Source organism: Podarcis cretensis (assembly GCF_951804945.1).
Source record: "Podarcis cretensis genome assembly, chromosome: 3".
Taxonomy (NCBI): Eukaryota; Metazoa; Chordata; class Lepidosauria; order Squamata; family Lacertidae; genus Podarcis; species Podarcis cretensis.
In genome coordinates, this window is record NC_137172.1 from 8,112,495 (window position 1) to 8,173,442 (window position 60,948).

General features: G+C 41.9%; 3 long non-coding RNA genes across 3 annotated transcripts in view; 1 reads left to right on the forward strand and 2 right to left on the reverse strand.

Annotated features, from left to right (window-relative positions):
• LOC307213182 overlaps nt 1-1,541 on the reverse strand; it is a 2,621-nt gene extending 1,080 nt beyond the window's left edge. The window contains exons 1-2 of the long non-coding RNA XR_013837434.1: nt 1,421-1,541; nt 899-981 (exon numbers count right to left, since the gene is read on the reverse strand). This is a non-coding gene — a long non-coding RNA (uncharacterized lncRNA). The remainder of the gene's footprint in view (nt 1-898; nt 982-1,420) is intronic.
• Nucleotides 1,542-44,858: 43,317 nt separating this feature from the next.
• Nucleotides 44,859-47,499, reverse strand: LOC307212021. The gene is made up of 2 exons (XR_013836732.1): nt 47,440-47,499; nt 44,859-46,187 (listed from the first exon to the last, which is right to left on the reverse strand). It is a non-coding gene; the product is annotated as an uncharacterized lncRNA (long non-coding RNA).
• A 4,745-nt stretch (nt 47,500-52,244) lies between these two features.
• LOC307213183 lies at nt 52,245-60,615 on the forward strand. The gene is made up of 2 exons (XR_013837435.1): nt 52,245-52,299; nt 59,417-60,615. It is a non-coding gene; the product is annotated as an uncharacterized lncRNA (long non-coding RNA).
• The last annotated feature ends 333 nt before the right edge of the window (nt 60,616-60,948 follow it).

Genomic DNA, 60,948 nt, shown 5'->3' on the forward strand with positions numbered 1-60,948 from the left:
AATGAAGAAAGACTTTGGGTGAATTTGTATGTTCAGGGTTCCAAAGGGTTGGGCCATAATAATAATAATAATAATAATAATAATAATAATAATAATTTATTATTTATACCCCACCCATCTGGCTGGGTTTCCCCAGCCACTCTGGGCAGCTTCCAACAAAGTATTAAAATACAGTGGTCTGTTAAACATTAAAAGCTTCCCAAAACAGGGCTGCCTTCAGATGTCTACTAAAGAATTTGGTCATCTTCCTGCTGTACCAGTCCTATTTTTTATTTATTTATTATTTTTTACATGTCTCTGAATCATCTACCCCCATAAGTCCATCATTCCATGCTGTCAAGGAGCTCTCAATGACCCATGTCATCCACAGGGGAGGCACACACAGAGAAAGCAGGGGATGCAATTAGCATTTTATTAGCGGAAAACAACAATACAGCAATGTCCCTGGTTCGTCTTAACTCAATGAAGGCATTGCTGACACTACGCTCTAGGTACGCCTTTTCCCTCTAGCTTCTCACTCTGGATCCCACCAAGCAGGTGAAGGTTGCATTGAGGGGGGTGAGCTCCTTCTCTGCACTCATCTGCCTCATTGCTTCAAGCAGTGGGTCAGGGTGGGAGGAGAGTCAGCAGGACTGAGAAAGTCTGTGTGCATGCTGTGATTCTCAACTTCTAATCCTGCCCTGGAAGACCCTCCTTCTCCTGACCCACCTTCACTGCTCAAGTCTCCTGCTTCTATCAGCTTCCAGCTTTCCCCCTCTGCTGACTCCTCCTCAGTGTCCCACCACCAGGCTCTGGGCTCTAAGATGTCATCTTTGGAACCCTCCCTGGGGGGCTATTGAGAGGCAGGTTCCCAGCAGTCTTTTTCATCCTGCCAGACCCTGACACATGCATATCTTACCTGGATCAGCCAGTAGAAGTATCAGGGAGAGGAACACTGAGAGACTGAAGAAAGAGTTCATGGTGGAACATTTGTTGAAAAATCTGTTGTAGGTGGAAGAGAGGAGCTGGTTTAATCCTTCATCGACATGTGGTACCCTTGAGTGAATCTTTCTCATTGGTTTGGATATTCTCCCCTCTACCATTCTGGCTTACAATGAATGGTTGTTGAAAGAGACATACAATATATATACTTTAGATATTGTACTTATTTATACCTACAGCTTCCTGCCAACCTAGCAGTTTGAAAGCATGTCAAAGTGCAAGTAGATAAATTGGTACCACTCTGGCGGGAAGATAAACGGCATTTCCGTGCGCTGCTCTGGTTCACCAGAAGCGACTTAGTCTGCTTGCCACATGACCCGGAAGCTGTACACCGGCTCCCTCGGCCAATAAAGTGAGATGAGCGCCGCAACCCCAGAGTCGGTCACGACTGGACCTAATGGTCAGGGGTCCCTTTACCTTTATACCTACAGTTACATACCAAAGAAATGGAAAGCCTCTGTTCCTTTTGATTTTACTTCCTTCCTTGTGCTCTTCTTCAGCCTTTTAATCTCACTGTTACATGGCATCCCGCTTTGACCGAACTGTTTATATTGATCTGGAGAACCTGCCTGACTGTAGACTTCACACCCAAAACACGGAACATGACGAACAACTAGATAAACCCACTTTTCTTCAATAATCATTATATGAGATCAGGATCAATGTTCCTTCTTAAGTACCTTACAACCTACAACTTGGAGGCACTTAAGGAACTTGCTTAAAACAATTTTGTTTCAGCAGTGTATTCAGGCATTTAGCAGTTACATGTGTTTTATCTCATTTTAGGTACACTTGGTTATAATTATCTTTTGGAACAAGGAGTTTGACAGCTGTCAAAGGAGCTGTCAAACGGGCAGTTAAAGGAAAAAATTTTACTGTTTAACATCTCTCTGGACTAAATTTGTTACATTTGAATTAAAGTGCTTGGGAACAAAGTAGTTACAAATAACAAAGCAACAGATTCGTTGGGAAAGGACTATTAAGTAACCAGAATCCCCCTAGGGGAAACTTTGAAACATTACAATGGCTACAGATGGAAAATTACAGGCAGAGATAGAAAGAATGTTTCTTCTCGTGGGAATACTGCAAGAGCAAAGCATGGCTATGAACAAACAACTTATAACCTTGAACTCTAAAACAAGCAACCCTGCTGAATGCATAAAGGATCTGACTGAAACGAAATCTGCAGCTGAACCAGAGGAGACTTTTTTGGAACTGGAGGAGAAGGAAGAAGGAGTTAAGAAACTACAGGAGAGTACCAATTTGAAGCCTACACTGCTAGAACATAAAGAAGAAGATCTTGGGATTACAAATCTGCGAAAAATGCGAAAGTGGAAAGAGGAAGCCCATGGAACACTTGGAATATTGGAACTTAAAAGAAACAAGAAATATGACTGGGGCTTCCTCTTTGAGCATGGGAGATCAGTTGGCTTGTTGCAGCAGTTGTTACCAAGTATTTTGGATGGAAGAAAATTTGATGAGACTGTGCCAGAGCTCCTTCGAGAACTGAGGACCAACAAAGAGGGCTACCAACAAAACCGGCAGAGAGAGACTGACAGAGACTTGAAGGCCTCTGATGTGAGGAATCCAGGCTAAGAACTGTTTTGTGGACACTTATTTGGGAAGGGACAGAATCCGGGGTAGGGAGGGAGGGGAGAACAGAATTTCAAAACTTTTATGACTTTTGTGTTTGGCTATTATGACCTACATTTAATATAAAAAGGGGGAAATTCGTGGAAGGGAATTTGGGTCGACCTTAGAAAAGGACTTAATATTTATAAGAAAATTGGACAAGTAAAATTTGGCCAAGTAATAAGGATTAATTTTAATAATAATAATAATATGTTAAAGAAGAGAGATAAGAACCTGCTGAGCTAATTATTGGATTTGGGATGTATGAAGGGGGGGGGTGGGGGGAAGTCAGGGAGTGGGGTTAAGAAAGTAAGGTTATGAAATTATATATGTTTTATTTTTGTTTTTATCTGTGTGTCTTTTTAAAATGTGAAAACCCAATAAAAATTATTAAAAATATATATATATAATTATCTTTTGAATTTTTATTATGATCTGAAGGTTCTTCCTACTGGGCAGTCCCTCTGGATTGTGATCTCACATAAAAAATGAGGAATACTGCAGAGTAGGTAGAATCATAGAATCATAGAGTTGGAAGAGACCACAAGGGCCATCGAGTCCAAGCCCCTGAGGAAGCATTATTAATCTCCCTTAATTTATTTCATTAATTCCTCACCGTAAGAACTCGGACCATCTTCTGTTAACGTTTCTTTTTGAATAAGTATGTTATCCTGAATTTTACCGAACTGTTACAGATTTTCTTTACTTACTGTAGATATCTCATCACTGACACTCTTCATGGTTTAAAGAGTTGTCGTTGTTGTTAACCTTGCAAATCTGTTGTAGTAATTAATCTTATATGTTTGGCATTTATAGAAACATTATTTCCAGAGTGTGTAATGAGGATGCATGGTTCCCTTAAGTATTCTCCATGTGTTCATTGGAATGGTTTTACATTGCTTGTTTTAATGCTTTAGCTGTAGCAATAATAATAAAATAATAAAATAAAATAATAAAAACGAGGAACCATGATGTGCATCTGTATTGTTGCACTATTTCTTAAACCTATCATTATGTATATTTTTAGCAGATCAGAGCTATGTACAAACAATATCATGTAGCATCTTTCCCGCAGTCATTTCCAGACCCCATTTTCCATGTTTACGCCAATGACAAAAGGAATTGGAGTGGTGTGTACTATGGATTTATAAAAGCAGGGAAAGCAAACTTTATCCAATTCAAGTATTGCCAACTCCCCAACTGAAAAAGGGGTGTTTCCATCCACTCACCACATCTGCATTGCAGTTGCAAAAGAAAAGACTCTCAGTCAAATAATTACAATATTGCTGTTAATTTGCCGTTTTAGACCAGCATAACAGTTAACATCTGTTATGACCTATCGATAGAACCAGTTGACTCCAATTAAAATTTCTTGTAGTGACAAGACCACTGATTGAGCCCAATTTATTTTCTATCTCAACTAGGGATGGGTATCAACCCATAGTCTCTGCTTGTTTAATGTTCAATTCATTCAATGCTTGTTTAATGTTCAATTCAAAGTGTTGGTGCTGACCTTTAAAGTCCTATATGGCCTCAGCCCTGTATACCTGAAGGAGCGTCTCCACCCCCATCATTCAGCCCAGACACTGAGATCCAGCACCGAGTGACAGGATATCAAGCCCTTTATCAGAGGAACTGGCAACAATCCTAGGCACTCGGCTTGATTCCCTGTTGACCTCCCTGGCTGCATTCCCCAGCAGGCGCAGGCAAGGTCTCGATCGGCGATTCTTCTCAAACGTGAGAAGAACACACCCCTCTTTCCTGCCTCCCCGGGCAGGGGAAAGAGATAGACAGAAACATATTTACATGCCTTTATTTCTGTCTTTGCAGCGTTACAAAAAACATGACTGCTCTCTTCAAGCTCCAGCAGTCAAGAGACAAACACTTCCTGGATAGGAACAAACGGAAGAGCTCATGTTACACTCTGAGCTAATTCCGGTGCTTCGCACTGTGAATAGACTGTCCCTCTGATTCCCACGGGCAGTCCCATTCCCATCATGTTTACTTTTCAAGCTAGCACTTTGCAGCTGCATTGCATCCATATCGTAACACCAAGGACCTTCTGGCGGTTCCCTCATTGCTAGAAGTGAGGTTACAAGGAACCAGACAGAGGGCCTTCTTGGTAGTGGCACCCACCCTGTAGAACGCCCTCCCTTCAGATGTGAAGGAAATAAGCAGCTATCTTCTCTTTAAAAGACATCTGAAGGCAGCCCTGTTTAGGGAAGTTTTTAATATTTAATGCTGTATTGTTTTTAACACTTGATTGGAAGCCACCCAGAATGGCTGGGGAAACTCAGTCAGATGGGCGGGGTATAAATAATAATTTATTATTATTATTATTATTATTATTATTATTATTATTATTATTATTATTAGTTCTCGCCATGACAGGTCAGTACATGGCCAACTGTCCTGGGAACAGTATCTATAAATTTCACCACTTCTTCATGACTTGAACATGCATGTAGCCAGTCTTTGTAAGGGTAGCTGAATGCACTGACTACTACAACATTTCCTCTTTTGGATGGTTCCTTGATTTCATATACTGATTTCCACAACTCAAAAAATGCCTGAGCATTTTGATCGGGAGATCATAGCATGTCCCCATTATTAAATTTCTCTTGGTGCCCAGGAGATTTCTAGCTTGCTGGACCCAATGCTTTCTTTGTGGTAGAGAACAACACTGCCTCCAATATATCCTTTATAGAGAGTTTAAAATAGAAGATAACCGTGTCCTACTGTGTCTCTTCATTCTATCCATTTCAATTGTGCCTACTATATCAATGTTGTCCTCTAAGAACAAGCATTCCAGTTTGCCCATCTTGGCTCAAAGGCTTCTAGCAAAGTTTCTTGCCTCAAAGAGAAGAGTCTGTGTGGTCTCATATGTAACTACTCCATTTGAAGATAGCTCCTCTCATCAATTTACAGATCTAGTTTTCTTAAACTATACCCCTATTTCAGGAGCCAGCTAAACCACCAAAACTGATGTCATGAAACTCTTGTTTTGTTATAAGAAAACCCCAAGAAGGATACATGTGGTCATCTAGGTAGAATCGATCTTGCACAAACACACATGACACATTGTTAAAATAGATCTTTGTATTCCCCCCCCAAAAATTGTGGAGCCTCTGTCTATATGATCTCCTGTCAAAATTTGCAACAGAACAGAATATGGTAATTACAGCTCTCAATGCGATAGGGTTGGGGCAAACGACAGAAAACTTCTTGGCAAAGTCCTCCAGCAGCACAGCCCTCCCATCTCCTCGAAATCCTATAAGAGAACGCTGTGGAAAAGAAAAGAAGATGGTAGACTATCTCAGAAGATTATATGCCACATGCTCTTATGAAACCTAATCCATGGATGGAGACAGGGCTGTGCACTGAACAGGTGCGAGCTCGGCCAAAATAATAATACCATATCTCCTCAAGCCCCCTTCATGGATCACTGCCTTGCCGTGGCGAAGGGGCTTGAAGAACTCAGAGAATCTATGAACTATGCCGAGCAGGGCACCCAAGATGAACAGGTCATAGTGGAGAGTTTTGACCAAACGTGATCCACCTGGAGGAGGAACCGGCAAGCCACTCCAGTATCCCTGCCAAGAAAACTCCATGGACAAAGACAACAGGCATATAAAAGTTATGACGCTGGAAGATGAGCCCCTCAGGTCGGAAGGCGTCCAACATGCTCCTGGGGAAGAGCGGAGGGCAAGTACAAGTAGATCCAGAGCTGATGAAGCGGCTGGGCCAAAGCCGAAAGGACGCTCAGTTGCGGATATGCCTGGAAGCGAAAGGAAAGTCCAATGCTGTAAAGAAAAATATTGCATAGGAACCTGGAATGTAAGAACCATGAACATGGGTAAGTTGGAGGTGGTCAAAAATGAGATGGCAAGAATAAATATTGACATCCTGGGCATCAGTGAACTAAAATGGACGGGAATGGGTGAATTCAGTTCGGATGACCATCATATCTACTACTGTGGGTAAGAAACCCGTAAAAGAAATGGAGTGGCCCTCATAGTCAACAAAAGAGTGGCAAAAGCTGTACTGGGATGCAATCTCAAAAATGATAGAATGATCTCGATACGAATCCAAGGCAGACCTTTTAACATCACAGTAATCCAAGTTTATGCACCAACTACTGGTGCTGAAGAAACTGAAATTGACCAATTCTATGAAGACTTACAACACCTTATAGAAGTGACACCAAAGAAGGATGTTCTTCTCATTATAGGGGATTGGAATGCTAAAGTAGGGAGTCAAGAGATAAAAGGAACAACTGGCAAGTTTGGCCTTGGAGATCAAAACGAAGCAGGGCAAAGGCTAATAGAGTTCTGTCAAGAGAACAAGCTGGTCATCACAAACACGCTTTTCCAACAACACAAGAGACGACTCTACACATGGACATCACCAGATGGGCAGCATCGAAATCAGATTGATTATATTCTCTGCAGCCAAAGATGGAGAAGCTCTATACAGTCAGCAAAAACAAGACCTGGAGCTGACTGTGGCTCAGATCATCAGCTTCTTATAGCAAAATTCAAGCTTAAACTGAAGAAAGTAGGAAAAACCACTGGGCCGGTAAGATACAATCTAAGTCAAATCCCTTATGAATACACAGTGGAAGTGAGGAACAGGTTTAAGGATTTAGATTTGGTGGACAGAGTGCCTGAAGAACTATGGATGGAGGCTCGTAACATTATACAGGAGGCAGCAACAAAAACCATCCCAATGAAAAGGAAATGCAAGAAAGCAAAGTGGCTGTCCAATGAGGCCTTACAAATAGCGGGGGAGAGAAGGCAAGCAAAATGCAAGGGAGATCGTGAAACATACAGGAAATTGAATGCAGATTTCCAAAGAATAGCAAGGAGAGACAAGAAGACCTTCTTAAACAAGCAATGCAAAGAAATAGAGGAAAGCAATAGAATGGGAAGAACCAGAGATCTGTTCAAGAAAATTGGAGATATGAAAGGAACATTTCGTACAAAGATTTCCATAATAAAGGACAAAAGTGGAAAGGACCTAACAGAAGCAGAAGACATCAAGAAGAGGTGGCAAGAATACACAGAGGAATTATACCAGAAAGAAACGGATGTCTCATACACCCCAGGTAGTGTGGTTGCTGACCTTGAGCCAGACATCCTGGAGAGTGAAGTCAAATGGGCCTTAGAAAGCACTGCAAATAACAAGGCCAGTGGAAGTGATGGTATTCCAGCTGAACTATTTAAAATTTTAAAAGATGATGCTGTTAAGGTGCTACACTCAATATGCCAGCAAGTTTGGAAAACTCAGCAGTGGCCAGAAGATTGGAGAAGATCAGTCTACATCCCAATCCCAAAGAAGGGCAGTGCCAAAGAATGCTCCAACTATCGCACAATTGCACTAATTTCTCACGCTAGCAAGGTTATGCTTAAAATTCTACAAGGAAGGCTCAAGCAGTATGTGGACCGAGAACTCCCAGAAGTGCAAGCTGGATTTAGAAGAGGCAGAGGAACCAGAGACCAAATTGCAAACATGCGCTGGATTATGGAGAAAGCTAGAGAGTTCCAGAAAGACATTTACTTCTGCTTCATTGACTATGCAAAAGCCTTTGACTGTGTCGACCATGGCAAACTATGGCAAGTTCTTAAAGAAATGGGAGTGCCTGATCACCTCATCTGTCTCCTGAGAAATCTCTATGTGGGACAAGAAGCTACAGTTAGAACTGGATATGGAACAACTGACTGGTTCAAAATTGGGAAAGGAGTACGACAAGGCTGCATTTTGTCTCCCTGCTTATTTAACTTATATGCAGAATTCATCATGCGAAAGGCTGGGCTGGATGAATCCCTAGCCGGAATTAAGATTGCCGGAAGAAATATCAACAACCTCAGATATGCAAATGACACAACCTTGATGGCAGAAAGTGAGGAGGAATTAAAGAACCTTTTATTGAGGGTGAAAGAGGAGAGTGCAAAATATGGTCTGAAGCTCAACATCAAAAAAACGAAGATCATGGCTACTGGTCCCATCACCTCCAAATAGAAGGGGAAGAAATGGAGGCAGTGAGAGATTTTACTTTCTTGGGCTCCATGATCACTGCAGATGGTGACAGCAGCCACGAAATTAAAAGACGCCTGCTTCTTGGGAGAAGGGCAATGACAGGCCTAGACAGCATCTTGAGAAGTAGAGACATCACCTTGCCAACAAAGGTCCATATAGTTAAAGCTATGGTTTTCCCAGTAGTGATGTATGGAAGTGAGAGCTGGACCATAAAGAAGGCTGATCGCCGAAGAATTGATGCTTTTGAATTATGGTGCTGGAGGAGACTCTTGAGAGTCCCATGGACTGCAAGAAGATCAAACCTCTCCATTCTGAAGGAAATCAGCCCTGAGTGCTCACTGGAAGGACAGATTGTGAAGCTGAGGCGCCAGTACTTTGGCCACCTCATGAGAAGAGAAGACTCCCTGGAGAAGACCCTGATGTTGGGAAAGATGGAGGGCACAAGGAGAAGGGGGCGACAGAGGACGAGATGGTTGGACAGTGTTTTCGAGGTTACCAGCATGAGTCTGACCAAGCTGCGGGGGGCAGTGGGGGACAGGAGTGCCTGGCGTTCTCTGGTCCATGGGGTCACGAAGAGTCGGACACGACTAAATGACTAAACAACAACAACAACATCTCCTCAAGCATATCTCCTCAAGCTCCTTTTAAAATGTTGGAGAACCTCAGACTTATCTTAAATATCAGTTTAAATTGGCCTTCCTAATGTTGCCACCCCCCCACACCAATACTTGCAGTTTTCTTTCTTTCTTTCTTTCTTTCTTTCTTTCTTTCTTTCTTTCTTTCTTTCTTTCACATGTTTCCCCCTTTGATGTTCATTTTTGTACATCTTGCTTGGCTGGAGAACTGCATTGCAAAAGTAGAAGGAATTTAAAGGATAGTTGTGTGCATTCTTTTGGAAAGGGTGAATTGGGCAGGTTTTTGCCATTAAATGTGAACTGAATTCAATTTCTTCCCCATCCTTACTTCCCACAGTATAAACCCTGCCAAATCATGGGGAAAATTAGTTTAGGTTTATTTGTAACTGGAAACTTTGACTTTATTTATTTAATGGCTTGAAAAGGGAATGATGCATAGTTCTTTAAAATAAATAAATGAATGGCAGCTTTGCTTTATCTGAAAGTGACAAATGACAAATTTCAGAAAGATCATTGCCTTGGTTTTCCTAGATGGGCAGACATTAATACTGAGGTGGCTGGGGAAACGAAAGAGATTTCGCTTAATGTATCCTACTGTTTTCTAAACTGCTTTTATGAAAATAGCAGACATGAACAGGATGCCCAGCACCTGCCATGTTATAGTCAAATAGGTCCAGGGACACTTCACACATGATTGCAAAGCGAGGAAGAAGCAGTGACCAGGAAGGTTGATAATTTTTTCACCTAGGTACAACCTACTTAGATTGTTGTTGTTGTTGTTTAGTTGTTTAGTCGTGTCCGACTCTTCGTGATCCCATGGACCAGAGCACGCCAGGCACCTCTGTCCTCCACTGCCCCCGCAGTCCGGTCAGACTCATGTTTGTAGCCTCAAGAACACCGTCCAGCCATCTTGTCCTCTGTCGTCCCCTTCTCCTTGCGCCCTCAATCTTTCCCAACATCAGGGTCTTTTCCAGATTATTGCAACACAATCCATACAAAGCTGTCTTCGAAGCAAATTTGCAACCAGACTGTTGTTTGAATATATAACTCAATTTGTTATTCCAGCTGTAGTGATGGTTTGCATCTAGATGCAATTGAAACTGACAGTCTTTACCTTTAAGTTCTTAAATGTCTAAGGAGCAGGATAAGTCAAGGGCTACCCACATCTATGAAAATTCACTCCCGACACCTCATTACATACTGGAAGTCCTGGTTACTGTCTCTTGTCATTGGAAATATAATGCTTGCTAAATGTCTCTCATGTAGATCACTTAGTATTTTCCTGCTTTGTGGAACCTCTGCCTGTATTACTTCATGTCAAAATATGCAAGAGATCTTTTTAAATTTACCACAGTCTCGAACATAAGATAGTTTGGACCAATGGCAGACACGCATTTGACATATTCCTCCAGCAGCATAACACTCCTTTGCATTTATAAGTAAACTGTGTAGAAAAGATTATAAATGTTGGAGGAGGCATGCCACAAACTAGGCTGAACTCATGAAGCCCAATTCACAAATGAGGACAGGGGCGTGCATGGAAGCCATGCTCTCAAAGTCCCCATGCATGTTGCGCACATGCTCAGTCCATGACCTTCCCTATTTTGAAGGTCAACACCCACCCACCCGATTTAAAAGGCCATAGATTGCTTAATTAACCAGAGCCAAAGTCTTGTAAATATCCCCATAAATTCTTCATTCCATACATTGCTTACCTAGATCAACCAGTAACAGTTTCAGGGAGAAGAGAACTGGGAGACTGAAGGTCTTCATGGTGGGAGTTTGACTGAAAAAGCTGTTTTAACAGAAGGCAGAGAGTTGACTTAACCCTTGCTTCAACTGTGGTACTGTTAAGTGTAGCTATCTCCAGGCAGGGAGGGGGACTGCTCAAGTTTGTTTGTTTGTTTTAAAGTTGCTTTCCTTTACCTTCTCTGAAATGAGTGCTTTGTTGTAGTAGCACTTTGTAATGTTACAGGGAAACAGGCAGAGGGACCTCTCTGCAGCGGAGCCTTTTCTGTGGAATGTCCTCCCATCAGATGTCAAGTAGATAAATGATTATACAACTTTTAGAAGACACCGGAAGGCAGCCCTATATTGGGAAGTTCCTAATATTTAATGTTTATTAGGGACTCGGGTGGCACTGTGGGTTAATCCACAGAGCCTAGGACTTGCCGATCAGAAGCTCAGCGGTTCGAATCCCCGCGACGGGGTGAGCTCCCATTGCTCGGCCCCTGCTCCTGCCAACCTAGCAGTTCAAAAGCACATCAAAGTGCAAGTAGATAAATAGGTACCACTCCGGCAGGAAGGTAAACGGCGATTCCGTGCGCTGCTCTGGTTCGCCAGAAGCGGCTTAGTCATGCTGGCCGCATGACCCGGAAGCTGTACGCCGGCTCCCTTGGTCTTTAAAGCGAGATGAGTGCCGCAACCCCAGAGTCGGTCATGACTGGACCTAATGGTCAGGGGTCCCTTTACCCTTTACCTTTACCTATGTTTTAAAATGTGTTAGAAGCCACCCAGCCAGAGGGGCAGGGAATAAATAATAAAATTATTCTTATTCTTATTCGCCACTGTGATTTTTTTTTTTGTAGACTTTGAATGTGAGGAGAATCAGAACTTACAGGGTTAAACAGTTCTGAGTGACGTCTCACATTCTGAGGCGTGGCTATCTTCACATAGGGGAGTGTTTCTCTGTGTGTTTTTCTTCTTTCGCTTTTACCGAGAAAGCGGAGGGATGGCAGCCAGCTCGCCAGGCTGATTAACAATGTTTTTCTATGCAATAAAGACTATTGCAGATAAGAGGAAAGCCTGCAATTCAGTCTGATTTATTCCCACACAAAGCAGCAGCTTTCGCCGCTGTGTAAGCTCTGCTACGAGTGCTAAGGAAGCTGGAAGAAGCTTTTTACCGGTACGGACAGCCAGTGGCGCAGGAAGGAAACGTGCCGGATGCCATTTTGGCCCCACAGGTCATGGAAGTCAGCCAAGCTTTGGAAGCTGTTGCCAAGTTGTGTCTGTGTGGGGGGGAAGCCAGCTGAGGAGAAGCTGGAGCCAGTTGGAGCTTTGCCTAACGTTTGAGGCAGAGGAGCTCGCTGGGGAGGATGTGATCTGCTGAACCGGGAGCCGGAGCAGCTGCTATTACGTGAGTACGCTGAACCCCGAGGGAGAAGATGGCAAACAGCCAGGAGTCATACTCCGTCCCTTTTGAAAAATTAAATGGAAAAAATTGGCAGGAATGGAGCAGGAAGCTGAAGGCATGGCTGGTAGCCAAGGGTCTGTGGGAGGCGGTCTGAGGGCCTCCACAACAAGCTGGAGCCGGTGCTTCGGCAGCAGATATCGCAGCTGCCCATGCTTCGCAGAGAAAAAATCAGAAAGCCCTGGGAGCTATTGTGCTCAGTTTGGAGGGCTCACAGCTGCCTTTGGTAGAGGGGCTGGAGACTGCTCATGAGGGCTATCAGGCACTAGAGAGAGTGCACCACAGGACCACAGCTGGGGCAAAAATCCACACTACCAGATGCTTGTTTGAGATGAAGCTGCGTCCTGGTGATAGCATCAGACAGCATGTGACTGAGATGCTTTCTGTTTTCAATCAGCTGAGACTGTTGCAAGTCAACCTTTCTGAGGAACTGAAAGTTTATATTTTGCTCAGCTCTTTGGACAAAAGTTATGATAATTTGTGTATAACTTTGGAATCGATGAATCCAACCGATCTTACGCTGTCGTATGTGACAGGTCGTTTGTGCGACGAACAGGAACGCCGCCAAAGAGAGGGCCGAGCTGGCACAGGGAGCCCATCCGGTTGCGGGGGGGGGGGGCAGGCCAGCGGAAGACACAGTTCAGGCTTTTTCCACTCGTTGCTGCTTTATCTGTGGGTCGGTTGAACATCTGCGTCGATCCTGCCCCCGGAGAGCCAGAGATGCCGGGCAGGATGTCTCCAAGGTCGCTTCCCATGGCAGTCAGCCAGGTTTCCATGGCAGCCAGTCCAGGAAAGGAGACCAGCGTGGGAATGCACAGGGAGGACGTGACAGAGTGGAGGACAGTCTTTATCACCTAACTGCCTCTATGGCAACGCTAAAGGCCAACTCCAGTGAGGGGAGAGTGCTGTGTTGGGTCATAGACTCTGGAGCCAGTCATCATCTAATGCCAGCGCCACCTTGTGATGAAATGTGGAACTGCAGGGCTGTTTCAACTGGGAAAACAGTCATTTTTGCTGATGGGTCACAGAGACATTTAACCACTGTTGGAAATGTGTTTATTTCTTTCTTGCAGGCGGAGCTGGAGGTCTACGTTGTGCCTGGAATGAAACACTGTCTTTTATCTGTATCTTGTCTTTTACAGGAGGGGTACAAGGTTTACTTTGAAAATAATGTTTGTTCTATTTCCAGGGGTGGGAGGCAACTGGTCAGTGTCGCATGTCAGAACAACCTCTTTGTTCTGGAGACACCTCTGGAGGGTAAGGGGGATGCTGAGGAAGCACAGGCGAAGTGTGCAAACGTTCCACCTCATAATTCATGTGCTCATTTGTGGCACAAGAGAATGTCACATGGCTGTTGGCAAGGTATCCAGAAGTTGCCCCAATGCACTGTAGGTTGCAGGATATAAGCATGTGACCGATCCCTAGATTGTAGGGCATGCAAAAGAGCAAAGGTAAAAGGGTGCGGTTATCCCAGGTTGGAGAGGGTAACCACAAAGCCTTTTGAGCTTGTGCACACAGACCTTTTGGGGCCCATGCCACAGAGTCTGGGTGGGGCCAGATTTGCACTGACGCTGACAGATGATTTTACCCAGAACGGGTGGGTCTTCTTGCTGAAACGCAAAAGTGAGGCAGCGCAACTGATCAAAGATTGGGTTGCGGCAGTGGAACTACAGTTTTCCACCAAGGTGCAGGGGTTCCAGAGTGACCGAGGTGCAGAGGTCACTGGGTCTGCTCTGCAGAGTTTCTTCCGCCAGAAGGGAATACGTCACTGGTTGATGGTTGCTACCTCTCCTCAGGAGATTGGTGTGGCGGAGCGCAGGAGCAAGGCTCTAGCTGAAGCAGCTGACGCTTTACTGTTTGACTCTGGTTTGCCTCAGAGCTTTTGGGGGGAGGCGGTGAAGATGGCCAATTTCACGATGAACAGGTCCTACAATCCAGTGGTAGGTGACACCCCGCATTTCTTGCTCCACGGAAAGAAGCCACAGGTGCATTTCTTTCGTGTCTTTGGTTGTGAAGCATGGGTGCTTGTGCCAAAGGTTCAACGAAAGAAAGGTGACCCGAGGTCCCGGAAAATGATCTTTTGTGGGTACGAGCCTGGGACAAAGGGGTGGAGGTTTGCATATCCAGATGGTGATCAGTCCAGGATTCTAGTCAGCAGAAGTGCTGAGTTCTGTGAACAGAATGGTTGGTCAAGGATCCATGAGACTCCTGATGTTCTCTCAGAATGTCTGTCTGATTCTGAGGAGAAGGGAGAGGCAGAAGCTGAACCTGTTGATGAGGACCAGGTCGCTGACCAGGGTCAAGAACAGGATTGGGCATCTCCACAGGTTGTTAAAAGAGAGCCCAAGAGTGAGCCTTCATCTCCCGTTAGCAAGGTTCAGAAGGCCTGAAGACGCAGTAAGTCAGAGGGGGAGCCTCCTGGTACCAGAGAAACACTTGCTGGCCCCAGTGGGTCAGAGGGAGCACCTGAGACAGTGCTCAGACGTTCCGCACGCTTGACGAAGGGGGTACCACCTGAGAGGTTTCAGGTCACCAGCGCGTGGGTTGGTTTTGCACAGTGCGAACCTGAAAGTTTTGAGGAGGTTCAACAGTTGCCTGAAGCAGAAGCCAGGAAGGGGCAAGAGGCAATGGGAAAAGAGTTGAACTCAAAGAAGTCTGTAGATGTGTGCTCACAGTTTCCCTCAGGATGCGAGACGAGAGGGGTGTGAGGAGAATCAGAACTTACAGGGTTAAACAGTTCTGAGTGACGTCTCACATTCTGAGGCGTGGCTATATTCACATAGGGGAGTGTTTCTCTGTGTGTTTTTCTTCTTTTGCTTTTACCGAGAAAGCGGAGGGATGGCAGCCAGCTCGCTGGGCTGATTAACTATGTTTTTCTATGCAATAAAGACTATTGGAGATAAGAGGAAAGCCTGCAATTCAGTCTGATTTATTCCCACACAAAGTAGCAGCTTTCACCGCTGTGTAAGCTCTGCTATGAGTGCTAAGGAAGCTGGAAGAAGCTTTTTACTGGCACGGACAGCCAGTGGCGCAGGAAGGAAATGTGCCGGGCGCCATTTTGGCCCCACATTGAAATCTGCCTCAGAGCCAAAAACAATGGCGACCCTGTTAATGCCTCATCCATTTCAGTGTGGCTTGTTTATGAATTGACATGCTGAGATTTGAGCCATCAACTGAACATCTATAATTCTATGGACACTCGTGAAACTTTAAGTTTTGATAGTTTCTGATCAGAATATGTATTTGCAGACAATCATGTTAAGTAACAGCCTTGTAAAAAATAAAGTACTTTGCACTACTCGAGGCAAGTAGTACATTTGGCATTTGTTAAAATCTCTTAATAAATCACATTCCATTTTTTAAAACTTTGAAAGAAGTTTACAGGCACAATTGGTTTAAATGTTCTTCCACATCTAAGCTTCCTTTCCCAAGATGGGAAACAGATGCAGAAATAATTTAGGAACTTATAATGACATAACTGTCCACAGCTGTTGTTGTTATTGTTATTATTAATAATAATTTCATTTCTATACTGCTACTTTATATTTTAAAGAGAGAGAAAATAAAAAAGCAGATTACAAGCTGGAAATGATTACAGTTTATGGACTCACATCATGCAAGAGGTGGAGAATGTGGATAGACAGAAGTTGCTTTCCCTCTTGCAGAACCCAGGAGCCCCAGATCACCCAATGAAGCTGAATTTTGGAAGATTCAAGATACCCAAAGGAAGGGATACTTTACATGCATAGCTAAAATATGGAATTCACTATCACAAGTTGATGGACAGATTCTTTTTGAAGATTCCCATGGAAAGCACCCTTGCATTTATGAAGGCTAAGATGTAAACCCTCCAGATGTTTTGGGACTACAATTCCCATCATCCCTGACCACTGGTCCTGTTAGCTAGGGATTATGGGAGTTGTAGTCCCAAAACATCTGGAGGGCCACGTTTGGCCATGCCTGTCCTATACAAATCCAGAGTGGAGTCCCTAGGATGGTTAGATTCTGCCTTGTACACCTCCTTGCAGCAACTCCTACAGCCAAGCTGGTGCCAAACATATTGCTCTGCTTTCTTTTGGAGCACAGTAGTGAGGCCAAGAGGGGAATCTTGTCATCTGGGCAGCCCAGAACCTCCATACATTCCACCAGGCTTGTGCCCCAGGGAGGTCAGCAAAAACACAGGAAGTGGCCATTATGAATTATCAGTCTCTGCAGCCACAGCAGGTGCTGTGATTCTCCAAAGGTTTGACTTCACCCCCAGAGGTGCACTCCATGGTCTCTCAAGACATATGGATGCCAACAACCCCTCTTCTGGTGAAGGTTAAGTATGGATTAGTCAGAGTAACACAACTTTTGGTGACCTCCAGATTAAACCATTGGACTATTTCATATTTGGGTCTCCCTGTGGAGACTGTCTGACTCCTCAAATATGGCCACTTAGCTGCTGACAGATGGTGGCAATGTGTCTCACTGGTAGTGGAAAAATGTGCTGGATTCTAGGTTTTTTCTGGGTTTACCTTAAAAAAAACCAACCTATATGGTCTGGTTCCTGATCTAACCAATCAACTGCCCTGATGGTAGGTCCTATTCCCAGGCCATTATCCAACTGCCTCCTCCATTTTAAGTGAGGGTGGTGGGAACTGGGGTGAGGACCTTCTCAATTCTCCCCATTCCTCATTCCTGTGTGCAGGCAGGTAGGGTCTCTGCCAGCGTACCAGATGGAGCTGGCAGACAGCTGCCCTGGATACAGAATATAAATCAGAATATTTGGCCATATAAGTGACCAAAATATAGCATCCGTCTGGATAAACAATAGTTTAGGGCAGAGTACACTCGGACCTCAGTGGACGTATAAAAAAATAAGAATTATCTTGATTTGAAGGACAATGATTTTATTGCATTTGTATATTCCTTTATATATATTTTTCTTACATGGCCTTCCCCAAAAGGTCCCAGGACAGGTTAGAACAATTGTATAATAATAATTTGTGCCTTGGATGCTGATTTATCCAAATTTATCGTACATCTCTCTTTGTCTCAAACACTCAAGAAGGAAAATTAATCACAATGAACATACCGGTAGGTTTGGCAACATTTTCCTATTCAGAAGCAAAAACTTGCTATCTGGATGTAGTGCATTAATAGCAATATGAAAGAGAAATATTGTTGATTTTTGGATTTAATCAGTACATGTACCATTTTTACAAGAGTGATTTCAAACAGGAGATGGATCAGCACTGTCTTTTATGTTTTATGGAGGAAGGGAAATAGCAAGACATTGGTTGTTATTCTAAATTTACATTGGGAATGTTCTTACCAGAATAAATGAATGATTCACTTCTTTTTTTCATAGGTGAGACCATTTGTGATACATACTTGTTTTCGAAGCTGATTGCATTTATATTTTTGAAACCCTGTTTTTAACATCTCTTTTTAATTTACTACTGTATATTTTATATAAGTTGCTTAGAGGTTCTAATAACTGGATGGTACGTAAAACCTGTTATATTAAGAAACGAATGAATATGGAGTTGTAGTATAGAGCTTGGTTACAGTAATATGTCTATATTTCAAGTTTCATGAAGCTAACAGACACAGTCAAAGATCATCTAAATTCTACTCCTATAAGGTCACAAAATGTGCAAGGGATAATAGTGAGGGACATTGATGGCCGGGCAAGTATAAAGAAAGAAAAAGTGAAAGTGCCTCTGCATCAGGTAAATTTGAAATTTACAGCCAGCTATAATATAAGATAGAACATGATGAAAATGGCTGATAGGTGATACCTCACTCCTTCCAGATTATCAAGAATGTATAAAAATTTGGCGAATGCTTGTTGGAGATGTGGAGGAAATAACGGTGGCATGGATCCACATGTGGTGTGTAAAATATTTAGATTTCTTTGGGGAAAATATATGATGAATTAAAAAAGATGATGGGGATAACTTTTACTAAAAAACTGGAGGCATTTCTATTAAGTATTATAGATAAAGAGATCCCAAAAAAATCTAAGAGAGGTATTCTTGTATGCAACCGCAGCGGCTCGTATACTTGTGGCCAAGGGATGGAAAGATCATGAGGCTCCAAAAATAACAGACTGGCAAATCAAATTACAGCAATTGGTGGAGACGGCTCAATTGACTAGTAAGCTCAGAAGAAACTCAAAGCAAAAATTTGTGGAAAAATGGGGTGGTTATAGAAGATATATTCAAAAATACAATAATGGCTTTGACTCTGTGCTAGCATTCGAGTGATAAAGGAACTAAAAAGAGGTGGATAACAATTAAGGATTTATGTTTTCAGAATGTATTAGAAAATTATATAGAAAGGTTTATTTTTTGTGTACATTCAAATGTAAGATAAAATATATGCAAAGGGACTTGACAGGAAGTCCAAGTTGAAGAAAAGATTTTGGAAGATAAAAGGGGGGGGGAATATTTACAGATGTTGTGGGAATCCCAGAAGTGTTCAGTGAAGAGCTTTGCAAGCAACCAGTCAGCTCATTGTCCAGTGCTTGGGATACTCTGCACCGGGAGCTGTGCATGTTTTATCTACAAAGAAAAACTGCACCACTTTTAAAAGGAGCATCTTTATTATTATTTTTCTTGCTGAAGGCAATCGTTTGGATTCAAAGCATTATGGGAAGTGCTGTAAATGCATACTGTTTTCTCTGCAGAAGGGGGGACGTTCCAATTTTAGAAGTAGTTGTGTTTGCATCCATAAATTCTTCACTGTTAAGAGTGTTTTGTCTCTATTTCAGAAGGTCTACCTCTAACGGTCTGATTGTTGATTAAAGTGAGCCTCACTGAAGTTCTACTCTCAGACGCAATCAGCAGCATGGACCTGAAAATACATATTCAGAGTCTGCTCTGATGGTGATCTCCTTTGATTTTGACAAGTGCTCATCACGTGACATCATTATGACACCCGGTGATGGACAGGTGATGGACACCCGGTGATGCTCCATCAGGTGGGGGCAGATTAGGATCTGGGGAGCAGGCCCACCTGTGGGTTACAGTGTATATTCTTAATCATTTATCTTGCTAAACTCTGAGCCGTTTTCTTTATCCACATGGTAATTTTCTCGTAAGTGGCAGTTGATGCACATTATTAACTGTGTCTAAAAACTTGGGTCATTCCGTTTCTAAGAAGTTGCTCGTGATCTTATGACGATAATCGCCCTTGCCGTTAGATCCATAAATGATATATACTTTCTAAATATAATGTGCCTAATCATTATCTTTATCCAACCATTTTGTTTCGCTAGGACATTAGTAACCTTTCGCGCAGTCTCTTCATCCATAGAGGTGGCAGTTTCAGGTTCATTCATCATTGACTTGAAGGCAGCTACCAGGCGACTTGTTGATGGCCATAGATAACTAGTTAGCTGTGGCTCATCGGGATATAAAGTTTCTTGTAGAAATTCCAAGTACCCTCTAAACACCAAAAGTCCACTTACAAGATTTCTTAAACATGTTTCCTTATCAAATCTACGTGGGAAGCATTCATCTTTTACCGCGTCGGCTTCTGGAAGGATTAACTCTTTCGAACGTACATAGGTCCAGTGCATGTCGCATGTGCCTAGTTTCGTACACATACCGTTATACAGCCTCATGGTTTTTAATTTGAGCCAAATAGCCAGGTTCAAGATTTGTGGATCACTGCCTAATACTTCCGCATAAGCAGGTCCTGGCTCTTCCCTAGCCAAGAGCATGAGAATAGTGCAAATACTGCATCTAAGTAGAACACTCATTGTCTTCCCTTCAGGCTTCTCTCTCTCTCTCTCTCTCTCTCTCTCTCTCTCTCTCTCTCTCTCTCTCAACTTTGTAGACTGAGATCTTGATTGGCTGGATGTGGCAATTTCTTATGAGGCAATGATTTCAGTAGGCACTCTTCAAGGACACCTGATATAAATCACATTGATAAAAATGTAACCGTGAGTAAAGAGCAAGATAAAAACAGCAACTATAGCAGTTGCTATAGTATATATTTATATATATATATATATATATATATATATATATATATATATATTTAATATATATTTAATATATATTAGGGACAATAAAAAGAACATTGCCTGATTATCAAAACACCAACAAAGTTCATGCCAGACAAGAGTCCAACGCAACTGTGGAAGCAAAAGGATTACTACCTACAGTTCCTGAAGCTCAATGGCCCAGAATGTATACAGAGCACAACAAAGTCCCCTGTGATATTCCTGTAGAGAAGTTGGTAGATGTGAGCTAGATGAGATAACTGTTAGGTAGATTTGTAGCTAGCTGATCAAACCCAAACAGTGCTCATTAATGGTTCCTCATCATCCTGGAAAAAAGTGACAAGTGGGGTTCTGCAGGGTTCTGTCCTGGGCCCATTGTTGTGCATTGTTGTGATTTGGATGAAGGAATTTAGGGGACGAGAATCAAATTTGTTGATGACACCAAACCAAGAGGTGTACCTAATGCTGCAAAAGGCAAAATTGAGATTTTATATGACCGTAACAGATCAGAGAACTGGGCCCACGCTAACAACAGGACTTTCAGTAGGGACAAATGTAAGGTTCTGTAATTAGGCAGGAAGAACCAGCTGCTCAAATAAAAGATGGGGGACACCTGGCTTACTAGCAGTAAATGTGAAAAGGATCTAGGGGTCTTAGCATACCATAAGCTTAACATGGGTCAACTGTGTGATGCAGCAGCTTTTCTTGGCTGCATCTACAGAAATATAGTGTCCAGATCAAGGGAAGTAATAGTAGTACTCCCTTATGTCTTGGTCAGACCAAACCTGAAATACGATGTCAAGTTCTGGGCACCACAATTTATTTATTAGTAAGTATTATTATTGGCTATATCTTTCATAGGTGTAAAAGGTAAACAACCAATATTATCTTGAAGCTTTTTGCTCAGAAGTCCCTGGTGGGCCACAATTGTGCTTAGGTTTAGCTAATTGCTATGCCACTGATTTTTCTACTAAGTTATTGTTTGGTAAGACTTGGTAAAACTGTTAGTAACTAGACATATTTCACACTAAGCTCAGAAAGTCATTCCTCGTATTCCTCGTACAAAACTGTTCTGTGTGTCTGATTCTAGTTAAAATATACAGTTTGTGGAATACCCCTACCTTCAGAGGCGGTTTTAAAGTAACACAACCAATTCAGCCCCACTGGGTGCCAGCGTCCCCTGAGGGGAGGGGCTGCAATCATGATGTAGAACAGAGTGTGAGGGGGGGGGGACGGCCAAATTTTAGCATTGCACAGGGCACTGAAATTTGAGGGCCTAAGTTCCGCTACTGCTCCCTTTTAGCTGTTCTTGTGCTTTAAGTTCCAAAATTTAGCTTCATTGGATGATCCTTGTGTTGTGCAATGGGAGAAAAACCTCTCCCTATCCATTTCTGACCCATTGTATCTTACGAGTGCACATAGTGTGCAACAAAGCACATAATATTAACACTGCAAGACCAATGAAGTTGAATTCAGTTCACTCAAAGCACTGGGACAACCAGCAACAAAGGGTTCAGTATCATACCCATCTCTTCCTCCTCCTCTCTAAAAGGCTCTAGCAAGAAAGAGAAAAAGAAGAGGCTTGTGTAGAAGTCCTTTTCCCCTGCAAGGGAAACAATTCTTTCCTTGCAACTAATACAACCTGAGAGAGCATACTCACAATCCCCAAGTGGAAGACAAATACGTTTCAGGTGGTCATAATAGGTGTCTTCACCTTCACAAAGAGGAGCTTGCAACCCTCTGTGGAGTTTCCTTTTTATATGCTACTTCGTGCATTTAACTGTAGTATTTCATCCCACACACACACCTCCATTCTTCTTTTAACTGAATCCAGCTTTAATAATTTCAGGAACATTCCACTCCTGTGGGTTGTTCCTTGCCTTGTTGTTCCTTGACACACCTCACTTCTTTGATAGCCTCTATCTCCCACCAATGTACCAGGTCGTAGATACCATCCTCTTTCAACTTTATTTACCGTAAATTATCAGCTCTCATTAATTAGGTTTGGTTTAAATTCTACCCTCACACCCACAACCAGCTTTCTATCTATATTTGGAACAGACTGATGTCCCCCACCCACCCACCCAAGGTGGTCAGCTTTCAAAAAATGGAAGCTTATGTCTGACCAAGAACAGAAGACATACCAGGGGCAGTGGGAGGCATGGATCAAAGATTCAGAATTAGGGTAGGTGATAAGGCACATAGCTATGATCTGTACTTGCCTCCAAGATATAGGCCGGAATGAACTTAAGACAGGACGTTGATCTTTGTGTCCTTAACAGATCGGTTAAAAACAGAAATAGTTGCAAAATGACCACTGTAGGATGCCTGAGTGTTTACTGTTGCTGCAGGTGGCATAGACAATCACAAAATGGGACTTCCGGGTCAGCGCCATCGCTGAATGGCGGACTCCCTCCGAGCTCCGGAGGGAGTCTGCTGGGTAGGGGTCGGGTCCTGCCGCGCCGGCGAAGCGGGGACCCTCAAAAACCATGGGCGGAGATGCCCATGGACTTGGAGACTCGGCGGGCACCGTTTGCGCCCCCCCGACCCGTGAAGGAGCCTTTTTAAAGGCTGCGGAGCGGGTGACGGGGGGGTGTGGTGCTATGAGTCCACTGCTTCCCCTGCCCAGCGAAGCCGCATGCCATTCGGCGGAGAGCAACGACTTCTTCTTTGGAAATTTCAGATTTGGAGTAAAAAGAACAACCCGTGAGTAAACTTATTGGACTTAAAAGGGAAATTTGATCTACGAATTTGGAGCTAGCGGGGGGGGGGTGCAAAAAGGAAGTCCGCCCCCCCCTGTTGTAGATGGCTTAACGCAAGGATTTGATAACTAAGATCGAGAGATGAACTTGCTTATTTGAAAAAAAAAAATTAACTTCACGAAGGGAAATTACAATAATTGTGCTGGAGGAGAAGATTGGTTTGTGGGAGCTAAAGTGCAACCCCCCCGGGAACCGGGAACGATCAGTTATGAAAGACTGGCGAAGAGACACAGAAACTTTGACAGCTGTCAAAGTAGCTGTCAAAGCAGGAAAATAAAAGAGAACTTTGTTACGATGGCTTTGCTGGTTAGATTTGTTACAATTTGGACATAAATTACTGGAAATAAAGGCAACAAGTTATTTGACTTTTGGGTCTGATCTGGAAAGAAATTAAGTTACCATATTCCCTCTAGAGGGAGGCCGGGACATTGCAACAGTAGCAGCAAGTGGAAAAATACCATGAATTTGAGCAGGATTCGTTATCTCTTGGGAAAGCTGCAAAAACGAAGCATTATTTTGTCTACAGAGGTTTTTATACTAAAGGAGACAATGGATTTATCTATTGAAGAAAGGAAGGGACTTGACGCAAGTTTATGTTCCTGAATAACAAAAGCCTCTGTGGAGAACAAGAAGTTTCTGAATTAGAAGGTTTCTGCGGCAGAACAGGAAAAAGCAACCTGAGTAATAAGAGCTGGACTAAATTCGAAGTTGGAGCATTTGGAACATCCAGACTTTAAAAGGATCAAGAAACAGAATTTGAGTTAGACTCTTAAATCCAGAGGTCTGGATGGAAGAAGAATGATCTTTTCTGAGAGTTTCTCCAAGATTGGACTTTCTGAAATTAAAAGCTATCAAAAGACGGCAAAGTGGAGCTGAGATATAGATGTGGATACACCAGGCTGGCAGTAGACAATGGATGAACTTTGGGGATCGGAACCGGGGAATGGGGGGGGGGGAGAGATCTGGAACCCAAAAGCTGTAAAATTACATATTTTTTCTTTCTTTTCTTTTTTTCTTGTCTGTTGTTTAAAAATAGGGGAATTCGTGGAAGGGAAATGGGGTCGAACTTAGGGAATTATATAAAATATAAGGAGAAATGGTTAATTAAGATAAATAAGATAAATTAATTTGGAATAAATGGGTTAGTTAAAATTACAATAAGGCTTTAAAATTTGGGGTAAGAATTTGTGGAATCAACTTAAGGGAAATGGAATACAAGAGGGGGAGGGGAGGGGGAAGTCCGGGAAAGATGTTACTGAAATTAAGTGTAAACTACATTTGTCTTTGCTTTCTATCTTTCCTTTTTATTCTGGAAAATTTTAATAAATATTATTAAAAAAAAAAAAAAAGACAATCACAAAATGGCAGCCCCATGGTGATGTGTTTGATAGTTCCACAATTTGCTGCCATGACAGTCATTTCCCTGAAGGCAAATTGGTGAGGATGTGTGTGAAGTAAATTACCCGAGAAACAGAATATATTACAAAGCTACAGTCATTTTCAGTCTGCTCATCACAATCATGATTTTAATGTCTGTTTGTTCTAAGTGTTTTAAATGTGATGTTTTTATAGGAGGGGAGGTATGTTTTCTGGAGTGTTATTATTCCCCCCCCCCGACGTTGGTTTTAAGTTTTTTAAAAGTTTCAAATTACACACACACACACACACCCCTTTGTCTGCTCCACTTAAGATTTTATGGCATTAAATGTCTCTCCTAGGTTGTGATGGCTCAGGCCTAGCGGGAAAGTGTTTGCTTTGACTCCGCAGATGAAAGTTTATTTGTATATTTATGAACATATGTATATACCACTGTTCATATATTTTTAAAGAACATCAGGGCCGTTTACAACAATTATAGGTAACATCATACAATAAAACCATGAGAAAATGCTTAAATCAGAAATGAGCCTATTGTGTTGGGAAGATGTATTCTAAATTCCGTACCTAAATCTGACAGAAAACAAATGTTTTCAGTTGAGATAGAAGGCGCCTGCTGAATCTCTGTTGACAGAGTTTCCCACAGTACTGGCTCGCTCTCCTATTGCTGCCAAATACCCATCACCAACTTGGGGAATGACTCCTGACACTGATGACAGTCTCAGGGACCAAACCATTTTATAAGCTTTCAGGCAGTCCTTGAAGTACTCTGGACCACCATCATTCAGGACTTTGTAGATTAAAACAAGGACCTTGAACCTGATTCACCTTGGCAGCCATTGCAGATGTTTTAACAGGGGTATCACATGTTCTTGGGCAGATGCTCCCACCTGCGATGTGGCCTCCACATTCTGCACAAGCTGGAGCTTCTGAATTAGGCCTGAGGGCAGCTCCACACTGAGCTCATTGCAGTAATGCAGCCTCAAGACTACCAGTGCATGGACAACAGTGGTCAGGCTAGATTTGTCCAGGAACAGCTGGTGTATGAGATGGAGCTGGTAGCAGGCACTCCCAGCCACAGAGGGCACTATGGCCTCTAATGACAAAGACATATCCAAGAGTACCTGTAAGCTACACACTTCAGAAGGAGAGCAACCCTATCCCAAACAAGGAACTTGCCTATCTCCCGAATAGTTTCTATGCAAATGCAATTCTGGTTCTAAATGTAGCGTAAGGGGTTTCTACAGTATAGTGTATTTTAAAATAGGGTTTTAGAGTTTTTAGGGGATTTTGAATGTTTTATGTAGTTTTTATGTAGTTTTATGTAGTTTTTGTGTAGTTTTATGTAGTTTTTATGTAGTTTTATGTAGTTTTGCAATTTCATTGTCCTGCATGGGACAATGACAATATATCTGGGAGCCAGTGTGGTGTAGTGGTTAAGAGCGGTAGTCTCCTAATCTGGGGAACCGGGTTCGCATCTCTGCTCCTCCACATGCAGCTGCTGGGTGACCTTGGGCCAGTCACACTTCTTTGAAGTCTCTCAGCCCCACTCACCTCACAGAGTGTTTGTTGTGGGGGAGGAAGGGAAAGGAGAATGTTGGTCGCTTTGAGACTCCTGAAGGGGGGTGAAAGGCAGGATATCAAATCCAAACTCTTCTTCTTCATCATCTATATCTATATCTATATCTATATCTATATCTATATCTATATCTATATCTAGAATAAGGGAGCCACTCACTCAGTAAGAGCAGCTTGAAAGGGAAACACTTGATGAGATGGACAAATGGGAGCATATATTATGACCTGCCACCATTCCTTCAGGAATTGCAGGGAAGAATACATGCCTGCCCTGTTTACCATCTTGGGGTAGAATAGTGGTGAATGGCTGTAAAGCTGAAATGAGTTTTAAGCGAGGCTGCACTTCAGTGGTTGAGTACAATGTTTGTATGAGGGAAAGGTCCTAAGTTCGACCTCTGTGTCTGCAGGTAGGGGTCAGATGAGACTCCCGTTTGAAAATCTGGAGAGTTGATACTAGTCCAAGTAAGACAATACTTGTAAGAAATGATAAAATCGCCTTTTCTCTCAAGGCTGCAGCTGCTGAAAACCTCAGGCATAACAAGGAAAGTTTCAACCTTGACCATATTTCTAGATCTTTCTTTACTTCTAACCAACATTTTTCATAATTATCCTTAAATAAATTCACATTCTTAGACGTTAAGTTTATCCCCAGGTATTTCACTTTTTTCGTTATTTCCAAACCTGTTTCATTCTGAAATCTCTCTCTTTCCTCCATTGTTAAGTTTTTCTCCAACACTTTCGTTTTTTGTTTGTTCAATTTAAAACCTGCTACTCGACCAAATATTTCAATTAGTTCTAATACTCTTTTAGTACTAGTGTCTGGCTGTTGCAGAGTCAATACTAGGTCATCTGCAAATGCTCTTAGTTTGTAGTGTCTAACTCCGACCTGAACTCCTTTAACCAACTGGTCCTTTCTAATCATGTTTAACAAAACCTCCAGGACTGATATAAAAAGCAAAGGGGATATTGGGCATCCCTGCCGTGTACCTTTTTCTATAAATATTTCTTCCATTACCACATTGTTTACAATTAACTTAGCTTTTTCTTTAGAATATATTGCACCTATACCGTTTTCAAAACCTTGGCCTACCCCCCATCCCTTGGAGATTCTTCTTCATAAAACTCCAACAAATGTTGTCAAAGGCTTTCTCCGCATCCACAAAAATCAAAACAGCCTTCCTGTTAATATCGACTTCTAACAACTCCAAAATGTCTATAATGTTCCTCACGTTGTCTGACATATGTCTCCCTGGGAGAAAGCCCGTTTGGTCCTTATGAATCTCCCCTATCAACACTCTTTTCAATCTTTTTGCCAAAATGTCTGCAAAAATTTTGTAATCCACATTGAGTAAAGATATAGGGCGGTAGTTTCTAACCTGGTTCTTCTCAGTCTCTGTTTTCGGTATAAGTGAGATGAAAGCCTCTTTCCACGATTCAGGTGCCTTTTCCCCTCCAGAATTTCATTGCAAACTTCCTTCAGTGGTTGTATTAGCCATTCTTTCAGCACTTTATAATATTTAGCCGTCAAGCCATCTGGTCCTGGTGATTTTCCCAATTTCATATTCTGAATGGCACCCTCTATTTCTTGTTCTGTTATTTTCTCATTCAAAATCCTTTTACTTTGCTCTGAAATTTTTGGTAAACCATATTTTTTAATAAATTCTTCTATTTCTTGTTCGTTGACTGGCCCTTGTGCATACAGTTTCTTAAAAAAACTTTGAAAACAATTACTTATCTCATTAGGTTTGTGGATAATTTTCCCATCCATTTCTAGACTTGTCACAGTATTCAATTTCTGTCTTTTTTTCAATTGCCATGACAGAAGTTTCCCACATTTATCAGCTGATTCAAAAGTCTTTTGTCTCATTTGCTTTATCTTCCATTCTATCTCTTGATTCATGAGTTCCATGTATTGCATCTGATAGAACTTTATTTCTCTCAGGATCTCATGGGACTTTGGTTTAGACCTCAATTTCTTTTCTCCTTCTTTCATTTTTTCTAAGATTTTTTCTTTCCTCTCATTTTGTCTCTTCCTCTTTATAGAGTTCTGTTGAATTAGGAAACCTCGCATCACGGCTTTGCTCGCGTCCCAAATTATTCTTTTCTCCACTTCTGTTCTCAAATTTATCTCAAAGTAATCTTTCAATGTTTTTAGGGCATTCTTATAAATCTCTTCATCTCTGAATAGGGTGTCATTCATTCTCCATCTAAAGGATCCAGTTGTTGTTAATTTCATCTCCATCTTCACAGCGTTATGGTCGGAGCAGGTTTTTGGGCAGATTTCTACTTTTTTTGTTCTTGACGCCAGGTTACTAGAAATCCAAATTTGGTCGATTCTTGTCCATGTCATTTTTGCTTCAGAGAAAAAAGTTCCCTCTCTCTCAAGAGGGTTCCTTGTTCTCCATATGTCAATCAGGTCCATAGTTTCAGTCATTTCAAAAAAAGTCTTTGGTAGTCTCCCTTCCTTTGAAATCACTTGTCTCTGTGCTTTATCCATGTTTGTGGAGACGACTCCATTCATATCTCCCATCATTACAATCTTATAATCTAAAAAGTCCATTAAAGTCTCATGCAGCTTCTTAAAAAATTCGGCCTTCCCTTCATTTGGCGCATAAACTCCAACTATCAAAATCTTTTCTCCTTGAATTTGTATTTCAATTGCCAGGTACCTTCCTTGTTCATCATTAAATATCATTTTTGGAGCCAATTTTTCCTTTGCATAAATCACAACACCTCTTTTCTTCACTTTGTCTGATGAAATAAATTCCTGTCCTAGTCTCTTGTTTATCAGCAATTTCCTGTGTATCCTGGCAATGTGGGTTTCTTGCAAACATATTAGGTCTAATTGTTCTCTTTTCAGAATATGAAAAACTTGACGTCTTTTCCGGGGAAGGTTCAAACTGTTGCAATTCCAACTAAGAAGTTGCAGAGACATTTTGTTTTTAAGTGCCTGTTCCTCCGACTGCTCCAAGCTTTTGTTCTTCCTCCAATGGTGGTGGTAAAAGTCCAAATGATAGATTTGCAATGTCAGGTGGTTCTTTCTCCTCTACAATTCCTTTCTGCAGGTCTTCCGCGTATCTCTCCAGAAACTGTTCTTTGTCTTGAATTGTTCTTATTTTAATCTTCCTTCCTTTAAAGTTAAAGGACAGTCCTTGTGGAAACTCCCATCTAAAGGGTATGGTATTTTTCTTCAGCAGGTCAACCAAATTTTTGTAGAGGGTTCTCACCTCCAAGATATATTTAGGGATGTCTTTAAAGATCTGTATTTGACAATTTTGGATCACCAGTGCCTTTTGGTAGTGCAGGTTCAATATTTTATCTCTTTCTTCCTTTGATCTCAGTGTAATAAGACAATCCCTTGGTTTCTTGTCCTGCCTCCTGCCCAGCCGAAAGGCTGTTGTTATCTCAAATTCATCTTCTTCTGCCCATTCCTCTTGCCAAAAGGCCGTAAAGTTCTCTGTAAGGAAGTCCACAAGGCTGTCCCCCTCCCTCTCAGGAACCAGTCTTAATTTCAAATTTTTCTCTTTCCTCTGGAGTTCCAGTAGAGAGAGGGTTGCATCATGCTCATTCACTTTTTTTATGATCAGCCCAAACTTTTCCCTTGTCTCCTCTGCAGTATTTTTTGCACTTTCCGCGATCTTTCGTGTTTCAGAGCTCTCTTGAATTAATCTATTTATAGAATCTGTGTTAGATGTTACACTTGCTGTATTCACATCTAATCTTGCTGTCAGCTCTGTCAATTTTTTGGAATTTTCTGTAGACAGCTTTGTCAGTGCTTCCAAGGATTGATTTATTTTGAGCAGTGCCTGTGTCATAGGATCCATAGAGGCTGTTGCTGCTTTTTCCTGTGCAGCTGGTGTTGTGCCTGATATTGAGCCCCTTTTCTTCTGTGATTGCTTTGCTTTAAGCCTTGTTACTATCTCTTCTGTTGGGCCACTCATATCCTCAAGGTCGTTCTCACAGAAAGAAGTTCCAAGTGGAAAATCCCACTGTTTCTTTTTTGGTGCAACAGTTTCACTTAAAACCCTCTAGAGGGAGCATTCAATTGTATCCGAATGGAAAGAAGAAACAAAGGAGCAAGGAAGCATAAAACAGTAAACAGCAATTTCCAAAGTCCACACTGTAAATTCTCAGTCTTTCAATGTGACCAAAAATGCAGCAGGCTGAATTAAAGTCCAGTAAATTTATTTCAGACAAATCCCCACTTTGTATCCAGTTTAGTATGACAGTTCATTTTCCCGGTGCCTTGTTTGGGCAGCCCGACCTGGGGGATTTGGCAGTGAAAGATCTTATTTTCCCGTTTATTTTCCCGCAGGTTATCAATGTCCAAGTCTCTTCCCCCCTTCTCCTGCCTGTCGGGGGGAAGCCTAAGTCCGATGTCAGGTTTGACAGCTTAAAAAAGTTATTTTCCCTCAAATGCAGCTTGCTTTTTTCGTTGCTTTGTTTATCATGCAGCTCTGGGGAGGCAGACTTCCTTAGTTTATGCCTTTCCCGTTTTCAGCCAAATTTCCAAATTTCCAAATTTTGGTGTCCCGTCAATCTCTCAATCTTACTCACAGGTGTTGTAGTCAATTTTCAATTTCAGGAAGGAATCGGCGCTCTCCGTTCATGGCGACGCGGCTTCACTCCGCGGGCTGGGTGACGACTCTCAGCACCGCGCTTACCCTGATGCCGCTCCGAAGCCTTTAAAAAGGCTCCTTCACAGTACCGGGGGGTGCAAAAGGTGCCCACCGAATCTCCTTTGTTCACAGGCTCCGCGCCTGTGATTTTAGGGGTCCCCCGCTCGCCGTAGCGGGTCAGACCCGAACTCGCGGAGCAGTCCTGCCTCGGAGCTCGAGGCTAGGACCGCCATTAAACGCTGGCGCCTACTATTAAGATGAATGTATTGCCCAGAATGCTATTTTTATTTCAGACGTTGCAGATTTTGGACAAGATGGAGTGTTTCAAGAAGTGGCAGAAAGACATATCAAAATTTGTCTGGCAGGGCAAAAAGCCCAGAATAAAATTTAAGATTTTAACTGATGCAAAAGATAGAGGGGGGTTTGCCCTGCCGGACTTAAGACTCTATTATGAATCGGCAGCTTTTTGCTGGTTGAAACACTGGCTACTTCTTGAGAACACAGACATTTTGGATCTGGAAGGGTATGATAATAGTTTTGGTTGGCATGCATACTTATGGTACGACAAGGCAAAGGTGTATAAAGGCTTTAAAAACCATATTGTAAGGAAAGCATTGTACAATGTTTGGATTCGATACAAAGATTTGTTGGAAAGTAAAACCCCCAGGTGGGTGTCACCAATGGAAGCTAGGGAAGTAAAAAAGCTTAATATGGACTCTAAATGGCCAAAATATTATGAAATTTTAGAATATGATGGTGAAAGGGTTAAACTTCAGAGTTACGAGAAATTAAAGCCCAAAGTTCGAGATTGGTTGCACTATCATCAGATAAATGAGACATTTAAACAGGACAGGAAAATAGGATTCCAGAAAGAGAGGTCAAAACTAGAAACAGAATTGTTAGAACCCAATACTAAGAACTTATCAAGAATGTATAACTTGCTGTTGAAATGGAATACACAGGACGAAACGGTGAAATCAGCTATGATTAAATGGGCACAAGACATCGGTCATGATATTATGTTTGCTGACTGGGAACAGTTATGGACTGACTTCCGGTCGGCGCCAGCGCTTAATGGCGGTCCGAGCCTCGAGCTCCGAGGCAGGACTGCTTCGCTAGTTCGGGTCTTACCCGCTACGGCAAGCGGGGGACCCCTAAAATCACAGGCGCGGAGCCTGTGAACAAAGGAGATTCGGTGGGCACCTTTCGCGCCCCCCGGCACTGTGAGGGAGCCTTTTTAAAGGCTTCTGAGCGGCATCGGGGTAAGCGCGGTGCTGAGAGTCGTCACCCAGCTAGCGGAGTGAAGCCGCGTCGCCATGAGCGGAGAGCGCCGATTCCTTCCTGCAATTGGAATTTGACCACAGCACCCGTGAGTAAGATTGAAAAAGTAACGGGACATTAAATAAGAAATTCGGCTGAAAACGGGAAAGGCATAAATTAAGGAAGTCTGCCTCCCCGGAGCTGCATGAGAAATAAAGCAACGAAAATCAAGCTGCATTTGAAGGGAACCCTTCTTTTTTTTTTTTTAAGCTGTCAAACTGACATCGGACTTAAAACTTCCCCCCAGATCGGCAGGAGAAGGGGGGAAGGGATCGGGACATTGCTAACCTGCTGGAAAATTATTGGAAAATTAAGACCTTCCATTGCCAAACCCCCCTAGGTCGGGCTGCCCAAATAAGACACCGGGATGTGGACTGTCAAATTTTGCGAAGTGGGGGTTTGCTTGTAATAAAGTTACCGGACCTTAGGACAGGAAAATAGGATTTCAGAAAGAGAAGTCAAAACTAGAAACAGAATTGTTGGAACCCAATACTAAGAACTTATCAAAAATGTATAACTTGCTGTTAAAATGGAATACACAGGATGAAACGGTGAAATCAGCTATGATTAAATGGGCACAAGATATCGGTCATGATATTATGTTTGCTGACTGGGAACAGTTATGGACCACCGGTATTAAATTTACTGCATGTAATGCCTTAAAAGAAAATATTATGAAAATGATCTACCGGTGGTACATGACCCCAGTCAAGCTTGCAAAAATTTATCATTTGCCTAATAATAAGTGTTGGAAATGTAATGAGACTGAAGGCACTTTCTACCACCTTTGGTGGACCTGCCCAAAGGTTAAAGCTTTCTGGGAAATGATCTATAATGAAATTAAGAAGGTCCTTAAGTGGACTTTTCCTAAGAAACCAGAGGCTTTCCTCTTGGGCATGGTGGGCCAAGTGGTGCCAAGGAAGGATAGGATTTTCTTTATGTATGCCACTACAGCAGCAAGAATTCTACTGGCAAAGTATTGGAAGACGCAAGAACTACCTACTCTGGAAGAATGGCAAACAAAGGTGATTGACTTTATGGGACTGGCCGAGATGACGGGCAGAATCCGGGACCAGGGGAAAGAGACAGTGGAAGAGGACTGGAAGAAATTCAAAATATATCTTAAAAATAATTGCAAAGTTGAGGAATGTTAAGATGTCAGGGGGTAAGAAGTAAAGAATTGCAGCAGTAAACAAAAAAACTTAAGAAATGTTTATGAAAGGGAATTAAGACAATGGACCTAAGGGTTGCTAAAGAATTATTAAACAAGGATGCAGGGATGGGGAGGTATGGGGGAGTCAAAGAAAGAAGGGTATGAACTGATGAGCTTGAAGTTATACTGTTCTATACTGTTCTTATTATTTGTTTGGAAAATTAATAAAAATTATTATAAAAAAAATAAAAAAAAATAAAAAGGAACAGTTATGGACTACCGGTATTAAATTTACTGCATGTAATGCTTTAAAAGAAAACATTATGAAAATGATCTATCGGTGGTACATGACCCCAGTCAAGCTTGCAAAAATTTATCATTTGCCAAATAATAAATGTTGGAAATGTAATGAGACTGAAGGTACTTTTTATCACCTTTGGTGGACCTGCCCGAAGATTAAAGCTTTCTGGGAAATGATCTATAATGAAATTAAGAAGGTCCTTAAGTGGACTTTTTCTAAGAAACCAGAGGCTTTTCTCTTGGGCATGGTTGGCCAATTGGTGTTAAAGAAGGATAGGATTTTCTTTATGTATGCCACCACAGCAGCAAGAATTCTACTGGCGAAGTATTGGAAGATGCAAGAACTACCTACTCTGGAAGAATGGCAAACAAAGGTGATGGACTTTATGGGACTGGCTGAGATGACGGGCAGAATCCGTGACCAGGGGAAGGAGACAGTGGAAGAGGACTGGAAGAAATTTAAAATATACCTTAAAAACTGTTGCAAAATTGAGGAATGCTAAGATGTCAAGGGGTAAGAAACAGAGAATTACAGCTGTAACTAAAAAACTAAAGGAAATTTAATGAAAGGGAATCAGGATAAATTGACCAAAGGGTTGCTAAAGAATCACTAAACAAGGATGCAGGGATGGGGAGGTATGGGGAAGTCGAAAGAAAGAAGGGTATGAAAATATAATTTTGAAGTTATACTAGTTTAAATGTTTTGTATGTTTTTGTTCTGTGTTCTGATTTTTTGTTTTCTGTTTTGTTTTTATTATGTGTTTGAAAAATGAATAAAAATTATTTTTTTTAAAAAAAATGAAAACCTCAGGCATAATGTTGCTTTCATTCACATAAAGATACAGTGGTGCCCCGCAAGACGAATGCCTTGCAAGATGGAAAACCCGCTAGACGAAAGGGTTTTCCGTTTTGGAGGCGCTTCGCAAAACGAATTTCCCTATGGGCTTGCTTCGCAAGACGAAAATGTCTTGCGAGTTTCTGCGGGGGGGTTTTCCCTCCCCCCTTTTTTCTAAGCAGCTAAGCCGCTTATCAGCTGATCCGCTAAGCTGATAAGCCGCTAAAAGCCGCTAAAAGCTGCTAAACCGCTAATAGCGCTAATCTGCTAAGCTATCAATGGGCTTGCTTCGCAAGACGAAAAAAATGCTATACGAAGAGACTCACGGAACGGATTAATTTCGTCTTACGAGGCACCACTGTACAGGTAAAGGTAAAAAGTAAGGGACTCCTGGACGGTTAAGTCAGGTCAAAGACGACTATGGGGTTGCGGGGCTCATCTCGCTTTCAGGCCGAGGGAGCCGGCGTTTGTCCACAGACAGGTTTCTGGGTCATGTGGTCAGCATGAGAAGACCACTTCTGGCAAGACAGGACACTGTGACGGAATCCAGATTGTACGGAAACGCCATTTACCTTCCCACCACAGTGGTTCCTATTTATCTACTTGCACTGACATGCTTTCAAAAGACTAGGTTGGCAGGAGATGGGACAGAGCAATGGGAGTTCACCCTGTTGTGGGGATTCGAACCACCAGCCTTATGATCGGCAACCCCACGGCGCCACCCACGTCCCTATGATAAAGATACAAGGCTACAGTTACTAGGCAGCCTCAGACATAAATTTTGCTTTGTGTTTTAGCAACGGGTGCGGGTTCTGTGTCTCTGTGTCTGTATGTGTGTCTGTGTGTTTTTGTGTGTGGAGAAAGAAAGAGGTCAGTTACAATGGACTCTTCCCTCCCCATCCCACTGAGTACATATTCTGTTGCAATAGAGGGATCAGGTTTGGGACTGGCTTCTAAGAGGGTGGCTGTTGTGGTTCCGGAGAGTGGGAAATTCGAGGAGAAGGGAAGCTCTCATTTTGCTCTTCATTTCATCGTGGGGAAAAAAAGTCATGTGAAAATATATCAGCATTTTTCTGTTTGGGATCTTGCTTAATATACAGCACCCACCCTGCCAGAATATCTCCACGGCCTGGTCTAAATACTGAAGAGAATGTTGGCTTTTTCATGTTTTTGCGTGGCATAGTTCTTACGCTAGCAAAGTTTCGACAGAGAGCACATCTCCTGCAAATAAAAGTCGTATACTTCCTTGTACTTTCAGTGATTGTATAGAAATCTTTTACTTTTTTGTGTTTTAACTATTGTTTAAGTGTAGTATTATGCAGCTAACTGTTTACTGGTAACAGTCCACCACAGGCTTTTTAATCAGAGAAATTGGTTGTTTCTTTATTAAAAATTGATAAAATCCTGACCTGTACTGGTATTTATAACCTCTGTTCTTCACATTTAAGATGGTATGTGAGCTTCAAAAGAGCAGTGGGCTTGTTAACAACAAGAAAACATGATGTTTCTAGATTCTTAATGCTTTTGCTCTTGGCAATGTCGATAAAAATCAACTCATTCTGAATTTTTTTAATGGCTTCCATTATCTTTCACATGTTGTTGTTGTTGTTGTTTAGTTGTTTAGTTGTGTCCGACTATTCGTGACCCCCTGGACCAGAGCATGCCGGGCACTCCTGTCTTCCACTGCCTCCCGCAGTTTGGTCAAACTCATGCTGGTAGCTTTGAGAACACTGTCCAACCATCTCGTCCTCTTTCATCCCCTTCTCCTTGTGCCCTCCATCTTTCCCAACATCAAGTTCTTTTCCAGGGAGTCTTCTCTTCTCATGAGGTGGCCAAAGTATTGGAGCCTCAGCTTCACAATCTGTCCTTCCAGTGAGCACTCAAGAGCTATTACTGAAGAATTAGATGTTGGCTTCATCTATTGCTAAGGCTTTGCAATCATGACACCTTACTCAAGACAGTCTTCCTCAGCCTGGTGCAAAGCAAGTATTTTGAATGGCAGCTCCCATCATTCTTGACTCTTGGCAATACTGGTTGGAGTTGATGGAAGCTGGAGTCCACAAACACCTGGAAGCCCCCAAATTAGGATGGATGAACATGCAAGATTCTTTTTTTCTGGTCATAAGAACCAGGCAGAGGGCCTTCTCGGCAGTGGTGCCCGCCCTATGGAATGCCCTCCCATCAGTTGTCAAGGAAATGAACAACTATCTGACTTTTAGAAGTCCTGTATTGGGAAGTTTTTGATGTTTTATTATGTTTTACTTTGTTTTGGAAGTTGCCCAGAATGTCTGAGTAAAGCAGCCAGCCAGAAGAGTGGGGTATAAATAATAAATCCTCCTCCTCCTCCTCCTCCTCCTCCTCCTCTTCCTCCTCCTATTTTTGTCTACATTTCCCTGTAATCTATTAATTTTTGGAACACATTATTTGGTTTCATGGAAGCATCATATGTTCCAAATAAGCAATCTAACACTATTATCCTATGAAAATCTGGAGGCTAGAGACAGATAAAAATGTATTTAATGTATTTTTGACCTTCTGTTGGAAGCTGCCCAGAGTGGCTGGGGAAACTCAGCCAAATAGGTGGAGTAGAAATAAATAATAATAATAATAATAATAATAATAATAATAATAGTTACTTCAGATTCCCACAAGGGATTCTCTCCATAACGAGCAAGATGTATTCAGGGAATGTGAGAAGCCTCAATGTTGCTTCACCTTGGGAACCGTGAGTTTGTGTATGTGATCACTTCAGGAAGCAGAACAAGTTAGGCACCTGTGGCGACATTACTGTGTTACCACACAGAATTACACAGCAGATCCTAAGTTCTCAGAAAGAAATGGTGAGAAAACTATATATAAAAAGGGGGTTCAGGTTCAGTCCTCAATGTCTCTCCAGGTAGGAAAACCTGGACAGTTATTACCAGTCAAAGTAGACAATAACGAAATAGACAGAAGAAAGCTCTGTTTTGGGATATGTATAAGGAAGAGCCATATGTTCATATGTTGCCTCATTTCCAGGGCCTGTCTAGGAAAATAAGGAACTATAGGAGAACATATAGTTTCAAGGTTACAGAGTCATAGAATCACAGATTTATAGAGCCCAAACGAACCACAAGAGTCATCTAGTCCAGCCCTTTGCAATATAGGAATCTCTCACCCAAGATGGGGCTAACCCATGGCCCCAAGATTAAAGGGTTACATCCAAGGACTAAGTGTCTGTTGACCCAGCTGGTTTTGCTCTGTCGGCCCCTTCCTCCTGACACATTACGCATTTGAGCCGTTAGAGTAGCTGTTTTTATGTTGAATTGTCTTTCTCTTATGTCCATTAAAAACCATGCATTTCATCATCTAGACTCTTGAAGTCTTGTCTGCCTGTTTTGAAGAAGGTAGTTTGTGGGGGAGATCTTTCTGAGCACATCTATGCGTGGGGTGTGTGTGTAAAGAAGTCAAATTGATGCAAAAATGCAGAGGACCAGACTGAAGACTGGAAAAATGAGGACCCGATATAGACAGATTTGCCTGACTCTCAGCAGATGGCAGCTGCAGTCTCAAACATTTTGAAGGTATCATGAAAAATCTCTAATAATAATAATAATAATAAGAAGAAGAAGAAGAAGAAGAAGAAGCTATTTTTAAGACTTCTGACATGGGTTGCCTTGTGCCTTGATTTTCCTGGATATTCCAGTGATTTTCAGCCAGACAATGCTTCCGGCTGCTGTATCCTGGCCATGTCCAAGGAATTCTGAAAGTAGGGTAACCCTATAGCTGCTACAGAGAATGCCAGGTATCTTAGAAGTAAAAAGCTAAGAGCAGTTCATATGGGAACTGAATAAATTTGGACACATTTGCCTGACCCGCAGCAGATGGCAGCTGTAGTCTCAAACATTTTGAAGGTATCATGCAAAATCTCAAATAATAACAATAATAAAATGACGAGGTATGGTAGAAGTAAACAACTAAGAGCAGTTTATATGGGAACTAAAGAAATTCGGACAGATCTAGGAGGGGTCTTTGAATTTATTTATTGGATAACATTCATATACTGCTTGATTGTAGAAAACCTCAAAGCAGCCGACTATCATGTGACTCCATTACCTGAAGGTAGAGAAGCAAAACATATTCTCAGCTCCTTGTTACTGAAAACAGAGGGAGCAAGGACAATGACATAAATGTATTTACTGTTCTCAATGTCATGCGACATGAATGGGCGACATGATGCCCGACTTCCCTGTCGCAGGCTAGGCATGAGAAGCAGGTTCAAAATCCTAACTCAGCCATGTGGTTAACTGGGCAATATTTGAGCTACATTTACTCAAAAGCAGATGGTGGCAGCAGTCATGAAAAGATGCCTGCTTCTTGGGAGAAAAGCAATGACAAACCTAGACAGCATCTTAAAAAGCAGAGACATCACATTGCCAACAAAGGTCTGTATTGCCGACAAAGTTAAAGCTGTGGTTTTCCCAGTTGTGATGTATGGAAGTGAGAGCTGGACCATAAAGAAGGCTGATTGCCGAAGAATTGATGCTTTTGAATTATGGTGCTGGAGGAGACTCTTGAGAGTCCCATGGACTGCTAGAAGTTCAAACCTATCTATTCTGAAGGAAATCAGCCCTCAGTGCTCACTGGAAGGACAGATTGTGAAGCTGAGGCTCCAATACTTTGGCCACCTCATGAGAAGAGAAGACTCCCTGGAAAAGACCCTGGTGTTGGGAAAGATGGAGGGCACAAAGAGAAGGGGACAACAGAGGATGAGATGGTTGGTCAGTGTTCTCAAAGCTACCAGCATGAGTTTGACCAAACTGTGGGAGGCAATGGAAGACAGGAGTGCCTGGCATGCTCTGGTCCATGGGGTCACGAAGAGTCAGACATGACTAAACAACTAAACAACAACAACAACAACAACAACAACAACAACAACAGCCCAACACCCTGTGGCCAAGTTGAATTATGTGCTTCAGGACTTGATTTAAGGCCCTGCCCATAGATGGCAATCTGTAAACATCCCATGAGGAAGTCACTACCAATAGACCATTACATTCAGGATAAGGCCTGAGAGATAAGGTGTTCTTTTCAATATGTGCATATATATGTGTTTGTGTGTGTGTTTGTGTATTCAAGCATGTTGTTCCTGATCAGTTGAAGGCATTTTGGGTGGAAGCCCATTTACTAGATTTTTACCCATTTGGAATAAAACCCATTTGGCCTAAAGAGTTTCAGAAGGAGGCTGCAAGGGCTGGTGCTCTGGGACCCAAAGGTGAGGCTTACCTGTACACACGGTCTGAGGGGCCACTAGACACAAAGAGCCTCCATCTTCCCAGCATTCAAGTACAGTTTATTCACTCTCATGTAGCCCTCTGTTGCACTCAGACACAAATTCAGAGCCTTCACAGCTCCTCCTGGTTCAAGTGCTATGGAGAATTAGAGCTGTGTGTCATCAGCTTACTGGTAAGGGCAGCTAAAGCTGTGGGAGATGGAATCAGAATTCAGAATAACCATTTCAGATTTTAGAACAAAAAAATCCAAGCTAAAAAAATGAAGTTCACTAGGGACCAATGTAAGGTTCTGCACTTAGGCAGGAAGAACCAGGTGCACAAATATAAGATGGGGGACATCTGGCTTGCTAGCAGTAGATGTGAAAAGGATCTCGGGGTCTTGGTGGACCACAAGCTTAGCATGACTCAACAGACTGATGCAGCAGCAGAAAAGGCTATTCTATGCTGCATCAATGCAATACAATTTGTTGTTGTTTAGTCATGTCTGACTCTTCGTGACCCCATGGACCAGTGCACGCCTGGCACTCCTGTCTTCCACTGCCTCCCGCAGTTTGGTCAAACTCATGCTGGTAGCTTCGAGAATACTGTCCAACCACCTTGTCCTCTGTCACCCCCTTCTCCTTGTGCCCCCAATCTTTCCCAACATCAGAGTGTTTTCCAGGGAGTCTTCTCTTCTCATGAGGTGGCCAGAGTATTGGAGTCTCAGCTTCAGGATCTGTCCTTCCAGTGAGCACTCAGGGCTGATTTCCTTAAGAATGGATAGCTTTGATCTTCTTGCAGTCCATGGGACTCTCCAGCACCATAATTCAAAAGCATCACTTCTTCGAACATGTTCAGAGTAGTCAACCAAGGGAGGGCAACCAAGATGATCAAGGGTATGGAAGGAGTTGGGTGTGTTTGAATGAGTTGGGTACATTTAGCCTAGAAAAGAGGAGATTGAGAAGAGATATGATAGCCATCTTCAAAAATCTTACGGGCTGTCACATGGAAGAGGGAACAAGCTTGTTTTCTCCTGCTCTGGAGGGTAGGACACGAACCAATGGCTTCAAGTTACAAGAAAGGAGATTCCGACTAAACATATGGAAAAAATTTCTGACAGTAAGAGCTGTTCAGCAGTGAAACAATCTCCCTCAGGAGGTTGTGGACTCTCCTTCCTTGGAATTTTTAAAGCAGTGGTTGGATTCCTGCATTGCAGGGGGTTGGTCTAGATGACCCTCAGGGTTACCTTCCAACTCTGCAATTCTATAATTCTATGATCCTTCTTAAATTGTGGTGCCCAGAACTGGACACAATACGCCAAGTGTGGTCTCACCAAGGCATAACAGAGCAGTATTACTCCTTCCCTGTGATCTGGACACTATACTTCTGCTGGTACAGCCTAGAATAGCATTCTCTTGGTTTTTTGCTGCTGCATCACACTTTTGACTCATGTTTAGCTTGTGGTCCACCAAGACCCCTAGATCCTTTTCACATGTACTGCTAGTAAGCCAGGTTTCCCCCATTGTTGATAATAGTAATTATAGAACTGCTTTTGGGGTTTTTTGTGTGGAAAGGAAAAGAAGTGAACTTGAAACGTATGGGTGTGAAATTGCTCAGTTGAAAATAGAAGACTCAGATGTCCTATTAGAATGAATGTTTTGAATGATTTATTTTATGTAAATGACAGGTGGAAAACCAGAAGTCCTGTTTACCTTTCTTTCTTTCTTTCTTTCTTTCTTTCTTTCTTTCTTCCCCCATGTTACTTACATTCCTTCTTTTTATCTTGTTCCTTATTTCTATTTTCTTTTCTCTTCCATTGCTGGCCTCTGTTTTGGATTAACATGAAGGTGGTAAAGGGATGGAAGGAAAGAACCTGGGTGCATTTTCTTTTCTCTCTTTCTTCATTTTGGTTTTTATCTAGATTACCGGTAGTTCATATTATTGTATTGTATTACAAAAAATGTTTTAATAAACGCTTATTCAATTAAATAAATTAAGTAGTCCTGCCATTACAGTGTCCATTTTTTCGCTATTTCTGTTTTGTTTTTTGTTTTTTTTACAAATCAGAATAATGGACAAAAGGATCCATTTACCTTTGTGTGTTCCTTATGGACTACACTTTGGAGGCCCTTACAAAAACCTACATTTTATTCAGCGCTTTCCACTTTCCCTCCTCTGGCCTTTGTTTTTGGTCAGGCATAAAATTTCGTTTTTGAAAGCTGTACTTTTGGAAGGTGGGTTGGAGAAGACGTTTTTGAACTAACTACAGGCAAGAAACTGGAATCTTGTAGATATACTTAGCTTTAACTTTTATATCCCATACTTTCTCCCAGAAAGCACCTATTAATGCCAATTAACAAAGTCATCTTTGTTATGTGAGTACCATCTGCTTGTAACATTCTGCCCAATGACAAAAGAGGCATTCTTTTGTCCTAGAAAATCTTGCTGGTTCTAAATGTTAGAGGGAATTCTACCATATGCAATCAGCAGACTTTCCACTTATTAATGCCTGCTCTTCCTTATGAAACCTGTAGTTTGTTGATTCTAACATCCTGCTTTTTCATCTTGCTTGTAAGTGATTAACATGATCCATGCATCTGGGTGATTAATTGTTTGAGAATGTGTACAGTTAAACCTTAAAGCAATTACCAAAGGAAGGAAGGAAGGAAGGAAGGAAGGAAGGAAGGAAGGAAGGAGGGGAGAATTAGTAGAACAAGAAATCACATTGATTTTGAAGAAATTTATTTCAATGTTTGTTTTTATTATCAATAACATTTCATTCCTGCCCTTCACAATAATATCCTAGGAGACATTATAACAATCTTATCATACAAGCCTATACCTGTGACACTCTTCATCCAAATTCACCTTATTTTTCTCTCCCTCTTATTCTTTTACCTACAAAAGTTATTCATAATCATCATAAATCTTGAGACACGGTTCTGTAGAGACTTCCAGGTTTAGCGCCATCAGTAATGGCGGAATTCCTCTGACTAAGGAATTTGCCCCGTGGGAATTTGGGTCTGGCCACCACGGCGAAGGCGGAGACCCGTTATAAATCGCAGGCGCTGAAGCCTGTGAACGTGGGGATTCGGCTGGCACCTTTTGCGCCTCCTCTACTCACGGGGAAACCTGATTTTGGGGATCCGGAGCGATGTGGGGTGAGCGGCGTGGTGCTTTGAATCGACTGCTTTTTCCATGGAGTGAAGCCGCATAGCCGTTGCCAGAGAGTGCTGACCTTTTCCTGTGGTAAATCGGACATTAAAGCAACTACCCGTGAGTAGAATGAAGTAGGAGAATTGGATTTTCAAAAAGTTTTAATTTGGCATCGAAAATGGGGGAGGTTCAACACAGGAAGTCCGCCTTCCCCCTTTTGCAAATAGACTGAAGCAAGGAAGCTGTAAGCTGAATCCTTGGAAAGCCTACTTGTAAAGGGCTAAATTTTCACTGGGGAAAAATATCGGCGGAAATGACTGGCAGAATCCGAGACCAAGGAGAAGAGTCGGTGGAGGAAGATTGGAAAAAAATTAAAGATTATTTACAGAAATACTGTAAAATTAAGGAGCTTTAGAAAAAAGGTGGAATAAAGTTATATGGCTTTGGCAGAAATGTTAGAAGGAACTAGGTATAGATAGATTGTTAATGCATTAAAAGGGGGAAAAAACTAGGTTACAATATGTTAAAATTAACTATAAGACAGAAAATAGATGAAGATGGAAAGGACTTGCTGAAATAGTTAATTGAAGTGGAATACAAAAAGGGAGGCTTTGAGGAAGTCAAGGAAACAAGTGTATGAAAGTTAAGATCGAAAATATTGGAAGTGTTTTTAATTGTTTTTGTTTTGTTTGGTTAATTTAATGTTTTATGTAATGTTTTTGTTTCTGTTTCTGTTTTTCTATGTTTAACTTTTCTTTTTTCTTTTTGTAATTTCCAAAATTTTAATAAATATTATTTTTTTAAAAAAAAGAGAGAGAGACATGGTTCTGTGGAGAAGCAATTGTTTATAATCTTCATGTTGTGCATTGATAATTTCCTATTTTTTATAAGTTTTTCTCTGATTTTTGAAACTAGGCAGTATATATACCAGTTTTTCAAGAGTGATTTGAATCACAAAATGGATCAGTCCTGTCTCTTGAGACTGTAAAAAGGAAGGAAATAATTATTTGCTGGTTGTTTCTCTAAATATAGAAATCAGCATGGGCAGGCCATAGGACCTACCATAATAAATGAATGACTGCTGTTTCGTCTCTTGGCTAAATATCACTTGTTCCAGGTAGAACAATGACTGCTCCCCACTTAAAACGGGGGGCGCCCTTTGCGGGGACGTGTGCAGCCCTGGATCTGGAGTGGCCCCATCAGCATAGGCTTTGCCTTCCCTCAGGTGGGATACCTGGAGGTCCCCGCCTACCCCAGTGAGTTGTCCAATCCCACCTGGGGGAAGCGTTGCCAGGGAAACCAGGCCAGGTAGGGGGAGGGATTACCTGCCTACACAATAGAGGGTGGATCTTACCTGGTATTCCGCACTTGGCTCCAGAGCTTCTCCCACCCTACCCACCCTCAGTTAATGTCTTCTTTTGCAGGTTAACTTTTCTTCATAGGTTTTGCAGGTTAACCTTTCTCCACAGGTATGCGGGCGCTGCTACGATAAGGTCGCTGTTAAAGGGCCGGAAAGGAATTTCGCTGCATTGGCAGGTTTCGCCTTTCCCGTAGCAAAACGTCACAACTTTGGCGGTATCAGGCCTTGGGTGGAATCCTTTAGTCCATCTTCCTCTTTGCGGCGGCGATACCAGGGTTCCCCGTTAAAGGGGTTTTTGAAGGGAGGCTTTGGCCGTACGCCGAAAGGTCGTCATTGCTCTCCCCTGCGGCGGCGTAACGGGGGCGGCTATCTCTGCTTGAACATATGTTCTCCAGAGCCGGCCCATCCCCCCCACACACACTGGATAACCCTGATGCTCCCTAGGTCCCCGGCTGGGGACTGGGGAGGGAGAACGCCCAATGCCTGAGCCAAGGTCTACCCACATTTGAAATTTAATAAAGTTGTGGCCAATTTAATCCCATAGCACGTTGTCTAGAGTCGTTATTCCACATGATGGGGGGGACCACTCGGGATCTGGGGACTCCGCCTGTCCACGCAATATGCTGTGCTTTCTTGTTTTCGAAACTGCTGGTTTTAACATTTTGAAAACTTCTTTTTAATTTCTCTTTTTATTGGTACACAATGGATGTTTTATGTAACCTGCTTGGGGGTTCTGATGACTTAATGGGACATAGAATAAATAAACATGCAGTTGCCATTTGTAGCTCAAGTATAACAATATTTCTATATTTTGTTTGGTTCTGAAGCTAACTTAAAGTTAGTCAAGTGCTTCCATTAGGAAGCACTGGAAAAGTGGTTTTGCCAGTTTTCTCTGCGAGACTCTATTTTTCTTTCTTTCCAATGACTGAAGTTTGCATTCAAAGCACTTTAAACACCTGCTGCTTTCTCTTCAGTCGAGCAAGTATTTTAGGCATCTTCAAGGTTTTCTCCACAAATTATTCACTTTTAGGTGTGTTTCATGGCTGCAGAGACTTTAAATGGGTTCTAACTGATGATCTGATTGATTGTTATACCTGTACTCCTTTCCACCTCTCAATCTTGGCCCACTGGGGAGATTAGGATGTGGTCAGCTGTGGGCTGCAGTGCGGCTCCTCAAACATTTTTTTCTTGGTAAACTCAAGGTCATTTTTTTTGTGTCCAAATGGTTGTCCTCTTCTAAATGCCAGTTGATGCACACGATTTACTGATATCTATGATGTGCTTATGGACTGAATTGCACTTGCAGCTGTATCCATAAATTTCAGGTACCTTCTAAGTATGGTGTGCCTGAGAATTGCAGGTGTCCAACCAGTATGCATTGCTAGCTTATGAGCAAGATTATCATCAATGGCGTCAGGTATAGGTTTCATGCTGTCAGGATTCTTCAGCTGTGACTTCAAGTTATTGGCCAGAAACTTTGTTGCTGGCCACAAGTACAGAGTTAGCTCCGGTTTCTTGGGAAATAAAGTTTCCTGCAGGTATTCCAAAAATATCCTAAATGAAAAAAGTCCCTCTGCAAGGAGTTCCAGGCATCCTTCCTTTTCAAATGAAGAGGGGGAGCATTTACTTTCGTTATGGATCTCTGGGATAAGCAAATGTTCCTCAGGCAGATGACTCCAATCGGTATCACATGTGCCTCGCAGATTACACAGCGTTTTATACAACTTGGTAGTCTTTTTTATTAGCCAGGTAGCCAAAGGCAAGGCTTCAGGAGTGGCACCTAATTCTTTCTCAAAAGGCATGCTAGCAGTCTGAGCCTCAGCCATGATGAAAAGCATGGCAGCAGTGGCAGTGCAAAGAAGAACATTCATTGTCTTCTCTTCCAGCTTTATTCTTCCCTTTATCTCTCCCTTGTAGCTTTGTGTCTTACGGCGCTGGCTGGCTGGATGTAGCAATTCCTTATGAGGCAAGGATTTGAGTATTCACCCTACAAGGGCACCTGACAGAAATAACATGGATAAAAATACAACAGTGAATGTAGAGCAGAAAAGAAATGACAACTAAAAGCGTTCCAACAGAGGTTAAATACATTAGTCAGGGAGAATAAATAAGGTGTTTTTCTGTCTCTGGAGGGCGTATGCAGCCATCATGGCCATTGTTGGAGCTACTACAGTGGTACCTCGGGTTAAGAACTTAATTCGTCCTGGAGGTCCATTCTTAACCTGAAACTGTACTTAACCTGAGGTCCCACTCCAGCTAATGGGGCCTCCCTCTACCACCACATGATTTCTGTTCTCATCCTGAAGCAAAGTTCTTAACCCGAGGTACTATTTCTGGGTTAGCGGAGTCTGTAACTTGCAGCGTCTGTAACCTGAAGCATCTGTAACCCGAGGTACCACTGTATTAAATAAAATAAAGCAACTGCCTCAGGTAGCATATTTGAGAAGGGACACTGTTTAGCTTGTCTCGGTCAGTACGATGCCTTGGGCCACCTCTAATCATTTATTGACTTATTCACCATGAGTAAGTCTAATCTTTTTTCTAAATCCATCCCTGACCATTGCTATCACTAAATCTTTTATGACAAATTCTTCTGTGCACCTGGGACTTGGGACTAATAGTTGCCTCAAAGCCAAAGTTACATCAAAAGAATCTACTGAGCCTAGTGAAATCGAACTCACATTGTTACACAGATATTAGCCTCCATGAACTTATACAAGGTCTAAGCCATAACTTTTGAAGCAGCAAGTCTCCTTTTGCCTGGAAACAGATTGCTAGCTGGTGAAGCTGTTCTAGCAAGGGTGTGTCGTGCTCCCCATAACCAGCCCCTGTCAACGGTCTGACTGCAGGTCTTTGAACCAGTTGAAGTTTCTGAGCACCTTCCTAAGGCATTCCCACATACAGCACATTATAATAATCCAAACGGGATGTAGGGAAGACATGTGTCACTTTGCGCAACTCAGTCATCTCAAGGAACAGGCAGAATTGGCGCACTAGCCTTAACTGCAAATCCACTCGTATCCACTGCAGAAACCTAGACAGCCATGTTCAGGGCTGCAGCCAGGAGCATGCCCAGACTGTGAACCTGTGTCTTCAGGAGAAGTATTATTCCCTCTAGCATAGGCTGAATCCCCTTTCCCTGTTCTGTGTCCTGACTGAACAAAAGCACTTCTGAAAGGAGCATTCTGCTGATTCTATTTCCCGCTTCAAGGGAAAGGATATTCACTTCCAACCTGATCTAGCATACTCACAATCCCAAAAAGAAAGGAAATGATGTCTCTGATGGTCACAAAAGGTGTTTTCAGCTTTATCAAATAAGATTCTGGAAGCTTTTGTTGGGTTTCCTTTTTATAGGCTACTTCGTGCATTTAATTTTAGTATTTCATCCTACACACACCCCTCCATTTTTCTGTTAACTGAATCCAACTTTAATAATTTCAGGAACATTCCACTCCTGTGGGTTGTTCCTTGCCTTGTTGTTCCTTGACACACCTCACTTCTTTGATAGCCTCTATCTCCCACCAATGTTCCAGATCACAGAAACCAATCTCTTTCAACTTTATTTAAATTATCAGCTCTCATTAATTGGGTTCGGTTCAAATTCTACCCTCGGTTCAAATTCTACACCCACAACCAGCTTTCTATCTATATTTGGAACAGACTGATGTTGCCCATCCACCCACCCAAGGTGGTGCAGCTTTCAAAAACAGAAGGCGCCTGCTGGTAGCAGGCAATCCCAGCCACAGAGGGCACTATGACTTCTAACGACAAAGCCATATCCAAGAGTACCTGCAAGCTACACACTTCAGAAGGAGTGCAACCTTATCCCAAACAGAGAACTTGCCTATTTCCTGAATAAGGGAGTCACCCAAATAGCCTCCATCTTCCCAGTATTCAAGTACAGTTTACTCACTCTCATGTAGTCCTCTGTTGCATTCAGACACAAATTCAGAGCCTTCACAGCTCCTCCTGGTTCAGGTGTTGTGGAGAATTAGAGCTGTGTGTCATCAGCTTACTGGTAAGGGCAGCTAATGCTGTGGGAGATGGAATCAGAATTCAAAACGACCGTTATCAGATTGGAGAAGTAAAAAATCCAAGCTAAAAAAATGAATTACACTAGGGACCAATGTAAGGTTCTGCACTTAGGCAGGAAGAACCAGGTGCACAAATATAAGATGGGGGACACCTGGCTTGCTAGCAGTAGATGTGAAAAGGATCTCGGGGTCTTGGTGGACCACAAGCTTAGCATGACTCAACAGCAGAAAAGGCCAATGCTATTCTAGGCTACATCAATACAATACAATTTATTGTTGTTTAGTCCTTTAGTCTTGTCTGACTCTTCATGACCCCATGGACCAGAGCACGCCAGGTACTCCTGTCTTCCACTGCCTCCCGCAGTCTGGTCAAACTCATGTTAGTGGCTTTGAGAATACTGTCCAACCATCTTGTCCTCTGTCACCCCCTTCTCCTTGTGCCCCCAATCTTTCCCAACATCAGAGTCTTTTCCAGGGAGTCTTCTCTTCTCATGTGGTGGCCAAAGTATTGGAGTCTCAGCTTCAGGATCTGTCCTTCCAGTGAGCACTCAGGGCTGATTTCCTTAAGAATGGATAGGTTTGATCTTCTTGCAGTCCATGGGACTCTCAAGAGTCTCCTCCTGCACCATAATTCAAAAGCATCACTTCTTTGGCAATCAGCCTTCTTTATGGTCCAGCTCTCACTTCCATACATCACTCCTGAGAAGGATGTTGACAAGCTTGAACATGTTCAGAGTGGTCAACCAAGGGAGGGCAACCAAGATGATCAAGGGTATGGAAGGAGTTGGGTGTGTTTGAATGAGTTGGGTACGTTTAGCCTAGAAAAGAGGAGATTGAGAAGAGATATGATAGCCATCTTCAAAAATCTTAAGGGCTGTCACATGGAAGAGGGAACAAGCTTGTTTTCTCCTGCTCTGGAGGGTAGGACTCGAACCAATGGCTTCAAGTTACAAGAAAGGAGATTCCGACTAAACATATGGAAAAACTTTCTGACAGTAACAGCTGTTCAGCAGTGAAACAATCTCCCTCAGGAGGTTGTGGACTCTCCTTCCTTGGAATTTTTAAAGCAGTGGTTGGGTGCTTTAGTTGAGATTCCTGCATTGCAGGGGTTGGTCTAGATGACCCTCAGGGTTACCTTCCAACTCTGCAATTCGGTGATTCTGTGATCCTTCTTAAATTGTGGTGCCCAGAACTGGACACAATACGCCAAGTGTGGTCTCACCAAGGCATAACAGAGCAGTATTACTCCTTCCCTGTGATCTGGACACTATACTTCTGCTGATACAGCCTAGAATAGCATTCTCTTGGTTTTTTTGCTGCTGCATCACACTTTTGACTCATATTTAGCTTGTGGTCCACCAAGACCCCTAGATCCTTTTCACATGTACTGCTAGTAAGCCAGGTTTCCCCCATTGTTGATAATAGTAATCAGAGAACTGCTTTGGGGGGTTTTTGTGTGGAAAGGAAAACGTATGGGTCTGAAATTGCTCAGTTGAAAATAGAAGACTCAGATGTCCTATTAGAATGAATGTTTTGAATGATTTCTTTTATGTAAATGACAGATGGAAAACCAGAAGTCCTATTTACCTTTCTTTCTTTCTTTCTTTCTTTCTTTCTTTCTTTCTTTCTTTCTTTCCATTGCTGGCCTCTGTTTTGGATTAACATGAAGGTGGTAAAGGGATGGAAGGAAAGCACTCACTTCCATGCATCACTACTGGGAAAACCATGGCTTTAACTATACGGACCTTTGTTGGCAAGGTGATGTCTCTACTTTTTAAGATGCTGTCTAGGTTTGTCATCGCTTTTCTCCCAAGGAGCAGGCGTCTTTTAATTTCATGACTGCTGTCTGTCACCGTCTGCAGTGATCATTATACAATGTGCAGAAGCAGAAATGTTAGACCTGTGAAGCACAAGGATTTTAGTAACCTGTTAGTAATTTTCAGGGAAGAAGATACAATGGTCACAAAAAGAAGTTTAAATGGCTCACATTACAGCACATTCCTGCTTTGTAAGTTTCATCGTTGTGGTGCCAAATTGGTCACAAGAATCACATATCCTTAACAATAAGAACCTCAAAAAAGGGAATAAAGTTAAAACATACAGATTTTTATTTTCGTTTCTTGAGACATAGGGGGTGGGACTATACTTGGAGCAATGCCCTTAATTTAGGGAAGACTGCATTCCTTCATCGCTCTGTGTGAATTATTGAATAAATTGCTTGGTAAGAACTGTTATCGTTTCTCTGTTTCTTGACTGCTACCATGGGTGCGATCTGATTCCCCGAAGCCCGACATCACTGGACAGGGACAACCTGACCACTGTATTCCATGTACTGGTAACATCAAAACTGTAGTACCGCCACGTGGTCTATGTGGAGCTGTCCTTGGGCCTGGCTTGGAAATTCCATCAGTGCCAGACTGCTAATGGGGGCATCTAGCCAAGAACATAGGATACCATTGTTAAAACATCTGTCACATCTACTACCAAATCAAATTCGAGGTCCTTGAATGAATCTACAAAGCCTTGAATAATGTTGGTCCGATCACTGAGATCATTGTCAGCAGAGTCATTACTCCTTCTCCAAGTTGCTGTCATCACCACCAGACCCTCCACGTGTCCCTATTTTCCAGTGACAGTCCTGAATTTACAGGAGCCGTTCTGGTTTCTGATTTGATCCCAGAATGTCCCGCTTTTCCTTAGGATGTCCCTATTTCCATTGGAGAAATGTTGGTGGGTATGGAATAGGATATACTTATTTTCAGCAGAGACATGCCCCTCTTTCATCAAAGAAAGGTTGGAGGGTATGCACTCCGGTGTTGTGGAACACACTGCCAATAGAGAGCCTGCAGATTTATATTTATACCCCGTCCATCTGGCTGGGTTTCCCCAGCCACTCTGGGAGGCTCCCAACGGAATATTAAAAACATCAAGCATTAAAAACTTCCCTACTCAGGGCTGCCTTCAGATGTCTTCTAAAAGTCAGATAGTTGTTTATTTCCTTGACATCTGATGGGGAGGGCGTTCCACAGGGTGGGCACCACTACCAAGAAGGCCCTCTGCCTGGTTCCCTGTAACCTCACTTCTTGCAGAGAGGGAACTGCCAGAAGGCCCTCAGAGCTGCACCTCAGTGTCCAGGCTGAATGATGGGGGTGGAGATGCTCCTTCAGGTATACAGAGCCAATAGAAGTTGTGCCAGGGAAAGTGGGAAGTGAGGAATCAAATGTTTTGAACTGGAGTAGGCAATCTGATAACTAAAGTAAGTTCTGTAAAAGCCTCCAAAACGTGGGCCACAAAGAACATCAGAAGGAACATATGTTGGCCCTTGTGCCCTTAGCTCTGATCTGTTAGAAACAGAAATAGTCACTGATCAAAGTTAATGACACAAGATAATTTAAGTAAACATGGAATATCAGGGTTCCTATTTATACATCATGATTTATCAGGTCTGTGGTAGGTAGCTTGTATAAACGTTTATGGTGATTCTCAAGGGAAAAGTCAAAAGGGTATAGGAATAGAATGTTCCTGAAATAATTCTAGGTAAAGGTAAAGGTACCCCTGCCCGTACGGGCCAGTCTTGACAGACTCTGGGGTTGTGCGCCCATCTCACTTAAGAGGCCAGGGGCCAGCGCTGTCCAGAGACACTTCCAGGTCACGTGGCCAGCGTGACATCGCTGCTCTGGCCAGAGCCAGAGCCAGAGCCAGAGCCGCACACGGAAACGCCGTTTACCTTCCCGCTAGTAAGCGGTCCCTATTTATCTACTTGCACCCGAGGGTGCTTTCGAACTGCTAGGTTGGCAGGCGCTGGGACCGAACGATGGGAGCGCACCCCGCCGCAGGGATTCGAACCGCCGACCTTTCGATTGGTAAGCCCTAGGCGCTGAGGCTTTTACCCACAGCGCCACCTGCGTCCCTGAAATAATTATAGTTGGACTATAGTTAAAAGAAAAGTGGTGGGGTGCAATAAAATGAGTGATGGAGGGTATAAAAAGGAAGCCCAACAGAGCCTTCTAAATTCCTCTTGATGAACAGCTATAGACACCTATGACAACCAGTTGAGACATCTTTCTCTTTGGGATTGTGAGTATGCTCTCCAACAGGGGAACTGGTGGAAGGGGAATGATCCATGTATGGGACGTGGTGGAGGAAACAAATAAAAAGAGGTTGTTGCTGGTGGTGATGTTTTGTATTGGAAGGGACACTGGGGGTCATTTTGCCTAATAATAATAATAATAATAATAATAATAATAATAATAATAATAATAATAAATTATTTATACCCCACCCATCTGGCTCGCTTTACCCAACCACTCTGGGAGGCTTTCAGCAAAATATTAAAATACAATAATTCATCAAATATTAAAAGCTTCTCTAAACAGGGCTACCTTCAGATTTCTTCTAAACATCAGATAGTTGTTTATTTCTTTGACATCTGATGGGAGGGCATTCCACAGGGCAGGTGCCACCACCGAGATTCTGCCTGATTCCCTGTAACCTCACTTCTTGCAGTGAGCAAGGGAACCGCCAGAAGACCCTTGGCGCTGGGTCTCAGTGTCTGGGCAGAACGATGGGGGTGGAGATACACCTTTTTTTAAAAAAAATAATATTTATTAAGATTTTAAGTTTTTTTCACAAAACAACAATACAACACAAACAAAAACAAGTATAATTTCAATCTCTTTTTTTCTTGTAACTTACTTTCCCGACCTCCTCATACCTCCCCTTTCTATATTCCAATTTCTATTTATCGAATCAGCAAATCCTTTCCCCTATTCTCAATTTAATTTTTAACCTTTCTTTTATTTTTATTTGATCATTACCGCTGAAAACCACTTAACTTCTAAACCCATGTCTTTCTAACATTCATTAATTTTACAATGTTTCCTAAGATAATCCTTGAATTTCTTCCAATCTTCCTCCACTGTCTCCTTCCCCTGGTCCCGGATTCTGCCAGTCATCTCTGCCAGTCCCATGTAGTCTATCATCTTCATCTGCCATTCTTCCAAGGTGGGTAAATCTTGTGTCTTCCAATACTTTGCAATAAGTATTCTTGCTGCTGTTGTAGCATACATAAAAAATGTTCTGTCCTTCTTTAACACCCCTTGGCTGACCATACCCAGGAGAAAGGCCTCTGGTTTCTTCAGGAAGGTATATTTAAATACCTTTTTCATTTCATTATATATCATCTCCCAGAAAGCTTTAATCCTTGGGCACGTCCACCAAAGGTGAAAGAATGTACCTTCATTTTCTTTACATTTCCAACATTTATTGTCTGATAAGTGGTAAATTTTTGCAAGCTTGACTGGGGTCATGTACCACCTATAAATCATTTTCATAATATTCTCTCTCAAAGCATTACATGCCGTAAATTTCATACCGGTGGTCCATAACCTTTCCCAGTCAGCAAACATAATGTTATGTCCAATATCTTGTGCCCACTTAATCATAGCTGATTTAACCATTTCATCCTGCGTATTCCATTTCAACAGCAAGTTATACATTTTTGACAAATTCCCAGTTTTGGATTCTAACAGTTCTGTTTCCAGTTTTGATTTTTCCACCTGGAAGCCAGTTTTCCTGTCCAACTTATAAGCCTCCATTATCTGATAATAATGAAGCCAGTCTCGCACTTTATCTTTTAATTTCTCAAAACTCTGCAATTTCATTTTATCCCCTTCTTGTTCTAGAATTTCCCAATATTTCGGCCATTTAGATTCCATATTAAGCCTTTTCACTGCCTTTGCCTCCATTGGCGACAACCACCTTGGAGTTTTGTTTTCCAACAAATCTTTATATTTAGTCCAAACATTATATAATGCTTTCCTGACAATATGATTTTTGAAAGCTTTGTGTGCTTTCACCTTGTCGTACCACAAATATGCATGCCACCCAAAAAAATTGTTAAAACCTTCTAAATCCAAAATGTCTGTGTTCTCAAGGAGCAGCTAGTCTTTCAACCAGCAAAAAGCTGCTGATTCATAGTAAAGTTTAAAGTCTGGCAGGGCAAAAACCCCCCTTTCCTTTGCATCAGTTAAAATCTTATATTTTATTCTGGGTTTCTTGCCCTGCCAGACAAATTTAGAAATATCTTTCTGCCACTTCTTGAAACAGTCCATCTTGTCCACAATTTGTAATGTTTGAAACAAAAACAACATTCTAGGCAAAACATTCATCTTGATAACCGCAATTTGACCAAACAAGGAAAGCTTCAAATATGACCAGATTTCTAAATCTTTTTTCACCTCTGTCCAACATTTCTCATAATTGTCTTTAAATAAATTCACATTTTTAGCTGTCATATTAATCCCCAAATATTTCACACTCTTAACCACATTTAAACCTGTCTCATTCTGGAACCTCTCTTTTTCATTGACTGTTAAATTTTTCTCTAATACCTTAGTTTTTAACTTATTCAGTTTAAATCCTGCTACTTGACCAAACTCTTGAATTAATTCTAAAACCCTTTTAGTACTAGATTCTGGCTCTTGTAATGTAAGTACCAGGTCATCTGCAAAAGCTCTCAATTTGTACTGTTTAGCTCCGACCTGAACCCCTTTAACCAGTTGGTCTTTTTTTATCATGTTCAGCAAAACCTCCAGGACCGATATAAAAAGCAATGGGGAGATTGGGCACCCCTGTCGTGTCCCTTTTTCTATCTTAAATTCCTCCGTCACCACATTATTTACAATTAATTTAGCCTTCTGTTCAGAATATATTGCACCTATACCATTTTCAATCCCTTGGCCTACCCCCATCCCCTGGAGATTCTTCTTCATAAAACTCCAAGAAATATTGTCAAAGGCTTTCTCCGCATCCACAAATATCAACACTACTTTAGTATTTATGTTCACTTCTAGCATTTCCAAAATGTCAATTATATTCCTTACATTATCAGACAAATGTCTTCTCGGGAGAAAGCCCGCTTGATCTCTATGAATCTCCTCCATCAGAACTTTTTTCAATCTCTTAACCAAGATGTCAGCAAAGATTTTGTAATCCACATTTAATAACGAAATTGGGCGGTAGTTCTTAAGTTGGGTCTTTTCAGTCTCTGTCTTTGGTATAAGTGTAATGTAAGTCTCTTTCCACGTTTCTGGTGCTCTTTTCCCCTCAAGAATTTCGTTGCAGACTTCCTTCAAAGGTTGTATTAACCACTCTTTCAAAGCTTTATAGTATCTGGAAGTCAGCCCATCCGGTCCCGGAGATTTGCCCAACTGCATGTTTTGAATGGCACCTTCTATTTCCTGTTCGGTTATTTTCTGATTTAAGATTATTTTACCTTCATTGGAAATTTCTTTTAGTCCATTTTTTTCAAGGAATTGGTCTATGTCCGAATCTTTCTGCGGCCCTTGTGAATATAACTGCTTAAAATATCTCTGGAAGCAGTTTCTGATCTCGGTTGGGTTATAAATGTTCTTTCCATCCACTTCTAAATTTGTAACTGTATTTAATTTTTGTCTCTTCCTTAATTGTCAAGCCAATAGTTTACCACATTTATCTGCTGATTCGAAAGTCTTTTGTCTCATTTGTTTAATTTTCCATTCTATTTCTTGATTCATCAATTCCATATATTGTGTTTGATATAGCTTAATTTCTCTCAAGATCTCATGAGACTTTGGTTTTGATCTTAATTTCTTTTCCCCTTCTTTTATCTTTTCTAGAATCTTATCTTTCTTCTCATTTTGACTTCTCTTTTTTATTGCATTTTGTTGTATCAAAAATCCTCACATGACCGCTTTACTTGCGTCCCAGATTACTCTTTTTTCCACATTGGTCTTCATGTTAATTTCAAAATAGTCTCTCAAAGTTTTTTGGGCCTTTTTATAAACTTATTCATCTCTAAATAAGGTGTCATTCATCCTCCATCTAAAGGTACCAGCTGTTATTTGCTTCATCTCCATCCTTACGGCATTATGGTCAGAGCAAGTTTTTGGGCAGATTTCCACTTTTTTTATCTTTGGTGCCATTCCTCTAGTAACCCGTATTTGGTCAATTCTAGTCCAGGTCATTTTGGCTTCAGAAAAGAAGGTTCCCTCTCTCTCAAGAGGATTTTTTGTTCTCCAAATGTCAACCAAGTCCATATTGTCAGTCATTTCAAAAAAGGTTTTTGGTAGTCTTCCATCTTTGGAAACAACCTGTCTTTGTGCTTTATCCATATTTGTAGATACTACTCCATTCATATCTCCCATCAAAATTAAATTGTAATCCAAATAATCCAACAGAGTCTTGTGCAACTTCTTAAAAAATTCAGATTTCCCCTCATTCGGTGCATAAATTCCCACAATCAAATATTTCTCTCCTTGAACTTGAATTTCAATTGCCAGAAATCTTCTGTCAGGGAACTGCCATTGGACTTCATCACATGTGTCTCTTGTAAGCAAATCAAGTCCAATTGTTCTTTCTTTAGTATGTGAAAAACGCTTTTCCTCTTCCGGGGTATGTTCAAACCATTACAATTCCAGCTTAGAAGTTGCAGAGCCATGGTGAGATTATTTACTTTCTCCTCCTACTGCTCCAAGTAGTTGTTCTTCTTCTGTCGGTGGTTTCAGTCCAAAAGATAAGTTTGCTATGTCCAGTATTCCTTTTCCTGATGAAATTGGCTCCTCTCCAGATTCCGCTTCTTTCTGAAGATCTTCTTCGTGATCTCTCAGGAACTTATCTTTGTCACTCACTGTCTTAATTCTTATTTTCCTTCCTTTGTATTTAAAGGATAGGCCTTGGGGGAATTCCCACCTGAAGAAAATTTTATTTCTTTTCAATAAAACGACCAGATCTCTGTAATAGGTTCTTACATCCAAAATGAATTTTGGTATATCCTTAAAAATCTCCACATAGGAATCTTGAATTTCCAGTGCTTTTTGGTAGTGCAAGTTCAAAATTTTATCTCTTTCTTCTTTTGATCTTAAGGTTATCAAACAGTCTCTTGCCTTGTTCTTTTTTTGTCTTATACCAAGTCTAAATGCACTCAGTATCTTGAATTCTTCCTTCTCCAGGCCCTGTTGCCAAAATTCCGAAAATTCTTTTGTAAGAAATTCCACCAAGTTATCCCTTTCACTTTCTGGTACAAATCTAATTCTTAAATTTCTCTCTCTTCATTGCAAATCAATCATGGACAAAGACAAGTCATGGTCCTCCAGTTTCTTAAAGACCGGTGGTATCTTCTCCTGAGTGGCAGTTGCAATTTCCTTTGCTTCCTCTGCGATCCTTCGGGTTGTGGCCGATTCCTCTAAAAGTTTTTCAATAGTCTGTGTATTAGAATTAACTTGCTTTCCCAATTCCTTTATACTTGTAGTATTTAAATCAATTTTTGCTGAGATCTCAGCTACTTGTTTATTTGTTTCTGCGACTTGTTTACTTGTCTCTGTCCCTTGTCTCGTTAAAAATTCTAGAGATTCATTAATTTTGCCAAGTGCCTTTGCCAATGCATCTTCAGATGACATAGTTTTTGATTTTGTTTGCAAGGCAGCAGCTGCTCCTGTGGCTCCTGAGCCTCCGGATATTGAGGTCCTTCTTTGTTGTGAAATATCAGTCTTGTATTGTCTGCCAGATCTAAGGCTTTTTTCCTGTACTAGCTCTATTTTCCCTTTACCATCTGCCATGCCACTCTCATGCCAAGCCCAAGGTCGGTCTCACACCTGTAGGTTTGTTTTGAATTGGAAATTTCCAGTGGTTCAGCTGCTAGTGGTTTAGTTCTTTATTGTAGCAACAAAGTCTCCTCTAGGGGGAGAAGTTTCCAATTTCACTTAACAGTTTTTGAAACAAATGTATTCTCCAAAAAATCCTCCAAATCTCTTGAAAAAGCCACAGTTTCAATTTCTTTCAAAGTTATTTTAAATATGAAACAGTCTAAAGCAAGTCCAAAGATACTGTATCTTTTTACAGAGTTAGTTCAAAAGTCACTTTCAATTTCTTTACCGTAACGTGCTGACAGCCCACAGATCGGCTTCCCTGTCAAGGCAGTCTGTCCCCAGGGTTCAGGACAGTGGATGTACCTTTATTCTCTCCTTTTCATGCAGGTATATCAAGTTCAATTTCCTCCCCCACCGCTCCTGCAAACGGGAGGAGGGCTGCTTTCTTAACAATGGATTTGCTCTTAGCCGACAATAGATCCTCCAGAAGTTACAGCTTAACAGTCTCTTTGCTTTAATCTATTTACGGAACGGAAAGGCAGACTTCCTTTTTATACCTTTCCCGTGGCAGTGCCAAATGCTTAAAAATTTAGTTGCAATTAGTCCTTTAATCCTACTCACGAGTAGTTGCCTTTTAAGTCCAATTCGCAGGAAGAAATCAACGCTCTCCGATAATGGTGATGCGGCTTCACTCCACGGACTGGGTAAACAACTCTCAGCACCGCGCTCTCACCCGCTCCTGTTCCGGAGCCTTTAAAAAGGCTTCTTCACAGTTCGGGGGGAGCACAAAGGTACCCGCCGAGTCTCCTTGTTCACAGGCTTCACCACCTGTGATTTTTAGGGGCCCCCGCTTCGCCGTAGCAGCAGGACCCAAACCTGTGGAGCAGACACCCTCCGGAGCTCGGAGGAAAGTCCGCCATTGATCGCTGGCGCTGACCGGAAGTCAGATGCTCCTTCAGGTATACTGGGCAGAGGCCGTTTAGGGCTTTAAATGTCAGCACCAAGACTTTGAATTGTACTCGGAAATGTACTGGGAGCCAATGTAGCAATCTTGCAACGCAGGAATCTTAACTTAAATTGTGGTGCCCAGAACTGGACAGAATATTCCAGGTGTGGTCTGACCAAGGCAGAATAGAGTAGTACAGTGGTACCTCAGGTTAAGTACTTAATTCGTTCTGGAGGTCAGTTCTTAACCTGAAACTGTTCTTAACCTGAAGCACCACTTTAGCTAATGGGGCCTCCTACTGCTGCTGCACCACCAGAGCATGATTTCTGTTCTTTTCCTGAAGCAAAGTTCTTAACCTGAAGCACTATTTCTGGGTTAGCAGAGTGTGTAACCTGAAGCATATGTAATCCAAGGTACCACTGTGCTATTACTTTCCTTGATCTGGACACACTAGACTTCTGTTGATGCAGCCTACAATAGCATTGGCTTTTTTTTTGCTTCTGCATCACATTGTTGACTCCTGTTAAGCTTGTGGTCTACTAAGACCCCTAGATCTTTTTCACATGTACTGCTAGTAAGTCTTTATTCACTGCTGTATTTTCATCCATGTTGTTTGTGTCAGGTGCCATTGAGGAGTATATGCAGAAATCCTTCCCACATAGGGAGTTCCCATTTCCAGCCAATCATCACCTCAAGATACTAAGTGTATATAGAAGAAGAGGAAAGCCGGACAGGAAGGCAATGAATGTCCTTTTTGGATTCCACCTTTACACTGTTGCCGCATTGTTCATCACTGCAGGAGTTTGGCCTGTTTATAGTGCCTTTCCAACAGAATTAGGTGAAATACCCCAAGCCATGAACTTGGCTTTTTGGCTCAAGGGAAGGATTAGCAGTCTGAATGAAGAAATATGTCAGAAGCTAGACACATGTCAGATGGGTTGGGAGGAAATTCCTCTCGGTCTACCACAAATGACTCACCAAGCGAAATGCTTCCCTCCTGACTTCGAAAAGGAAACATGCCTGGGGGTCCTTTCACGTGGGCTTTTCGTATATAGCATGTTTTTAAAATATTTAAAAGAAACTTTATTTGCCAGTGAGCCACATGAAAGCAATTATTATTGGAAAGCAATAAAGATCCTCGCAGGTAACTTGAAGTCATTGATGAAAAATCCTGAGACTGTCGAGTTTGTGGCTCCAGACTTGGAGGCACTGCTAGCAGAGCAAAGTAGCTCTACACCTACACTTATCAGGCATGTCATATTTAAAAGGTGCATGTTGTTTCTAGATGCAACTGTAAGGGCATATATCTACATTAAAAGCTCCTGACACAGTGCTCTGGATGCCACTTACAAGAAGAAAATGATAGAGAATTCACACTGTAGCCGAAAAGAGCAGGGTGGGGCTGGATTTCATTTTTTCCCCCTTTCCCTTTTCCTTTTACTATTAGTATTATTTTCTCATAACACAATAAGATTACAACTACAAAAGAAAAGGAAACAAAGCATAGAAACAGAAAAGGGGACGAATACAATACAATAGAAATAAAGAGAGGAAAAAGAGGGAAGAGGAAGAGGAAAAGAAACGTTAACAAAAGATAAGAAAGAAGAACTTCCAATCTTCCATCTGTCAGTTACATAAAAAAGGAAAACCTGATTATTTAAAGCCTTCAGTTCATGCATACATACATCTTTTCCACTTTCTGTTAAACAATGTTTCTTTTAAGTCAAGGTGTATCAGAATCATTCATTTATTTTTCCAAAAAAAGTCCAAGATAGCTTCCCTAATAGTTATTATTGTTAATAAATGTTATCCATATTGTTACTTTTCACTTTACCTCTATTAATTCCTACCACCGTTACTCCATGTGGAATAATACTAAATTCTTCTGTCCTTGTCCATATTAAAGTCTCTCCACTAAGATCACAAACTGAGTCAGTATTCCATTTCTGTTTCTTGTTGTATATCCACTAGTTCGTGTCCAATTTCGTATAGGAGTGGGGGCTGGATCTGGCCAGCTCACTACATCCTTATCTCAGACCCCTCCTAAAAATGGAGAGTTCATGAAGAAAACCTTATGGGCACCCAAAACTAGAACATTCATCCCCCATACACACACTTCACAGGATTCTGTTTGCATTTATAAGACTTGTCCCA